This window comes from Juglans microcarpa x Juglans regia, chromosome 4D, assembly GCF_004785595.1.
Source record: "Juglans microcarpa x Juglans regia isolate MS1-56 chromosome 4D, Jm3101_v1.0, whole genome shotgun sequence".
NCBI lineage: Eukaryota > Viridiplantae > Streptophyta > Magnoliopsida > Fagales > Juglandaceae > Juglans > Juglans microcarpa x Juglans regia.
In genome coordinates this window covers 5071434-5135019 of record NC_054600.1, presented here as the reverse complement: position 1 = coordinate 5135019, position 63586 = coordinate 5071434, and the positions used below count along the sequence as shown (strand labels likewise).

The window sequence follows — 63586 nt, the reverse complement described above, 5'->3', positions numbered from 1 at the left end:
GAGATTTACAGCCACTTCTAATCCCAGAATGGAAATGGGAGGAGATATCCATGGATTTTGTGATTAGATTACCAAGAACTTCGAAGGGAAACAACTTATTTGGGTCATAATCATTGCTTAATGAAAAGTGCTCACTTTTTGGCAGTGAAAAATACCAACCCCATAGAGAAGTTAACTTGGCTATTTGTATCTGAAATAGTGCGACTACATGGAGTACCATAAACAATTGTATCTGATAGGGATACGTGTTTTACTTCTCATTTTTAGCAAAGCCTTATGGACTCTCTAGGCACCAAGTTGAAGTTTAGTAGTGTCTATCACCCTCAGACTGATGGGCAAATCAAACGACAATTCAGACTTTGGAGGACATGCTAAGGGCATGTGTTTTGCAAGAAAATGACGATTGGGAGAAACTCTTACCACTAACTGAGTTTGCCTACAATAATAGCTTCCAGACCACCATTCAGATGACACCCTACGAAGCTTTATACAGAAGGAAATGGAGATCCCCCTTATACTGGGATGAAGTAGGAGAAAAAAAGATTTATGGTGCAGAGATTCTTCAAGAAATGAAGGATCAAATCCAGCTAATAAGGGAAAGGATGAAGGCTGCCCAAGATAGGCAGAAGAGCTATGCCGAACATCGAAGAAGGACCCTCGAGTTCAAAGTTAGTGATTGGGTTTATCTCAAAGTATAGCCCATGAATGGAGTCATTCGATTTAGGAAGAAGGGGAAGCTAAGTCCAAGATACGTGGGACCATATGAGATACTAGAGAAAGTAGGAGTAGTCGCTTACAGACTAGATCTTCCTACTGACTTCCAAGGAATTCACAATGTTTTCCATGTATCTTCCCTAAAAAAGAGTTTCAAGAAACAAATACTAGCAGTTGTTGATACGAGGGATATTTCGCTCCAACCCAACCTAACTTATGAAGAAGTTCCAATTCATATCACAGATTGGAAGGACAAGGAATTGAGGAATCAAAAAATTCCTTTGGTTAAGGTTTTGTGCCGGAATCATGATTTTGAAGAAGCCACATGGGAAAAAGAAGCTGACATGATAAGCAAATACCCTTATTTGTTCGGCATGTGATTTGTCTGGCATCACATCATGACATTCACATTCATCCATTCATGCATAGCATCCATTGTCATTTCACCCATGTGATCCACATCCTTTCTCGTCATTTTCAGTTGCACCATGGCCAGTAACGGTAGGATCGTACGTCAGACGTATATGACCGGCAATCAACTTCGGAGGCTAACAGCAGAGCAACGACAGAGACAACTAGACCATATGGTCAACGCATTTTGGGCTCAGTAGGAGAGGCTAGAGTACCATAGGACTCACATCCTCGACCATGATGGGAGAGGTAACATCCATCTAAAGAGAGCACTGCTGCATGAAGAGTAACAACCTTATGACCCCGTCCGCTGGATGGGAGAGACAAGAACCAGATGGCTTAGACACCGTATGAGATCGACTCTCTCAGTTGCACCAGATCAGCTTGAGTCGAGTCAAACAGCCGAGCAGCAGCAGTTTGAGTAGGAACCGCTAGTTCCTGACCCCACTCCCCTCGACACATATGATACTTTTGACTCTTCCCCTAGTCGCGTTAATTTTCATAAGGAGGGAAACGCCTGGCTTGAGAGTGAGGAATATAAGCAATCGAGACGCCATGAGGAGAGAGTTAATACTTTCTACGATTCGGATGAAGATGAGTACTATTACCACACCCAGGACGAGACTTCGGAAGATGCGATGAGAGACCCACATCAAGCCTTGAGCTTTAGCACGATTGGTGAATCAAACTCAACTTTTGCTCATTGCATATTCTATTTTGGCCCAATTTCGAGGACAAAGTATTGTTTTAAGGGGGAGGATGTAACACCCCACCTAATTAACCATTAGGATTAACCCTTAAACACTCTAGATTAAGCTTATAATTTTGAGTTTTAAATATTTTATTATTATTTATTATTATTATATTATTTTGTTTCATTATTTTGTTTGCTTGATTCAATGTTGATAGTGAGATCAGTTTAGACCTTGGCATTTAGTATATTTAAGCAATAGGTTAGAGAAGCAAGCCCATTAGTGTTTCTAGTAGACCTTTAGGACCCTAGAACATTTATGGGCCAAACCTTAGTAGCCTTAGACCAAGCCTCTTAGGAATTCAAGGCTTAGTAGATAGCCTTGGCCCAAATATAAGAAAGGCTTAAGGCCTTTGGCCCTAACACTTGTTGTAGAATTGACTCATGACCCAATTAGGTCAAGACAAACCCTTTCAAGCCTCACCTTTGTGGACTTTAGGCCTCTTTTTAATCCTCAAAATCTAGAAGACAAGGCCCCATCTCACTTAAGCCCAAAAGCCCATGAACCATTGACTCACACTCATGGCCCTTTAAGCCCATCAAGGCCCAAAAGCCCTATCTTCCATTTTTACACTTCCAATTGAAAGTCCATTGCACCATACCATGGGTTTTCTAAGTCCATATATATCATACCCTAAATGCACAAATTAAGTTTTGATAGTTGGCTAAGACCATTAATCAACATATATGAGATTAGTGATCTTTAAGCCATGCTTTGAAACTTAATTTCGTCTTAATCTTTTCTTAACCTTTTTTTAATTTATTATTACATTTCATCATAATTAGACCTTACTAATACCTTAGATAAACCTCCCCACATGTCATTAAGGGAAATAACATATCAAACCCCAAACTTGATATGTATCCCCTTTAAGTGCATGGACTGTTTTGCCCTTAGGTTCAATATTTTTGTACCATTTTCTCAAGGGTAATATGGTCCTCAAACACCTCATGATATCCTTTCAAACTCAGACTAAGCCTTGGACGAAATTGGTTTCACAAACCAATTCAAGTGACCAAACCGATTGCACACTTAGGCTAGTTGAGTAGGAATCAGTTGAGTTGAGATTTAACCAACCATCTGCCTTGGTTGAGACACCACTCCATGCCACCTCCATCACCGCCAAATCTCTAAGAGGCCCCATAGCCATCATGAGAAATTTGACTCAATTTTTCCACCCAAAGACTAACCAAAACCGAAGCCCCAAAACTGCCAAGTGAAACCACTTGATTGGTGAAGGTTAGCATAGGTGGTTTGATTGACTTTTTGTCAACTGAACCATGCCCCACGACCTGACCAGCTCTACAGGACCATTGTAGTCACAGTAAGGAGGAAATTATGGTGGTTTCAGGCCACTATTCCCCTGCATAAGGTGACGTAAGCTGAGGAAGGCAAGCAAGAAAATTCAGCCTCTTACACACCACCCACCTCCACCAATCACCTTGGACCAAGGCCAACGTCACCACCCCTTTAGCCACCTATAAATACCTCTCTCACTTCCTCATTTCTCCCACACCTCAACTCCAAGCTTTCTCTTGAATCTTGAGAGCACTTCTCCCCCTTAGAGAGCAATAGAGTGAAACCGAGTATGTTTTTGTAAGTTCTTGAGTGTTCTTGAGCAATGTTGTTTTGAGAGCTTTGAAGACTACAAAATTTATAATTTTTCTTGCCTTTGATCTTAGTTTACATTTCAAGTTGAGGTTTTAAGTGTTGGACTAATTTTTGGTTGAGTTTAGAGAAGATTATCTTGCTTAGTTAAAAAACAGGTCACTAATGGATGGTTTGAGTGTTTAAATGATTTTAAGTGAAAATTTAGCTATGACATGTCTTAAGTATGATTTGATATGATTTATCATTGTCTTAGAATGGTTGTGGAAGGTTTAATCTTCGATTAAAAGCATGTCATCATAGGCTTTAACTTTATCTTGTTTTGATGATCAAAGTATGTATCGGTTTTGAATAAGTTGGAGATTAAGGATTCTTAGCAATGATTAAATGTTTGGATGAGCTTGATTATCCAAGAATTAGCCTTCATCATGTCATTAAAGACTTTAGTGATTGTTTGTAATTAAATAAAATCTTATATGCATGCATTCATAGGGATTAATAATTGAAAACACACTTATGCATCAACTAGTGTGCATGCCATGGGTTGGGACTGTTTGAACTAGTTTCACTTTGATTTTTAAAATTCCAAGGATATAGATAGTTTTATAATACCAAAATATGAAGTCTATGAAATTTGGCTAAATTTGGAGTTCGTTTGCAATTAGTGAAAAATTAAGGCTTTAACGGCAATTTTTGAAAGACTAGAGGTATTTTTGTAAATACATATTTTTAAAGCCTTTGTTTATGAACCTCATCCATAGTAGTATTAATCCTAACTTAGTACGCACTTGATTTCAGCAGTTATGACATTTTTTTCAATTACTCAAGAAGTCTGTAAGTTAGCCTATAACTTACACCTTGATATATTATTTATGAATTATTGATAAATATTTCATTCATATTTCAATTATCATTTTCAACATAAAATATCATGTTATATGATACATTAAGTGCATACTTACTTGACATGTGATATTTTTCACTAGTTTTACATATTGTATCTATAAATGTCATTTTTGCATGAAAGCTTGCCACATATGAACATATCATGAAAAATATTTTTCAAACATAGTATGAAAATAATTTTTGTCACGACCCCAAAGGCTAGGATGGAGAATTATCCTAGTGAAACTCCTCTGTCTAGTTTGGAGTGTTTAAGAATGGAATGGTAACCCATGAGTTGATGAAAAAGTCAACGGGTTTCGAATGGATTCTTTTTAAAGAATGCCGGAGCGAAGTCAAATTTTTATGACACCTAAGACTGGTGGGTGTACACTTTATGATGTTATGATATTGTGTCATATTACCAATGCATTGATAACGAGTCTGCAGACAACGTAATTTCAACGTGAATTGTACTACGGTCACCGGCAGGTACTCACAGTGCATATGGGGAACTATGGCGATACCACACATTATAATTAATTATGAATTACTAATAATAATGAAATGTTATGATGGAAATATGATTTTGACAAATGAGATAAAAATGTTATCTGAACGAAAATATATGTCTTAGTTTTTCTGGAAATGTTGAGGAATCTGGATGGGAGACACACACACATTTTTCTGTATTTCATGCATTTCATATTTATCATTCTTCATGCTTAACTTATCATTCCACTCGGAATAGTAGAAATTATGTTAGGTCTCAAGGAGGAAGAGCTAGATGGAGTACTGGATCCGACTGATTAAGGAGGAGCCGAACCTTGAGAGGAGACTAGATTTGATCATTATGTATATAGCCCAAGTCCTTCATGCTCTAGAATGCATGAAGCGGACGATTTGACTTTGACCCTTAGTTGTACTAAGATTATGCTACATTTGGTACTTTGAACTTGATGATCACTAATGAATTGAGATATTTTTAGTTATTCTGGTATAAGTTATACTTTCACATTTATTTCCGCTGCGATTATTGCATATTGCTAATTGTATACTAGGATGCAATGCATATTAACTGTCATGTACGGGAGTATGTAACCTTGTATTACATATCTCGATGCTCTAAGTCTCTGTTTCATCCCAAGTGGAGGTTGAGGGTATCACAGTTCTCATGTCCATGACCTTTTTTTAGAAGGTCATGGTCGTCGATTGTGCTCAATGGACATCTCTTCCTCTTCGTTGAACATATCATCATCTTCTATATCTACTGGAAGTCGACTATTTGCACAGGAAGTAGTTGATCTAGATGTGGCTCTAGGGGTGGAAGTACCCACCGGTGTAGGAGCAAGAGCACTGGCATCCACTGCATCCCTTTGTGGACGATCGTCTCCACTAGGTGTAACACCCATATCACGATCAAAGAAGTTGAAAAAATAAATTAGAAGCAAAAAATTAGTTTCAAAAAACATGTACTGCATATATATATTTATATACATATATATATATATATAATAGTTGGCAGATGGATAAATCCATGCATGCATGATGTTAAATATTATGATTATTTTTTCTTTTTCCGACTTCCTTTCACAAAGCACAATTAGTACGTAAAAAGTATGAAGTGAATTATATTTCTAATCCATATGAATTTGAAAGAAACCAAGACTTGATGCTTTGTAGCTAGCTTCAAAGAAAAGTTTCTTCTGAGCATGATTTGTAAATGTTTAATAAGAGAAATCTTTGGTCTACAAAATAAATCATAAAAAATAATAAATATTTCTATAAATAACAAGTACCAATCTCACCTAGATTTGTGACATTCTTACTTTTACAGAGAACAGAAGATTGGGAAAGAGAGGAGATTGAGGGCATGTTTGAGGGTTGTATTACAAGATATGAAAAGGTGAATGTGGGTGTCGGTGGCCATGGTTGGTGCATGCATGAGACCTCTTGACTTGAAACTGTGACAATAGACCAAGACATCACTACAGAGTAGTAGTTCTAATTTCTATAGCAGCAACAGTATGTGGGGAAGACACTCTTCCAACTAACACTATGTTTGGGAGGCATTATTCCTTTGCTTGTATTGACAGCGATATCTTTCCATATACTTAGCCTCCAGAAAATCAGCAATCACCTTAATTCTAGGCATTAGTCTAAATTAGTCCACTTACCATATGTACATGTTTCCATACTTAGTTTCTTGTAACTCTATTTATTTGTAAAAATGTACTCAAATCAAATAAGACGGATGCAAATATTATACTTCTCTTCCATTTTTAACATGGTATAAGCCTAAACATGATCCCTACGCTACCTGAGCCTTCCATGGCTTCGGCTTCCTCTTCCTCTTCTTCTTCCATTGTCCTCTCTCCATATCTCCTCCATCCCTCTGATTCCCCTAGCCTAATTCTTGTTTCTGGTCTCCTTACAGGAGATAATTTCCCAAAATGGCAAAAAGCCATGAGCCGCGCACTCAATGCCAAGAACAAACTCAGTTTTGTCGATGGCTCTCTTCCCACCCCTGATCCTAGCTCTCCAGACTACAAACAATGGAACCAAACCAAGGACATGGTCCTTACCTGGATTTTGAACTCCATCAGCCCCTTCATTGCCAACTTTCTTGAATATCATAATGATCCCCATGCTGTTTGGCTTTATCTTACCTCCCGTTTTTGTCACGGCAACAACGCCCGTATTTATCATCTCAAGCGTGAACTCTCTTCCTTGCACCAAACCACAAATTATGTCCATGAATATTACAACCAAATTAAACAAATTTGGGATGAACTCAACCATTTACAGAACAACCAGGATCTCAAACAATTACAACAACAAGCTGAAGATGAACGTGTTTTTCAATTCTTACTTGGACTCAATGATTCCTTTGCATCTCTCTAAACCCAGATTCTTGCTCTAGAACCCCTCCCTTCCATCTCCAAAGTTTTCTCCATTTTATTTCAAGAAGAACAGCAGTGGCTCTTGCATCTACGGCCACCACCATCTTCGTTCATCTGCTAGTTCAAAATCACCCCTCAAGTGCATGGAATGCGGCAAGGAAGGCCACCTCCGCAACCGATGCTGGCGACTGATCGGTTACCCACCGAGCCGCAAACCACGCACTCAGACTCGCCCATCTCAGACTCGCCCATCTCTTCTCGGGAAACCAACGAGTGTTGCCAATCACGCCTCTGCTTCCCTCTCCACCTTGAGTCTCGTTCCTGGATTGTCGCCGAATCTCTACCAGAAATTCATGGAGCTACTCAATCCTTCCACGTCCTCTGCCCATTTTGTTGGTAATATTACTCCTCTCTCTGTTTCTTTTGATCCCCACCGTGATTGGGTGGTAGATAGTGGCGCCAGTGACCACATGTGTCACTGTCGCGCCTCCTTTTCCACTCTACACAACCCATCTTCTGAAAGAATGGTTCGATTACTCACAGGCTAGACCATTTCTATTGAAGCCATCGGCACTTGCATCTTATCCCCCACCCTCATTTTACATAATGTCCTTTATATCCCTCAATTTTCTGTTAATTTGTTATTTGTCCCTCAACTCACCACTAATAATTCCTGTGTTGTCTCCTTTTCTTCTACCAATTGTCTATTTCAGGACCCACACTTGATGAGGCCGATTGGAGCAGATGATTTTTGCAATGGGTTTTACGTGTACTGTCCCAATCCCATCCTTGCTCTCTCTGCACAACCTACTGCCAATAAAATCATGTGGCACCAACGCCTAGGTCACCCTTCTAGTTTCATCATTCCCAGCATTTTTAATAATTCTTGTGTTATTTCTGATTGTAAAATTTGTGCTCGTTCAAAGCACACGAAATTAACTTTTCCTTCTCATGCTAATAAAAGTACTTTTTCATTTAATCGTATTTTTTGTGATATTTGGGGAGGTTATCATACATCCTCCATATGTGGGGCTCATTATCTTCTCATCATAGTTGATGATTTTTCTCGCACTACTTGGATATATCTTATGCATTATAAATCTGAAGCCTACACCCATCTTATGCATTTTTTTGCTCTCGTCCGGAATCAATTCAATACGAATATTAAAATCATTCGAACTGATAATGGAAAAGAATTTCTCTCTCACAAATTTCAATCCTACCTTCATGATCATGGCATTATTCATGAACGTACCTGTTTTGAAACTCCGCAACAAAATGGTGTTGCGGAACGTAAACATCGACACTTTCTCAATATTGCTCATAGTCTCCGTTTTCAGGCCCATTTGCCTTTAAAATTTTGGGGTGACTATGTTCTCACTGCTGCATATCTTATCAATCATACTCCAAGTCGTCACCTCCAAAATAAATCCCCTTTTGAGATCCTCTTCAATAAAACACCCACTTATGACCATCTTCGTGTGTTCGGTTGTCTCTGTTACACACAAACTCTACACGCTCATCGTGATAACTTCTCTCATCATGCCTCTAAATGTGTCTTCCTAGGCTACCTTAGCACTCACAAGGCTTACAAACTCTACAATCTTGACACACAAGCCATTTTCTACTCCCGCGACATTACTTTCCACGAACAACAATTTCATTTTCAATACATATCTCACTCACCTCTTCTCTCTCCACCCATCATTTCCCTTCCTGTCCCTGATTCTCTTTTACCACCCACCTCTCTTCCCTCTTCTTCCCTTAGTCCTCCAGGAACTTCACCTCCTACACCACCACCTCCCTCTATTCGCCCTCGCCGCCCCACTACTCGCCCTACCTACCTCCAAGACTATGTCTGTCTGACCCTTCCCACGGAGCCCACAACATCCTCACCCGCTGCACGAACCTCAGGTATTGCTCATCCTTTATCTGTTTTTCTTTCTTATTCACGTTTCTCACCTTCTCACCTTACCTTCTTAACTGCTCTCACTGCTTCTGTTGAACCCTCCTGTTACTCTGATGCTCTTCCTCATTCTCATTGGCGAGAGGTCATGGCTGCTGAAATCCGTGCCCTTGAGGATAATTCTACTTGGACACTTCAACCACTCCCTCCTGACAAAAAGCCCATTGGTTGTAAGTGGGTATTCAAAACTAAGCTTAAAGCGGATGGCTCCATCAAACGCTATAAAGCGTGACTTGTAACTAAGGGCTACACTCAGGTTGAAGGCCTTGACTATCATGAGACTTTTGCCCCTGTCGCCAAAATGACTACTGTTCGGTGCTTGTTGGCTGTTGCTGCTACAAAACAATGGATTATTCACCAACTTGATGTCAACAATGCTTTCTTACATGGTGACCTTGATGAAGAAGTACACATGACCCCGCCCCCCGGATATTGCATAAAGGGAGAGACTTGTGTCTGTCGGCTCAGAAAATCACTCTACAGTCTCAAACAGGCCTCCCGCAACTGGTTTTTTAAACTAACCATTGTGCTTCTTGATGTAGGTTTTCATCAGTCTCAGGCGGATCATTCTTTATTCACCCTTTTCACTCACACCAGTATCACTCTTGTCCTTGTTTATGTTGATGATATCTTGGTTGCTGGAAACGACCTTTCTCATATCGAGGTTTTCAAAAGAGTTCTCTCTACTCACTTCAAAACGAAAGACCTTGGTTCTCTGAAATATTTTCTTAGACTCGAAGTTGCTCGTTCTCCCAAATGTATCTTTCTTAATCAACGCAAATATGCTCTTGACATTCTTTTCGACAGCGGACAACTTGGTGCCCGGACTACTCCTTTTCCTATGGAACAACACTTGAAGCTCAGCAATGAAGATGGCAACCTTCTTCCCGATCCTAGCACTTATCGACGTCTTGTTGGCCACCTCATCTATCTCACCATCACTCGACCTGACATTGTTTATGCAGTAAATATTCTCAGTCAATTCATGCATGCTCCTCGCGCTCCTCACATGACTGCAGCTACCCTTACTTTTCGTTACATCAAAGGCAGTCCAGGCCAAGACATTTTCTTTTCTTCCTCTAGCAATTTACATGTCACAGCATATACTGATTCTGATTGGGCCAGCTGTCCCACCACTTGTCGCTCCACCACCGCCTACTTCATTCAGTTAGGTTCCAGGACGATATCATGGCATACAAAGAAATAGACTATCGTGGCTCGCTCTTCCTCTGAAGTTGAATATTGCACTATGACAGTCACCACATGTGAACTCACCTGGTTGAAGCAACTTCTCACTGACCTTGGCATTCCGCATACTGATCCCTTCACCTTACATTGTGACAATCAATCTGCACTCTATATTGCACACAATCCAGTGTTTCATAAGCGTACCAAACATATTGAGATTGATTGCCACATTATTCGTGATAAGATTCGCTCGGGACTTCTCACAGCCGTTCATACTTCTTCAAAAGAACAAGTTGCCGACATCTTCACCAAAGATTTAGGTCAAGATCTTTTCCACCATTTCTCATGCAAGTTGGGCATTACGGATCTACATGTACCAACTTAAGGGGGAGTATTGATAGCTATATCTTTCCATATACTTAGCCTCCAGAAAATCAGCAATCACCTTAATTCTAGGCATTAGTCTAAATTAGTCCACTTACCATATGTACATGTTTCCATACAACTCTATTTATTTGTAAAAATGTACTCAAATCAAATAAGACGATGCAAATATTATACTTCTCTTCCATTTTTAACAGCTTGGTTGCAAATATATTTTTCTTGAAAGATGGATTCTTATGAAAACATTAAGGTATTTAGAAGATGGTGATGAAATAATCATTAACTCCTCATAAAAAAAAAAAAACATAAGGAATAATCTAAGAAACAGATTCCCATGCACTATAATATATAGCGATCGATTGAACCTGTTTAATGTTTGAAGTTGGATATTCTCTCTCGGCCTCTAATGTGATTCATGTCATCATGTATAGGTCAATATATATAAAAGCTACATGAGTACGTTTGATAATATATTTTTGCACGAGCATGATTAATGGAAAAATATAATACGCATGCAAGAGTAATTAAGTTGGTCACATGTTAATTAGAAGAAAAATATGACTAGCTAGAAGCCATAGTAAAAGGCAATACATGAAAGCTATTAATGTAACAACCGACGACATATCCCCTCAGAACCAAACATGTTTCAATCAAAATTCATTTCACTAGAGAACTGATTGAAGTGTGTGTTGACAGGAACCGACCGATCCACTTGCTTGGAGCCCAGGGCGCCACTCTAAATTAGTGATAGCCACTGATCATGAAGGCTGGCGACCTAATCTGACCATTCATCATGGGTGGTCGACCAAGGCCACCCATAAAAAGAAATGTAATCTTAAAATAAATTAACTAAACATGAAGCTAGCTAGCTTGATATCCAAATATTCAAGGATCAATTCAAAAAATAAAATTTGCAATTAATTACAATTCATTCATCTCCTCCTAGTTTTTCTGATGGATGGCACAATACGAGCAAATCAATCAGAAGCTCACGTCCATATTCAACAACACAACAAAAGTAAACTAAAACAACTAGATAATTCAATGAAACTAAGTTGAGAAAAACACTGCTCATAAAGATCTGATTTTGAATTTATCCCAACATTTAAATTGCAAGTACCGTCTTTAAAGCTTCATGAGAAAGATAGAACCTTATTTACGATATAATAATGTGCCTTTAAGAACTACAAAATTATTGTGCTCAAAGACGAAGGACTAAGGTGCCTCTGATTTGATCATACTCTGTTACATACTTGCGTAAATAAAGTTATGTTCAAAAGAGATTTATGGTAAAATCAATGCAACATCAAGATAACATTAGAAAGTGGAGGTCTTGCAATAATCAATGTGCAGGCCTCGGCAATTATCAATATATAACAGTATATAATTCCTAAATTGAAAATGAAAATCCTAAAATTACTAATTAGCAATTGATGCTGTGACAACGGTGTGAAGGCGTAATTAAGGCAAATGGTGGTGCGACATTGCGGCGTGAAGAAATCTACCGCTACACTGTACTAGAGGAAGAGGAACTCACGGTGAGAACTGAGAGGAAAGAAGAAAGGCAACGACGCCTTCTTCTTTACGTAGCAAAATGACATCATTCCTACTTAAATGGAACGCCGTCGTTTAAGTTAGGAATAAAAAAAACACAGATACATCTGCATTTGTTTAAAGCTTTTGGAGTTCAGAGGCCGAATTCAGAGTCCCCCTAGACTCCAAACTCTGACTCTAGCTCCGTTTAAAGTTTCAAAGCCACTCCGATTCTGACTCCAATTTTCGACCACTCGACTCCGTCGGAGTCAGAATCAGAGCGGAGGTCGGACGGAGTCAGAATTCTCAGAGATTTGCAGAGCTCTGAGTTTTAAGTTGAAATTAATTTAGTGATTTGAGAGTTGGGTTTTTAGATATTAAAATAGGTCTAAATCTAATAAGGCTACTATGGATCCGGCTACTGATATGCCTCATCCTCCTGCACCAGACTAGCTCCCATAATTGCAGCCTTCATATCTCTCTGTTACTACTTTCCTTATTTGCTTGTTAAGCTTCAGCTGTATAGTCAACTCTTGTAATTCTATATATACATGAATACAATTACTCCACTTGATATTGAGGGAGATTACAACATTTGCAATACTGTCATTATTTCTTTATGGTATCACAGAGCCAAAAGACAAACGTCTAAGAGAATCCTGCTCCCACAGCATCCACTACCATCTTAGCTAGTCACTCACTCGACATCCTCCATTTTTTTTTCCAAACGATGTCTCTTTCTACCCCACTTAGCCTACAAAACCTTGTTACCATCAAACTCACTAAGGATAACTTCCTTCTATGGCGCGCACAGATTCTGCCATATCTCAGAGGCCAACAATTGATTGGCTATGTTGATGGAACAATCTCATGTCCTCCACCAACAATTCATATTACTTCCAAAGAAGATGACACAATCCAAACTATTCCCAATCCAGAATTTTCTCAATGGTGCAACCAGGATCAGGTAATCCTTGGTGCCCTCATGTCTTCTCTCTCGGAATCAATTATCACCCACATGGGGGGCCTTGAAACATCCAAGGATGTTTGGTGTGCTCTTGAGCGCATGTTTTCCAACCATGCATGAGCACGAGTGGTAGGCATACACCTTGAATTATCCACTCTCAAGAAGGGCAGCATGTCCATGTCCGAATACTACCAGCGTGTTAAGACCTCTGCTGATACATTAGCAGCACTTGGTGAGCCACTTTGTGATTCTGAATTCCTCACATATATTCTTGCTAGTCTTGACTCGTCCTATAACCCCATTGTCACTTCTATTTCCACTAGAGTTGATCAATTTTCTCTTGAAGATGCATATGCTCATCTGTTAAGCTTTGAACTCAAGCTTGAGCGGCAAAATTCTGCTCTTGATATAGCCATTGGGTCAGCAAATGTAGCCACATGAAATGATCATTCACGTGACCATGGTGGAAGGACCCCTCAACGATCCTTCCAAAATAGTCGAGGTAGGCACAACCGTGGCTGAGGTCGCGGGTCACAAGGCAATTTTTCTAGATAAGGATCACGCCTTATTTGTCAACTGTGTGGCAAAGGTGGCCATAATGTAGTGCAGTGTTATCATCGACTTGACTTATCTTATCAGGGTACCCAGCCACCTATGCAAGCTTTTGTGGCTCATCCACAAACATCCAATGATCCAAACTGGTACACTGACACCAGCGCCACGCATCACCTAAACAATGATTTTCAAAATTTAAATCTTGGCGTTGAACCATTCCACAGAACAGATACCATCCAAGTTGGGGATGGCGCATGTTTGCCTATTAATCATATTCGTTCCTCTCAACTTTCTCTTGACAACTCTACCTTTAAGTTGAAGTCCATTTTGCATGTGCCTCATATTAAAAAGATCTTGTGTCTGTGAGTCAGTTTATGGTAGATAATAATGTTTTTATTGAATTTCATGTCTGGGTATTTTTCTGTGAAGGACGAATGCACCAAGAAGCTCCTGTTCCGCAGAAAAACTGAGGGTGGTCTCTATCCTTTATATCCGCCTCGTACACCACAAGCTTACTCTTGTCAGCGTGTTCCTTTGGATGGCACTCTCGTCTTGGCCATGCTTCCTTCAAAACTGTCAAGCAACTCACGTCCAAGGCGTCCCTTCCAGTTTCCTCAAATAAAGTTCCAGGGGTTTGCAACTCTTGCTAACAAGGCAAGAGTCATCGTCTTCCTTTTTCACATTCTAGTCATGTGTCAAATGGTCCACAAGATTTAATCTTTTCTGATGTATGGGACCCTTCTTCTGTAATGTCTAAAAGTGGCAATAAATACTACATTTCTTTTGTTGATCATTTCAGCAAATATACGTGGGTTTTTCCAATTCCTACAAAATCATCAGTTTTTCCAGTTTTCATCTCTTTCCAAAAACACATTGAACGTTTATTAAACCACAAAATCAAATGTGTTCAAACGGATTGGGGTGGAGAATTTGGCACATTCCACACCTTCTTTAGCCAACACGACATCACCCATCGGATTTCTTGCCCCATACTTCCCAAGAAAATGGGATGGTTGAATGCAAGCTTCGACATATAGTTGAGAGTGGTCTTTCTCTCTTATCTCATTCTTCTGTTCACACCTTATATGGGATGATGCATTCTTCATGACCACCTTTATTCTTAATCGTTTACCAACATCACCATTGCATAAACTGTCCGTTTTTGAAAAATTGTTCAACAAAAGACCTGACTACTCTATATTACGTGCGTTCGGCTATGCATGTTGGCCATATCTCCGCCCATACAACCGCCACAAAATTGACTTCCGCTCTAAAAAATGCATTTTTCTTGGTGTTAGTAAAAATCACAGTGGTTACTAGTGCTTGGACATGTCTACTGGAAAAACCTATGTCTCACGGCATGTGGTTTTTTACGAGAATCACTTTCCCTTTTCAGTTGGTCAATCTCACTCGTCCCTCTCAATACTCCCTCATGCACATAGCTTTCCCCATAGGGCACCACTTGTCTCTCCCTTACCTTACATATCTCCTCAGTCGGTGCCCACTTTGGCCCCCACGAGTCTAGTGCCTTCACGTCCATATGTCACTCCACTTCAAGAAAATTCCTCATCCTCATTATCGACATCTTCTCCCATTAATCCCGCACACTCGTCTCACTTCCCATCTACTTCTACAAATTTGGCTTTACCCGATTCTAGTCCATCTGTAGATCACGCCAATAATTGTTCCCATATATTCATGCCAACGTCACTTGTCAGACAACTCTGTTTCCATTGATCATGCCGAGACCTCTTTGTCTGCTAGTCTCTCTGTCGATCACGTCGAAAATACACCTTCTGCCAGCCCATCTTCTGATCACCCTCCCGCAGTAGGTGCTCCTCTCACACGCTTTCATCCTATGCATACATGCAGCCAGAACAACATTGTCAAACATAAATTTTTTTTTTATGAATCCCCTGCACCACAGACCTTTATGGCCAACTTGAGTCCAGTTCCTGATGATCCAGGATGTTATTCACGTGCTGTTACTTATGAACCTTGGAGAACTGCCATGGCTGCTGAATACTCTGCACTTATACAAAATGATACTTGGTAGCTTGTTCCTTATCAATAGGGTATGAATTTAGTTGGCAACAAATGGGTCTACTATGTTAAACGAGATTCCAGTGGCAAGCCAATTAGTTACAAGGCATGGCTTGTAACTAAGGGCTATCATCAACAACTGGGGATTGATTATGGGGATATCTTCAGTCCCGGTGATCAAGCCAACCACCATTCGCTTGCTTCTTACGTTTGCTGTTTCTTAGCAATGGCCCATCCACCAGATTGACATATCAAATGCATTCCTACATGGCTTCTTGAATGAGACAGTTTTTATGACACAACCGACTGGGCATGTGGATAAACAATTCCCTCATCATGTTTGTCGTCTCAAAAAGGCACTGTATGGTCTAAAACAAGCGCCCTATGCGTGGTATGCCCGCTTGAGTTCCAAGTTGCTTGATTATGGTTTTCTTAATTCCAAATCAGATACTTCCCTCTTTATTTTTAATTCTTGTGGTGTATGACTTTTTGTTCTTGTGTATGTGGATGACATGCTTATCACAGGGTCCTTTCAAGCTGCAGTTACTTCTCTGATTCAATTTCTCATTGTTGAGTTTGCTGTCAAGGATCTCGGCCCCCCCCACTTCTTCCTTGGTATTGAAGTTGTTCCTACACCTGATGGACACTTGCTGAGTCAAAAATGATATGTTCTTGATTTATTATCTCGAACCAACATGTCGAATGCTAAGGCGATGCCATCTCCTATGTGGACCAGCTCCCACCTCTCTTTATTTGATGGTGCAAATTTTTCTTATTCTAGTCTTTATAGGAGTGTTGTTGGAGCTCTTCAATACCTCTCTCTTACACGTCCCGGCATAGCATTCTCTGTCAACAAGGTGTGCCAATTCATGCACAAACCCATAGATAAACATTGGGCTGCTGTAAAACGCATCTTGTGTTATCTTCGGGAGATTGTCGATTTTGGGTTGTTGCTTCGCCCAAGTCCCTCGTTCCAACTCTCGATTTTCTCTGATGCCGATTGGGCCAGGAGCCTCGATGACAGAAAATCCACAGGGGGTTATTGTGTCTTCCTTGGTCAGTCCTTAATTTCCTAGAGTTCAAAGAAACAACCAACCGTGGCCAGGTCGAGTACCGAGTCTGAGTATAAAGCACTTGCGAATGCTACATTAGAATTACTATGGATTAAATCTCTTTTACATGAGCTGGGAATTTTCTCTACTAAGTGTCCACGACTCTGGTGTGATAATCTTGGAGCAACATTTTTGTCAACTAATCCAGTTCTCCATGCAGGTACCAAGCATGTTGAGATCGATTATCACTTTGTCCGCAAACAAGTTTAGAAACGGGCTCTCGATGTTCAGTTCCTACCTAGCGAGTCCCAAATTGTGGATGCACTAACGAAACCTTTGCCCACTGCCGATTTCAAGTTCTTCGTGCCAAGTTGTGCGTCCGATCCCTCCCGCTCAACTTGAAGGGGGATAATAAGGCAACTATGGATTCAGCTACTAATATGCCTCATCCTCCTACACCAGACCAGCTCCCGTAATTGCAGCCTTCATATCTCTCGGTTAATACTTTCCTTGTTTGCTTGTTAAGCTCCAGCTGTATAGTCAACTCCTGTAATTCTATATATACATGAATACAATTACTCCACTCGAGATTGAGGGAGATTACAACATTTGCAATATTGTCATTATTTCTTTAAAGTCTAAACCCAGCTGAGCTAGTGCAATCAAGAAACTAAACTAAATCATCCAACAGGGTGACCAATCTTTTAAGGCCCCGTTTGTTTTCAAAGATACACCCAAAACTTTGAAAACCTTAAAACCAGTTTTCGTACGGTTAGATAGTTTCCGAAAACAAACATAATTTTATCCCAACATTTCATCTCAGTAGTTCTCTCCCTTCACTCAGCACTGTTCGCTGCTTTCCACCGTGCGAATCTTGCAGTCTGTCTCCTCTCTCCCTAAGTCCCATTTCGACTTGAAGAGCAGTGCGAATCTTCTTTCACCAAGCCATCCCATCGCACAAGATTTCGATTCCATCTCTCTCGGGAAGATCTGATTCTGGTGCATCCCTCCGCTGCCATCTTACACCTCGCCATTCAGATTTCCTTCCAAACGACATCCCGAGAAAAGCTCATCTTGAATTGATATCGACACAATGGTTCAGAACCTATGTGGTTCTTGCCGTGCGAATCTCCCCTGTTCCCCTACCCATCACGATTGTGATTGCTGCGAAGTCTTCTTCTCCCCTTGAAATTTCTCGAAGCAGCCTACATATACGAAAATGCCGAAAGCTGCCGAAACCCCCCGCTCATCGACCACGGTTAGGTGCTGCAACCCCGGTTTATCTCTCAAAAACAACTGCCATAAACGCTCCCTCACCATCCTCTCCAAGGGCAGCACGGGTCCGACAACGAGGTCATACCAGGTATTGTGAAAAGAACCCTCTAATATTTGTTTTTTTATATGAATAATTTTTGCAAATATCGAAATTTCATATCCCTTAACTATGCATTGGACTGATTTGTCTGTGGTTGTGGATCGATTAGTGGTTGTTGGATGTTTTGGGTTTGAATGGACTCTGTTGTGTGTTTGAATTTAAAAGGGATGAACACATATCACTGACCAACTGATGGGCAGATAAAAACCCTATTACCAATCGGCATGTCTTTAATATTTGCATTAAAAAACTTGATGACCACCAAATACCAAAATAATTTAGCAAAAATACAGTTATTGGCAGATTTGTTGGACCAGGAATTGGAAAAAAAATATTATTGGTTGGTGGGATTGGAGCGGAGGGAGGTGTCAAGTTAATTGGAATCCTCTAGATTCTACTTTCATGTGCCTGTTTTGATGACAATTTGGCGATCCCTATGAATTTGTTTTCCTCTGGAGAAAAACAAATTCATAGGAGAAGGAAGAATGGAAGTACAATGTTGTGAAAGGTTATCTGGTTTTGATTTTTTAAGAAGTATAATCATTCATAGGTCATCAAAATTATGGGCAACATGTAAGCGGATTGATCATATTTGTATCATTGAGAGCTGAATAGCTGAAATTCATAAGGTTTCGTAGTTGAGTTTTCATCCATCTGGTTTATCTGAGAAGAATTCTCGGTGGATTTGGGATTTTAGCATGATATTCATATTAGATGAAAAAAAGTGAAGGTAACTTGCATCAACTAGTTCTAGATGAAACTCACATTGACAGAAATTTCTAGTGGAGAAAGGAAATTGAAGAGCTGGAAACTACCTAAAACTACAAGTATGAACCCAGCTTTTAATTGAAAGTTTGGCTGCCATTTAATCATTGTGAATGATTGATTGGGACTTAAATGGGTGCATATAGGCCTGGAATCAGTCCTATATACATACCCATTTCGGAAAGCATAAAAAAAAAGGCTGAAACTTTATCACATCTCCAATATGTATTATATTATCCAAATCTGATCATCTTTGAGTAAAAAAACTATAGTATTGCGGTTATTTAAACAAAATTACAATGGAATGTTAGAAAATGAAAGGCTGATTTGTCAAATAAGCACAAGCAAAGATCTGATCCAGTTCTGCCTGAATGTAAAGTCTAAAATTTAGCACCTTCTTGAGCTGGAAACTGATAATACCCCTTCACTCAACTGGTCCTCTACGTCCCCACTGGTCAATCAAGTTTCCAGCTCCTTTCCCAGCATCCACCTATAAGATTAGAGAGATATATATAGGAGTAGGAACTAAAGAAAAAAAATAACAGAGGTTACTGCTCTAGGAAAGTGTTTGGATACCATGAAAGTTAACATCACCAATTGAATGTGCTTTTCTTTTTTTCATTTATTTGCTTCGGTTCCCTTGTTCTATGCAAATGATAAATTCAAAGGTTTCTAGCATAGCACTTGAACAATCCCATAGATTAGATTATTAGGCAATCAAATAAATAAATAAAAATAAAAATAACTTACATATTGAACAAATCCAGCTTCACTAATTCGTCCTTCAGTGCATTCATGCCTATCTTGTACTTGTCATATTTTGTATAAAAGGTTGAAAATTTTTTAATAAGTAAATGAAATGAGTTGAGATGTTATTTTTTATCCAAATAACCCCTCGTGTTCCCTTCAATTGGAACTGGGCTGCCGAGCCCTTAATGTAAGATGTGTCCAACGATCATCAAGTCCATCCCAGACATCTCACAGCCCACCATATATATACATACATATATATATATATACATATATATATATGTATATATATATATCTCACCAAGCGAAATGGTTGGTTTTTTTTTCAAACATTTATGATCTGTGGTATGATTTACGAAGCAGTGGACAACGATTGGTCAGTTAATTTTCAGACTATAATTCTTTTTTTTTCACTTCCTTGCAATTTCAACCCCCCACATGACACTATTACAAATTAATTGCATTTCCTGCATATATGCAGTTTGTGTCATTCATGCTTGCTAATAATTACTAAGTCTCTGCCCAGAAAAATAACATTATACAACATCTTCATTGATGATGTAGGTAATTAATCTCACGCTGGTATGTGATCACGTGAAAAAATTTACAACACAGATTTATTTGGATTTCATGTTGCCAACAAACTGTTTTTAACAATATTTTTTATTTGTTAGCGTTACTACCTACGCTCCTCTCGAGTACCATACCCTCGACAGGTATGGCCCACTTCTAAATAAAAGAATTTGGATTTCATTTATCATTTATTTAGCCACGTATGATATAAACATCTTTGGATTTCATATCATATTATTAGCATTTTCACATGGACCCCGATGCCGATATTTCACACGTTGATCGGGAAATATGGGTGGATGGAATGGAGGACGTCTTCATTGACATGATGTTAGCTGACGCCCTTAATGGTGCACTGAGGGCTGGGAGGATCACTTCTAGGGACCATGCTTCCTATGCTGCACGTCTTACGGCTGTGGGCGTAAAGACGTACGATGCGAGTCAAATCAAGGGGAAAATACATCGGCTTAAGATGATGCAACGACTTTTCACAGACCTCATGCACCAAACTGGTATGGGATGGGACCCCGATACCAAAACGGTTCTAGGGAGTGACGAACACTGGGCAAATGCCATTAGGGTAACGAATCTCTAACGACGCCATATTTTCCACTGTTTGCAATAGTCACTTTATTCATTATCACTTTTTCCTGCCTTAATCACTCCCTAATATATTGAATTTAAATTTCTTTGTCAAGGCCAAGCCACAAGTAAAGAAGTTTCGTACCTCAGGTTGCCCACGATATGCAGACCTCTGTACCATTTTTGGCGCTGCTGTAGCAACGGGCACACTCCACCACGCGTCCACCCAACCACCACCATCTTCGGATGAGGAGGAGCGTCTTGACGCTGAGATGCAGCGTCGGGGCCCGGCACTTGGCACCCAAGCCAGTCGGGATTTTGTCTTTGATGGCCCGTCGCAATTTTCCATGGACATGGGGACACCATTGAGTTGCTCTTCCCGACGGCGTCAGAAGGGAGGGCAAAAGAACCAGCACGACGAGAAGATATCGAACATGGTTGATGCGATCACGCGTTCCTATGAGGCACGCCGAAAGTGTTATGAGGGGAGAGGGGAAGCGTCAGGGGAAAAACGTAGTAGAGGATCCACACATTGCATGGATAGTGATGACGGTTTCGATGCTTTTTCACACTGTGTGGCCTTGTTACAGGCACTTCAGCCCCCACTGCCTGACGATATTTTCTCCCGTGCGTTTGATCGGTTAATGAACCCCCTTGCACAACAAGGATTTTTGGTAATGGATGATGTCCATAGGCGAGCGTGGGCTATGCATAGTTGATTGGACACTAGCTTGTGCATTAGAACTTCATTAGTTGCTTTGTTGAGTTGTAATTTTTCATTGGCGTTATGTAATATGTTTTTCTATGTGTCCTTCGTTGTTGTTAACATTTGTAGGTTTCATAGACATCTTTGGAAGATGTCCATGTTTTTATTATTTCATTCCAGTTGTGATGTCTCAGAAACCATCTTTTTATATTAAGAGTATTGTGTTATGTGTTAGTTAGATCCACAAAATTCTGAATCAATTTGTTAATGTTATTAGAGTTTGTTTATATCTTGTTATTTCATGCATCTTGAATTGATTTCTGAAATACATAGTGAGAAATTGGCTTAGATGATATGTACATTTTGGTATCTGACTTTTCTGGTTCTCTGCCCAACGGGCAGCTGTAGGTTTTCCACGTCATCAACACTTCTCAAAGGCATAAAATTACATCAAAGGTAGAGGTTGCCTTCCAAAAAAGGTTATTGTTCTTCTCCAAAATGCTTTGTTTCTGTTGTTTATTGTATCAACCCTTTGATATTCACTTGAAAGAATGGATGGAAGGAGACCCCAAACAGTTCTGATGTTAAATATGAGAAACATCAATATCGTGGTTAAGCCAGACAGTTTTGATGTTAATAACTGAAACAAATATATATTTTTTTTATTTATAAGCAAAAGTGACTTTATTGAAGAGAATGAAGATGTAAATATATATTTAAAGTAAAAGTAAAGGTATTAGCATGTACCATGTCTAGTCCTACATACACTCGGCAGAGTCAAGCTATGAATAAATCAACTCTAAACATCAGGATAGAATATAGTAAGATACAAACATGAAACATTGATAAAGTTCTCCTAAAAAACAGTTGTAACATCTGGTTTATTTCATATGCATAGGACCACAGAAAGTACCATATGAACAAGAAGAGTGAAAAGAAAAACCATTAGTTATTGAAATAATTATTTGGACTGAAGCGGACCTCCCAATTACTTGGGCCTTCAATTTAAAATAGTTTATAACTCTGCCGTCTATTCTAGTTATGTCATGGCAGTTACTATTTGGACTGAAGAGGACCTCCCAATACTTGGGACTTTCTGAATATTGGGAACAACCCCCCACATATAATAATTTTTTTTTTCATTTTTTCTTTTTTCACACAAGATGATTCCTTCTATATTGATTTTGATTTGGGTAGCAGTTTGGTCCAACGAATGTTATCTCTCAAAAAGGATTGCATATTTTGTGTGAAACACTGCTCCAAAGCTCCAAAAAGTTTTGCTGCACTGATAAATATATATATAATATATGTATATATAAAAATATATATATTCATAAGAATTTATAAGTATATTTTAAGTGATATATGAAATAATTTTTGTTGAAATTATTTCATTTCCATTTGCTTGGAAATGGAAGATACGGGATATGGCCAAGAATCCCAAAAGTTTCCATGAATCTTTGCATATATTGAGATTGCTTATTCTTGTCTAGAATGGAAATGTACACTCATGTAAACTACTTCCCAATGCTATAGATCAGTCCTGTTGGTCTATTCCCGAACTTGTCTTGAGTTTTTAACGTAGTTCCACATGATATAGTAGAGAATGGAGCATAACAATTCTTGGACTGACGGGAGTGATAGTGATGATCCGGTGGAGCCAATAGATATCATCAACGTTATTAGGATACTGTCCCACGGACAGAGAAGGAATCACCCAAGGCCACAACATAATATAGGCCTCCGAGGGCATCAATATATTTTTGAAATTTTAAATGGTCATCCAGATAACTGCAAGATTATGTTTCGTATGGAGGTACGTACATTCCACTGTTTATGCACATTGTTACGTAACAATCATTTGGTACGTGATTCTAGAAGAGAAGTGACGGTGGAGGAAGCTGTGGGTATGTTTTGCCTTCTTGTGGGCCACGCAGAAGGCCAGCGAATTGTTGGGGATAGGTTTCAACATTCGACACAAACAATCAATAAAAATGTTAGAAAAGTGATTAATGCATTATATGAGGTTGGGAGACATTTGATTGTGCCAACTCCAACGGACAACGTGCACCCTTTTATTTCAAGCAACCATCGTAATTATCATTGGTTTCAGGTAACAATTCGAATTGAAACTTTCTTGTACAACATACAATGTAACAATCACATCATGCATTAGTTGGTTGTGTACGCCAGCCAGGATTTATTTATTGAGTTGATAGGGATGAATTTGCGCGATGGACGGTACAATGATACCAGCTGTCGTCCCAACTGAGTTGCGCGAGGCATATCGAAATAGGTTGGGCCGAGTTGCCCAAAATGTGTTGGCAATAGTTGACTTCGATATGAAATTTATATTTGTTTACACTGGATGGGAGGGATCCGCGCATGATGCACGTGTGTTCCACCATGCTGCAAGTGATCCAGAAGCCCGTTTTCCATGGCCACCAGAGGGTAATTTTCTTTTTTATTAACTTTGTAAAATATTTATAACTTGTAACTTGATTTGTTTTTGCCTTTATATTAATTGAAGTTTGTGTTTTGAAAATAAATGGACTCTCAGGTCAGTATTATCTTGTGGATTCAGCTTATCCATGCACTACGGGATTTCTGCCCCCATATCCAAGAGAACGTTATCACCGGAGTGATCGTCACAATCAGAGGGATTTTCATGAGTATAAAGATTATTTTAATTATCGTCACTCAACAGTTCGCAATATTGTAGAACGAACATTTGGTGTTATAAAAGAACGATTCACCATTCTCTCCAACATGCCTCCATATTCGGTTGGGCGGCAAGGACTGATTATTACAGCGTGTTGTGCACTGCACAACTTTATTAGAACAGTCACCCCCGATGACTGGATATTTCAGACATGGAGTACGATGCATCTACCAGTAATTGAGCCTGCGGTTGGTGACGGGGCATCGTCATCTGCTCATGTAGACTTGTCAATTGAAGCCCAAAACAATATGACTGCGATTAGAGATGAGATTGCTATTTCTATGTGGGAAGCAAGGGGTGGCCATTGATGGTGTTATTTAAAAATTACGCGTGTATTTAATACTGATATTTTATTGTTGGCATTGAAATTACCTAAAATTTTCGACAACTGATGTATTTTATGCGAGCAATGAATTTAAGCAAGCAATACGATTGTTGATGTAGATTGCTCAATCTTTCATCATGCTGGACATATTATTTATTTAATGACAAATGGTAGATGAATTACATTATTGGATTTGGTTATTTACTTATTTATTTATTTTTACTTGTTGGGTTTAATGGTTGGTATTTTTAATTTTTTCCAAATTGTTATAGGTGTGACGATAATGGGTTTATTAACACAATGGAATTTATGTATAGCAAATCTGACACGAATAATTTTAAGTATAAAAAAAAAAAATTATTCCTCATCCATGCATCACATTTATTTTAATATTTTTTTCTCTTTTTTTTAACGAGTGTCTGCTTTAGTAATAATAAATAGCAAAAATTATTACAAAATATTATGAATGTCAAACAAATATTTGATAAAAAGAGATAGAAAAGATTTTAGCATAATATATTGTGAATGAGGTTGTGGTTTTTTTTTTTAGTTTATCAAAATTTCTAATGACTCACTGAAATATATAATAAAAAGAAAAGTCTAATTACACATACAATGTAACATAAAGGAAGCATGAAAATAAAAACAGGAATTTATTATATTATTCGAAAACTATAGATAGGCTAGGAGGAAAACGCCGTTCAAGCACATGAGGCCGTTGCTTTCACTGTTCATGCGCGGGTAAATCTGATTCAGCAGCTAACTTGTCTGCTTTAAAAATAATATTATTAGCTGTGGGTCCCACACCATCAATACTTAAAAAAAAAGTCAAACTAATCTTTATCTCATTTATATAAACAAACACAATTTTATCTTATCTTATTTCATTTATACTCAATATATCTCAATACTATTTATACATATCTCAAAAAATCTCATCTTATCTCATCTCTGAAAACAAACAGGACCTAAATCTGAGCTGGAAAAGTGACAGAAGTGCCCCCTTGAGCACCAATCACGTGATGCAGCCTGTAGTTTGTTTCCAAGTAAACAAAGAACAAAACAGAGTAGACAAGGTCATAGGAAACAAAGGGAAATGAAGGCTGCATCTGCGATACCAAAGAGACGAATACTAGGAGCCCTTCTTCCAATAATAGTTAACACGTTGTTGGTATCACGCATCTCTGTCACCCAGTCAGTTAACCCGCTACTAAAGCGCACTCCACCTCCCCTTTTATCTCCCAAACAATTCCCCAAATCCAGTCCCTGCCACCTCTGTTCTTCTTCCTTCTCCTCCTTCTGCCTCCCCGCACTCCACAGGTCCACTTGTACAGCTCCTTGGCTTTCTCACTCTTGCTCTTCGCTTTCTTCTCTACCAATGGCCGCCACTTCGCCTGTGGAACCACCCATCGAAGCCAACCCCCTTCTTCTAGATTTTGAATTCCCACCGTTCGATGTCGTTGAAGCCAAACACGTCTCCCCCGGGATCCGTGCCCTCTTGAAGAAGCTTGTATGTTTTGTTTTGTAGTTGATTCTTTTATTGAGTTTTGGTTTCTGGGTTTGTTCTATTTTTGTGTGTTTGGTTCGTGTTCCGATCGTTTTGTCATGTTTCTGGACTTTGGGTTCTCTGTGTTCTGTTTGGTTTCTGGATTTCTAGTGTTATCTTTGTTTGTTTAGGGTTTTGATTTTTTTTTTTTTAATGTTTTGGACCTTTGTTTGCTGGTCGTTTTTTTTCCCTTTTTGTCTGTTGTTTGTTTGTTTTTTTATTTTTTTAACTTAATAATGTTTTGTTTACTGGGCTTTGATTTTTGTTTGTTTTCGATAATGGGTTCTGCAGGAGGATGATTTGGTAGAATTGGAGCGCAAAGTGGAGCCTTCATGGCCGAAGTTGGTTGAGCCATTGGAGAAGATTGTAGACCGTTTGACTGTGGTCTGGGGGATTGTCAATCATCTGAAAGCTGTCAAGGATTCTCCCGAGCTCCGTTCTGCCATTGAAGAAGTTCAGGTAACTATTTGATCTTTTACGAATATGCTTGTTGTGTCGTTTGAGCCATGAACACTTGGGTATTTTTTTATTCCGACTTTAAAGAAAAACCACAAAACTAGAATTAAAATGCAGAGGTCAATGTTTTAGGGTTCGATTTCTTCTTTAGTTCGTGGGTGACTGGATCTTTGAGCCGTGAATACTTGGATATTTTTTTTATTCTGTCATTAAGGCCTCATTTGGTTATACAGATGAGATGAGATGGGATAAAAGTTGCAAATTGAATAAAATATTGTTAAAATATAATTTTTAATATATTTTTTATTTTGGGATTTAAAAAAGTTGAATTGTTTATTATATTTTATGTGGGAGTTTAAAAAAGTTGTAATAATTATATGATATGAGATGAGATGGTTTGGTTTGTGTAACCAGACCAAGCCTAAAGGAAAACCCAAAATCTAGAATCAAAATGCAGAGGTCAATGCTTTAGGGTTCAGTTTCTTCTTTAGTTCGCGGGTGGCTGTGCCAGAAAATGTTACAATTAGTCTTCACTCTAGGCTTCCCTTGTAGCGACTCTCAGATAAACTGTTATTTGAACTTAATCTGATCTGTTTCAGGCCCATGAATTTCTGCCTTCATTTTCAATGTTATGGAACTCTTTAGTTGAGTGATAACATTGTTTACTTGTCGTTCGCAGCCAGAGAAGGTTAAGTTTCAGCTGAGGTTGGGACAAAGTAAAGCAATTTACAATGCGTTTAAAGCTATTCAAGAATCTCCTGGTTGGCAGTCACTGAGTGATGCTTGTAAACGTATCGTGGAATGTGAGCATCTCCAACATCTTTGTTATGATCCTAACTCTTGAGTGTTAATGGTTATGATTCTGAGGGTTAAACCTTTAACCCTCAGGATCATAACAATCTTCTATATTATGTTTAGTGGGGAAGGAATCTGCACCTGTTTTCTTCCCTCTTCTTTTGTTGTATATGTGTGCTCAACCTTGCTATCTGTTCTTTTTCTCCTTTTTGGTTCTTGTCTTTTTTTTTTTTTTGGGTAGACACTTTTACCTGTTCACAAGTTGACGGAAAAAAGGTACCACTGGCAGGTTTTTTTTCTGTCAAGGGTGGGTGAAATAGCATCCATACCTTCATTATTAATATTGTTCTGTTTTTCTACTTTCGAAAAAAATATTTTTCTTTTTTGTTGACTATGTTAGGCTTCGTGACTCAGTTTGTTTAAATACTTACATCCTTACATCAAATGCTGGGCTGCTGCTTAGTTGAGACTTTGTCCCGGACACCCAGCGGGAATAAAAAGAATGATGGGCTGCTGATTAGGTTGTTGGCTATGGAAGGAGAGGAGTCAAAGAAATGATTGGAAAAAAAGCAACTTGACATGGTTTCTTAACTGTATCTTGAATCTTGACTGAAGTGCATATTCTATCTTTGTTACTCGATTCCATTTTTTATGCCTGCACCACCTAGCTTTGTCAGTCTAATCTTGATTTGCTTTATGATTTTTTTTTTAACAAGACACTGTTATTTTGCAACCTAGTTCTGTGTTGAAACTATATCATCTACACTGTAATTTCTATCATTAATTAAATGTTTCTGTGTGTTTTGGGTTCAACTTGCATTGTCTGATACTTCAAATGATCTTATTCCCATGCAGTACAGTTAAGGGAAGCGATTCTTAATGGTGTTTCTCTTGAAGATGATAAAAGAGACCAATTTAACAAAATTGAGCAGGTGTTCTTTAAGCTACTTTTCCATTTTTAAGTAAATTTTTGCATCAAGTCGTCAGCTCTTGTTCTCTCTCTCTCTCTCTCTCTCTCTCTCTCTTTCTGACTAGAATCTACATAACACAATTGCACATGGAAGTGGTTTGTATCTAATCATGCTAATAGGATAGGCCTTTAGCTACAATTATATGCTAATATGTGCCATGGCCTTTGTTGGGTCTGTAGGAGAATCTTCTTTATAAGCTCATAAAACAGCATCTCCTATTTCTTCTTCACTTCTTATTCTTCTTCTTCTTCTTCTTCCTTTTTTTTTGGGAAGAAGTGTGAGGAGGGTAGAGGTTGTAACTAACTGATATTATATTAGAATACTGTAATTCTTCCTCCTCCTTTAATATGGAAACAGTGGATGTGTGCACTTGGGCTATGCCTATTTCAATGAATAAAATCTTTTAATTATAAAAATAAGTGGAAACCGCCAGTGTCGAACTATTGACTTGGACTTGTACCAAATAGGATTAATAATTATGGTTTTTGTCATTTTATTTTATTTTGCTACTTGGCTTTGCCATTACTTGCTTTTCACCATGATTTCATTTCAGGAATTGGAAAGATTATCTCAAAAATTTGACGAGAATGTTTTAGATGCTACAAAGAAGTTTGAAAAACTAATTATGGATAAGAAAGAAATTGAAGGATTGCCTGCTACTGCTCTTGGATTGGCTGCACAGACAGCAGTGTCTAAGGTAGTCCTTGTTTTTATTGTGCTTATCTTGTAACACCCTGTTCCCCTAGGTTTAAGAATAACATCATTTTTTGAAATCTAGGGCACGTCGAATAGTACTAACCACTAAAACCATTTACGTAGAAGCCCGGTATAAAAGATTCCATAATAAAACATACTTCACTGAAATTTCAGAGTCTGCAGAAACACTTATTGAAAATCATTCAACTTTCATGTGCTTAACAAAATAAATTTGATGACTGAAAATAGAAAACTAAATGTCTCAAAAACTTCCTAGGCCTCTGTTTCGTCCCACTAAGTCAAGCCCCTTCCTACAGCTGCTTTCTCACAATGACCGTAACCTGTAACCTGGGGTGGTTAAAACATTTAAAATATACAAAAAAATGAGTTTTTTTTTTTTTTTTATAACAATAAGCAATACATGACTACATATTTAATCACTTAATCTCTTAGTCCATCATCCTTCATCATAATTCATGCCTATGTACTTATAAAAAAAAAAAATACCTATGTACTCTTAAGATCTTCAAACCTAATCTTGTCTAGCAAATCTATGACTATTGATGCTATTAACACTTAGTAATTTGAGTTCATATAATCTGAACCTTAATGCATCCATCCATGGTCAAACCTATACTACATGTCACCCAAATTGCTCATGATCTTCTTTGTAAAATCTGTCTCATGTTTAAACCATCAAAAGCGTGGGTCTAGGTCCTCAAATATGCATGATTTTATTCAAATAATCATCCTATATGGTCTAGGTCCCCAATTGTCACCAGTTCGAGTCCCCTTGGGGCCACTGGAGGTTTACCTGGTCGTTAACTTCAGGGCCCCTTGGGATTAGTCTAGGTGGCGGCAAGCTGGCCCGGACACCCACGGTTATCAAAATATGTATGCTTGTCTAATCCCATGTATAAAGATGCATTCTAATGCCATAAAGCCTAATTATAGCATGTGTATTTACTATTTCCTCGCCCTTTATGAAATCCAAGTTTCACTAATTTCACATGATCTCATGGAATTTGTCTAACATGCCTATCATTAAAAGAGAAAAGGAGAGAGAGAGAGAGAGAGAGAGAGTTACCTAAAGGAAGAGGTTGATCCAAAGGTTGGGTTGGAGTACACAGCTTGGCTAAGTGGTTTGGATCTTGATCTTCTTGCTTGGGGTGTGGTGTGAGTATTGTAGTAAGGGGGGCTATGGGGCTTTGGGTTTTTGGTTTTAGCACAAAATATAAGAGAATTTCGTGGCCTTGGATGGGGCCGGGCTTGGGGCTTATGTAGTGGTAGGTGGGCTGTCCTATGGGATCTATAAATAGAATTTGGAGGGTGTAGAGTCCAAGGGGTGTGGTAATCCTAGTGTTATCGGTTTAGTGGAGTGTTTGAATGCCATTTGGAGTCATAGTTGCCCTAGGAGTTGTGGTTGCGTGGGGAGTTTTGTTTGTCTTGGGAGTTGTGGTTGGAGTAGAAATAGGTGACTTGTAGTTGGAGTAGAACTAGACTTGTGCTTGCAACGAGAAGTGTGGTGCAAGTAGGTTTTGAGTATAACATATGCGGGCTCACTTTCATGGGCTATATGGGTTTGGCAAGGATGATGCTGGGCTTGCTCATCCTTACATGGTGTCTAGTGGGTTTGGGCCTAATTTTAGATCTAACCCTAATTCACTCTCTAAAAATAGAAACCCTATTTATTTGTGAACCCTAACTTTCTGATATTAGAAACCTCAAAAGTCTTTTTTTATAGGTAATCAAGAAGTTATATTCATAGAAATAGGCAAAGCCCAGGTACACAGGAAGTATACATGAGGAACACCTAGCTAGAGGTTACAATAGAAAGTAGAAGGTCATGGACCCTTAGCCCGTTACAAACTATGGCCCCCGCCCATAAAAACAATGACTTTTTTTTTTTTTTTGATAAGTAAAACAAGTATTATTAATCCAAGAATGGGCGACAACTGCCAAGTACAAAGTCAATATGCCCTATCTACGTAGGAGCATTAGAAACTAAGAAATCATGAAGGTCTATGCCATTAAAGTCCACAGCAATGGCCCACGTACAAAGAGTCCTAAAAAGAAAACTTTTAGCTCCACCATAGATCTCTCTTTGTCTTCAAACGTCCTCTCATTGCGCTCCTGCCACAAGCACCACATAATACAAATAGGGATCATCTTCCAAATCGCTTTGATCTGACGCACACCTCGGATAGAGGTCCAACACTCCAATATATCCACCACGGATTCCGGCATAACCCATGCTAGTTCCTTCCTTTTTTTTTCCCATAAAAACAATGACTTAAGAAAGAAAGAAACCTACTTATCAAAAAAAAGAAAAAAAAGGAAAGAAAGAAACCTCAAAAGTTCAGGATGTTACAAATGCCTGTTTCATTTCTCAATTCTACTGGATTGGTTTTTATCTTATCTATCATTGCCAATGCATCTCTATTTATTTCATAGGGTTATGAAAATGCTAATGCTGAGAATGGGCCTTGGATAATAACGCTGGATGGTCCAAGTTTTATGTCTATTATGCAACATGCTCGAAATCGATCTTTGCGTGAAGAAGTCTACCGTGCTTATGTAACGCGTGCCTCAAATGGAGATTTGGATAATACGGCAATAATTGACCAGATTTTGAAACTTAGGTTGGAGAAGGCTAAGCTTCTCAATTATAACAATTATGCTGAGGTATGTTCTACTATCTTTTAACATCACTTTTTTATGATCGACTTTCTGAAATAATTTCATCAGGTAAGCATGGCAACCAAAATGGCTACTGTTGAAAAAGCAGAAGAGCTTCTAGAAAAACTTCGCAGTGCTTCATGGAATGCTTCAGTTCAAGGTAGTGCACTGTACATAGTTTACTCATGGTTGTAAATAGATTACTATTTGAATGATCTTATGAAGCATTAGTGAAACTTAATTCCCAATATGCTTTACTGCATGGAAGTATATAAACCAGTTGGGCTATGCCATTGTTTTGTTAAATTCTTCTGTTGTCTTGGAAACATGATCTGGGTATTTATTTATTTAATTTAATTTAAATATGTACTTCAGATCATCAGATGCCATGTTGTGAACTGAAACTTTGCTCAGTATGAAACTGGAATGTGTGCATGTTTCTGTACGCACATAAATTAAGCATAACATTTTTGTCTGTTCCACTTATTGCAAAGTTAGAATTTCGGTTATAATGTTCTCTTATTCTCAAAAGAAGTTGCTTTTCTTTTCTTGATAAGTAACGTAATTTTATTAGAAGCACAGGGCATTGTGACCCAAGTAACAAAAAATATATGAAAAGAAAACCCCAACTAGCAAGAAGAAGAAAATGAGCGAACATTTCTCCCATTTCTCTAGCTTTCTAGACTTCTTTAGAAAACTAGTCTTCTAGACTTTAAAAAAAGTTGCTTTTCACTTATAAAAAAAAAGCTGCTTTTCTTAGCTTAAGTTTTGTAATGTTTTATGCCTGTGATCTCTTTGGTCAACACAAGATTTCATTCTTAATGTGAGTCTTTCACAACACATCTTTTATGTTGGATGTATCCAAGGACTTGACCTTTTGCTTGATCCTTGTAGATATGAATGACATTAGAAGTTTTGCCAAGAATCAAGGTGCAGTAGAAGCTGATGATTTGAGCCATTGGGACGTCAACTTTTGGAGTGAGAGGCTTCGTGAATCAAAATTTGACATCAATGAGGTTGGATCTACGTTTATGTGTATTCATTTCTAATCCAATTTATATTTGAAATTATATTTCTAATCCTCTTGTATACTTTCTGTGTACTTGGGCTATGCCTATTTATGGTAATACAACTCTTATTAATTATCAAAAAAAATTATTGGAAGATTCAGATCTACTCCCTTAACTGTCTGAAAGTAAATAATTCTCCTGTCTCCTGGATATTTCAATTTTACAACTGTTTCAGGTTAAATGGAGATAAGGATATCTGTCTAGTCAACCAATTCTTAGACATTCTCTCTCTCTCTCTCTCTCTCTCTCTCTCTCTCTCTCTCTCTCTCTCTCTCTCTCTATAGTTGAAAAATTGGAGGGTATATTCTACATGTATTTGTCTGTTATGCATGCAAACGCACAGACGCTTGCCATTCTGGGAAGTTCTCTCTATGGTTGAAAAATGAGTTAATTATTAGAAAGGTCTCTCCGAGTTTTATACGTTTGCCATTTCACTCCTTTGGTTTGTAAATTTTTAAAATAGATTTTTCTGTCAGATTTATGTTGACTAAACAAACAAAAATGTTGACGCCACATGTAACATAAAATAGAATAGAAATGTAAATATTGTTTTTTTCCCGAGTATAAATGTTTTTAAGTAAAAAATTGAAAAATCTAATAACTTAGAAATCAAAGAATAAAATATATCTAAAAAACCCTAAATTTAAAAAAATAAATAAAATAAAATGAACAGTGGTTGCTGGAGAAGGGGAGTGCCCCCCCACTCATCCATTGCCTGGATTGTGAGGAACAGAACGGCCTCTCTCCCTCAATACTTGGTTTGGCCAACTAGGCTTGGCCTAGGTTGCCTTGGGTGGGCCACCGAGGCCTACCCCCCAAGCCAGCCCAGGTGTGGCTTAGGTATTCTGCCAAGGTTCATTTTGGGTTAGCCAATGGAGGGGGCCGTAGTTGCGGAGGGTGGGGAGGCTCTCCCATCCCCCACACTCCCATATTCTTTTTTATATTTTAATTTTTAGGTTTTGGAGTTTTTAGAATTTTATGTATATATGTGTTTTTAATTCTTTCAGTTTTTTTTTTAATTTTTTTATTCTTGAGCTTTTGTGTCCTATTTTTAAATTTTTATTTTTCTAAAAATATCTTGGACTTTTATTTCTGTGGGTGTTCATTTGTTTTTTATTTGTAATTTTTCTGAAGTATTTTTTTAGTGATTTCTTTTCTTTTCTTAAATGAATTTTAATTTTAACTTTTATTATTTTTTCAGTCATGCGGCATGCCACATCAGCATTTATTAGATTAGTTAAGGGAAATCTGATGAAGGTTCCTAATTGATAAAATTGTTAGAACACAGGAGTAAAATGATAAAATTGAAAAACCCAAGGAGCAAAGAGATAATAATACAAAACTCGGACTGTTTTTTCTATAGTTGAAAATTTGTAGGGGTATTTTGTATGTGTATGGATCCCTATACACATGCATTAATGTGTTTGTTCACACACACATACATATAGTTCCCTGGGTATAGTTGAATGAGTATTAATCTTCTTGTGGAGAAACTAAATTTTCCCTGCTATTCTACAGGAAGAACTGCGCCCATTCTTCTCCTTGCCAAAGATTATGGATGGCCTGTTTAACCTTGCAAATACACTCTTTGGAATTGAGGTTGAGAAAGCTGATGGTTTAGCTCCGGTAGTATATTCTAGTTCCTCCATACTTTTCCAAAAGAAAAGGTTGCTTCATCATGTTTTTCTTTTGGTTTCTGTAATTTAGATCCTAATTTCACATCCCATTAAAATGACTGTTATTTCAGGTTTGGAACAATGATGTTAGATTCTATCATGTCAAAGATTCTTCAGGTAGTCCCATTGCATACTTCTATTTTGATCCATATACCCGACCATCTGAGAAAAGGGGAGGTGCATGGATGGATGAGGTTGTTGGTCGAAGTCGCGTGCTGTCACGTGATGGTTCCTCTGTAAGGTTGCCTGTTGCCCATATGGTGTGCAATCAATCGCCTCCAGTGGGGAACAAACCAAGCCTAATGACATTCCGTGAGGTAATCTCAGTTGCATCGATTTCTAGAATATTATCTGTAATTTGTAAAATTCTGACAAACAGACTGTCTAGGCCTGCCCTTGGCTTTTGCTTGGCACATGCGTACCAGGCTGCTGAGTTAATTCTTGCCTATCTCAATGTAGGTGTTAGGAACTGTCACTGTGATATGCTGTTTAATGCTATTACCTACAAGTTTGTGTGTATGCTGGCTAAAGTATGTAATAATTTAAAAGGGAATCCTTGTGAACAAAGCCAAAGCATGGAAATAAGGAAAATGAGAGAAACATGTGTTTTCTCAGTGGATTCCACAAGAGAATGGTACTAGCTGCAAGACCAGAACAGCTCATAGCATTGATCTGTGGGCCTATACCAGTTACAAGTTTTATGATTTCATTTAATACATACCTAAATGATCTTATAATTCAACCCTCACCTCACATCATCTTATTAAACTTTAAATAGATTAAGCACATTACTAATAACAGAACTACAAATATTTTAGAACCAATTACCGCTTCAGGTTCTTAATAATTAGTACGAGTGCATTATTGAAACCCACCATATTAGTTTTGAGCTACACAGTTTCCCCACAAGCAGTCTACCGGAAGGATGAACTGCTCTTATTCTTAACTAGATGGTTGAGTTGAAATATATTTTTTTGTCAGTTCCGTGTGTTATTTGCTGGAAAATTGGAAAATTACGGATGATTATTCTTGGTTCTGCAGTTTTATTTTTTTTTTTTTTTTTAATTTGTTGTCAGATTCGATAATGGCTATTATGCAGGTTGAGACTGTCTTCCATGAATTTGGTCATGCTCTTCAGCATATGCTGACCAAGGAGGATGAGGGTCTAGTTGCTGGTATTCGGGGGATAGAGTGGGATGCCGTTGAATTACCTTCTCAGTTCATGGAAAACTGGTGTTATCACAGGTAATTATGTTGACATAGATCCTTAGCTTTGGTGTGTTAGATTTTCATAACCTGTGAACACCTCCATATTGTACTTCAACGAAAGTGTTTCATATTGTACTTCAAACTACCATGTTGCATGGTGTTAGCTGTTAGGGGTACATGACATGCATGATACAGGTGCTTGGTTCTTACCCCTAATGTGTATTTTTTCCTCTGTTAGATCTTACTCGGGGTTTAAGGAGCCAAATGTACACACTTCTTTTTCCTCTGTTGTAGTGGTATCATGCAACCATATGCAGGTTATTTGAATTTGAATGCATATCTTCTTTTATATTTCATATTTTCTGTTGATGTCTTTAGGGATACTTTGATGGCCATTGCAAAGCATTACGAAACTGGGGAGAGTCTCCCTGAAGAAGTATATTTGAAGCTTGTTGCAGCTAGGACTTTTCGTGCCGGCTCACTAAGTCTTCGTCAGGTCGGTGTGCTTGGTTGGTGTTATTTATTTTTTTCCTTCCATGTATTTTCCCTTTATTTGTGTTATATCATTTTGTATTACTGATGTGAATTGGATTAAATACTGGGTTTCCATTTCAGTTCACATGCCTGTGCTAGTACTAAACGATCTGTGAGCTTCAAGTAACTTAGTGAAGACCATGTAACTTAACTAAGTGTGATTTTGCGTGCAAGTATAGGAGGGTGAGCTGTGGTTATTTTTGGAATAAGACCCATAGGGAAAGAGGATGGTTAAAACCATTATAATTCTTTAGAATGCTTTTACATGGAGTTTGAGAGTGATGCTGCATGATGAGCAACCTGTATGGAATTGCAAAATCCATTAGCTTGACCATTGAGCAAAGATATTATCCCCTCATCATTCCAATTAATGATCCAACTTTATACTGGTGAATTGCTAAATTAAAAGTTTCGAACACCTCAATTCCACAGGGTGGCATTAACCTTTTCCATGCTTTAGTATACATGATGAATGATAAGGGAAGCCAAATGGTTATATATTTTGGTGGGCTTGGTGGTGTTTCCAGAGCCTTGGTCACCTTCCCCCTGTCCTGGTCAATTTGTTCCGTTCCCTAAAAATTGTTAAATTCACCTGCAATGTCAAAAGAAGGATATAGGATGAGGGCTGGGGCTTGAGTGGGCACTAGAAAGGTTTGATCTCATGTAATCAAGGAATTTTGTCTCTAAGCTGTTGCATTAAGTAGCAGGGAGTTTAACATTGTTGATTGCTATTTACGATTGGTCTTGTAATCTAAGACAAAACTCCAAACAAGTGTTTGGCATCGGAAGAGTGATGAGACAATTAATATAGCAAGTAATTCTTAGATTACTGATAAGATATCTTCAAAATTTTATTGTAATTTTTGCAGTTAAGATTTGCAAATCTAGATTTGGAGCTGCATACGAAGTATGTTCCTGGTGGGTCGGAATCCATCTATGATATTGATAGGAGGGTTTCTGAACGAACACAAGTGATCCCTCCTCTACCAGAAGACAAGTTCCTTTGTGGTTTCAGCCATATATTTGCAGGTTCTCCGTCGGATCTGCATTGACTTAGGCTTCATTTTCACTTAGCTACAACCTTAACCCTATATATTTTTCTTTGTTCAACTTTTTGCGAATATTAGGTGGATATGCAGCTGGATACTACAGTTACAAGGTATTATCTATTCCTGTGATATTCAGAATTCTCTTTCTCATACTGTGTGAACCCTCTTTGAACTGTGGGCATGCTTTTTACTGGTTGCTCCCGTTACGATTCTTGCTTCTTTTGAATTATATTGAAAGCATTATCTCTGCGTTTGGCAGTGGGCTGAGGTGTTGTCAGCAGATGCCTTCTCTGCATTCGAGGATGCTGGACTGGATGACAGCAAGGTATGTTGGGAAGATCTGTTTGGAGGGATTGGCCTTCAATGTTTTGCAACTTAATGTAATTTATCATGTACTATAGTTCCACTTTTGCATATTGAACATAGTTTCTAAACTAGAGTTCTCTCCACATTGCACTTGATTTTTTTTTTTTTTTTTATAATTAAAAATATTATATATATCAATAGAAGTAGCCAAGTACACTGGATGTATGCTAGAAAACACCTAGCTCATACTAGAGAGCTCCTAATGACCCAAAAAGCCCATGAAAAACTACCCAAAATACATCAAGTCCGAGCTGGACCACATTGCACTTGATTGATCTCTGTTTTTGGTTTGACCTCATTGACAATGTGGTTACATTGCCTATTGTATTTCTGAATGCGCAAATATGTCGCCTAATGTGGATCAAGGGTTTATCTTCAAATTTAATGGAAGTTATTTATAACAGAAAATGAATGTCTACCTATGATTTGTGGATTGAATATTAGGTGATAGCATGGTCATGGCATGTTGGAGAATCCTGGTAGTACTTCAGGATAAACGTGCCCAAACTAAACGTGTTGTTGTGGTCATTAACATTAAGTTCGTATTCAGTATTCGCACTGTATTATCCTTGGTATGACATATGAGCAATGTATTATAGTTCTGTAGACTAAATACTGCCATAAAGGCTTTCTGAAGATATGTTTGGGCAGAAATCATAGCAGTCAGAGCTCCCTAACATTGTGAAGATGTGCTTATTTTACCATGCTTTACGAATTGCGTGATTATGTCTTGCAACAGGCTGTGAAAGAAACAGGGCACAAGTTCCGAGAGACTATCCTTGCACTTGGAGGTGGCAAAGCGCCCCTAGAGGTTAGAAAATAGCTTCTCTGTTTTGCTCTCCCGATGAAAGACGCATTGGATGGCTTGATCTCAATTACTTGCTGCATCATAATGATACCCTTCTAGTAAAATTTACATTGTTAGACTCTTATCTGATATCCATAACAATATAACGTTGTTGCATCCAGGTATTTGTGGAATTCCGTGGGCGTGAACCTTCACCGGAGGCACTGCTCCGGCACAATGGACTATTGTCAGCCTCTGCATAATATTCATTGTGTAGCAGATGCAGGCTTCTTTGTTGGATCTTTCATTTCCACCCCCAAATGAAAAGACCCCAGAATAAATTTCAAGCCATCATCTCTACTCGTGGTGGTCTTGATTGTATAAGCATTCTAGGTGATTTTTTCAGTATTTGTTAAAATGAATTGCCAATTCATGTCTCTTTGTTAAAAATCCCGAATGGAGAGGATCAGATCTTTGTCTCAATTGAAGAAAGAAATGGAAGGAACAAAGTAATAACCGCAGAAACGTGTTCTTATGTTCATCCCTTGTGCTACCCGACTATTTGTCAACCCTTCATCTTCATTCATTATAAAATATAATTTCCTCCAAAAACCAAATCCAAGATTTGCAAAATCCCATCATATGAATTAAGAGGAATGTCAGATATGGTATTAGAGATTGTAAGTTTTACGGATTCCTTTTGAAAAAAGTTGGGTTTATCGTGAAAGAGTTGATTTTTTCACGTGTTCTAGATTTGTCTACTTTTTTCAAAGGGAATGTAGGGATTTGCATACTCGTACTTAATAAATAATTTTTCATAAATAAATGTTGAAGTTTCTAGACCTTAGAAGTCATTTTACCACCGCCCAAAACCATTCTTCCACCTCATTTTTCTTAACCACAAATCGGATTAATCCAGGACATTGTCCAAAGAACTTGGAATTGGATAAAGCCGGACTTTTGTCCAAAAACCTTGCAATTATTTACGTCTCCTTTGTTTTAGATGACTTGAATTGAGATTAAATTTAAAAAGTTAAATATAATATTGTTAGAATATATTTTTTTAATATTATTTTTATTTTGAAATTTAAAAATTTTGAATTATTTATTTTATTTTATGTAAAAATTTGATAAAATTGTAATGATTAGATGAGATGAGTTGAAATGAACTGTGAAAACAAACGAGGCGAAGTGAATGCCTTCTTCTCTTAATTTATTTACCTTTCAAGTTTTTATTTTTCGTCAATGAAACGGAAATTTTAATTTCATTCAATTAGTCCAAATTGATAAGAGAGACGATTACGGATATACTCATATTCAGGATTTCCATGAGATATTACGTTGAGTCTTGACTTTTTCGATTATTTCTGAATTTTAAAAGAGGCTATTATACGTTTCCAAATGTCATTGTAGCGTTCATGATCCAAAAAGAATTCTAGAAAATCTTATTAGTTACGTTAGTTTATACAAGGTCAAAAAAATAAAAGATTCGGTAAATGGGATTTTTATATGAGAAATTATATTTACAATTTTAGAATGTATAAATTTAGTATATTTTTCTTTTAAAAAAATAGATAACTTTGAGATCTACATGAAATGAGTAATGATACAGTCAAAGTTGTGTAAGCGCCGCGCATTCTTTTTGAAAAAGAGTGGATCTACTATTAAAAAATTAATTTTTTAAATTTCATATTTATTCATTTTTTTAAAAAATAGTACCCGGTGCTTGCTATGGGTGGGAAAAAGGTAAACTGGATTGGTGGTTCGGTCCAGTTCGGTACCGGTTCTATTTTTCTCAAAACCGGTTGAAATCGGTCTGGTTCTAATTTTTCTTTTTCTAACACCGGATCGAACTGATTCATATATATATATTTTAATTTTTTATATTATAAAAAATATCTTTTTATATTTTTTATATATAATATATATAATTGTATATAAAATAATTTTATATTATATGATAAATTACTAATTAATATAATTTTAAATTTTAAAATCCTATATAACTAATTATATATTATCATTACAAAGGCGTAAATCCCAAGTAGAATAATAAGATAGTAATAACAATAAGTGAAATAAAATAGCAATAACAATACTATCACCAATGGCTCTGATACCAAAGGCGTAAATCACAGGTAGAATAATAAGAATAATAAGATATTAATAATAAAAATTAAAGGCGGTAAGATCGGCCATATGCATGATAGTAAAGAAGGCAGGCGGTATAACCGACCTATGCATGAGGAAATAAATATTGAATAAAAGAGATATGAAATAAACTTCTTCAATTAAGAATATAATACTTACAAGGAGATTAATTCTCAAAGGAGTTGGAAGCTGAAGACATGAGGGAAGGACGATTGAAAGATTTACAAAGAGAGGAGGACAGGACTAGACTGGAGAGGATTGGGCGAGAAAGGAAGGGATTTCAGATTAGAAAATTCTGAATACCCTTCTTACCTCGTGAACCCCCTTATATAGACACTAAAACAGTAACCCTAATAATACATAAACAGTACTGGCCGTTATAAGAACAGTATCGGCCGACGCTAAAGAGAAACACAGTACCGGCCGACATTAAAGACAAGAACAGTGTCAGCCGACGCTAAAAACAAGCATAGTACAGAACACATAATCTTGTACAGAATTATTTGTCGCTTTGCTGGACAATAATCTGTCACGAATAACTTTCTAGAAGGATAATATTTTAATAATTTATGTTTAGTCAGATAATAATTTTTTGGAGTCACATATTCTGAGGATCAAGTCACATATTCTGAGGATCATAATTTGCCAATTCCAGTTCAAACGGATCTTGAGAATCCATCAGTTGTACTGGATAGTAAGGTGAATAATCTTGAGAAGGAGATGCAGCTTGGTTGCCCTGAAATTATATTTTTTACATATAATATATATAATTGTATATAAAATAATTTTATATTATATAATAAATTACTAAATAATATAATTTTAAATTTTAAAATCCTATATAACTAATTATATATTATCACTACAATTTATTGTATTAGTAGTTATACTAATACTATATCACTATATATTATAATATACTATAATATATTACTATAGTCTATAATATAATTATAATATATATTATAATATACTATAATATAGTATCACTATATTATTATATATTATAATATAAAAAAAATTTTCTTATCAGCTACTATTCATCACTTCATATCTTATGAAAAACACTTCTACACTTTATGAAAAAGTTATAGGCGTGGGGTTAATATATATACTAATAAATCGGAAAAACCGATTTAAACGAGACCAAAACCGATAAAATTGGAAATATCGATTTAGAATTAGAAAAAATCTAATTATAAATGATTTTATGCATTAATACGCATATTTATTCAATATGATTGGTCAGAAAGTAAATTTTATTGAAAACAGTACTAATTTAAATTTAGAATATAAAAATAACAATATTAATACACAGATTGATACGTAAATTTACTTATATATAATAAAACTCTTAAAATTATAACCGGTGCAGTATATTTTTTAAATTTCAAAACCTGTATATTCCGCTTCGATTTTAAAATATGTAAAAAAGCGGATGGAATCGGGCCGAATACACCCTAGTGCTTGCGCACTCAATGACATTAAAGCGCAACGCCTGGAGGGGGCCATAGCCGACTAGCTTTTGGCCCATCCAGTAATATTAGACATTAGTTGACTGTTTGGCTGGAAAGAAAGTGAAGGAAAATAAAGTCAAATTTAACCTGAAAAACAGTCTGTTCGAGTGACTCTGAAAAGGACAAAAGACAAAAAAGGGAAGGATGGCAAGGGCAGGAGGGATTACAAATGCGGTGAATGTTGGGATAGCAGTGCAAGCTGATTGGGAGAACCGCGAGTTCATCTCTCACATTTCGCTCAATGTTCGACGCCTCTTTGATTTCCTTGTCCAATTCGGTACCCGATTTATAATCCCTCCCTTCCTTTATCTTTTACTACTGAAATTTGCTGCTTTGGGGTTGATTCGAGTAGCTCATTATTTCATTGTTGGATAGCATTGATTTGTACATTATAACCCCAATGAAATGAATTTCCACAGCCCATTTTTTTGGGGTTGGTGGTGTTATTCAACCTCTGCAGCTTATGCTTTTATACTCTTTCAGAGGCTACAACGAAGAGCAAACTCGCATCGTTGAATGAGAAGCTTGACACACTCGAGCGGCGTCTTGAACTTCTTGAGGCCCAAGTGGGTACTGCATCAGCCAATCAGTCTCTTTTCGCTACATGATGTCTGTTGTTGTTGCTGCTGCGATATGCCTCTTCTGTAAGAATAATATTGTCTTGATTGTGAACGTGAACAAATATCTTGTATTATCTCTGTTTGAAGCTAATATACTCGAGCGTTTTCATGCTTATATAGAGTATATGCTATATTTAGGATCTTCAATCCATCTTTAGAATATGTCAGCGGTGCAGATTCATCTATGCGTTAAAATGTTGATTAATTGATTAATCACTAGTTCCTTTCAAACTTTAGGCTTTTGGGGTTAAGAGTGATTTATGGTGGTATTGTGGTCCTAAGTTTAAATCTATCACATTGTTATCCTCTCATTTGAGTTAAACATCTCACATATATGGATCCTATTTATAGAGTGGGAATTTGGGCCCCAACATAAGGGAAAGCCTTATAAAATTGATTAAATGGGGCTACCGGAGAGGTAAGTGTGGCTGATGGAGTGGGGGTTTGGAAGCACATCAGGCGTGGGTGGGGGGTGTTTAATCGCCATTCTAAATTAGTGTTGGGCGAGGGTTCCCGGATAAAGTTTTGGAGGGACAAATGGTGCGGGCATGAGGCCTTAAAGGATTCCTTTCAAGCTATATTCCGAGTGGCACGTGATCAAGAAGCCTCAGTGGCGGACCTTATGCTTCGATCAGGGGACTAAGTTCAGTGGAATGTCACGTTTAGTAGAGCGGCGCAAGATTGAGAAGTAGACAGCTTTGAGACTTTCTTTAGCCTATTATATTCTGTGGTGCCGAATGGACAACAAGTTGATAGGCTATGGTGGACACTGGTTGGTAAGGGTGCCTTCACAGTTCTCTCCTTCGACAAGTCCCTTATACTTTTACCAAACAGCCAGCTCCCATGGAAGAAAATTTGGAGGAATAAGGCGCCTCCTAAAGCGGTCTTCTTTACTTGGACAGCAGCCCTGGGGAAGATTTTGACAACCGATAACCTGAGGAAGCGCAAGGTCATCATCCTAGACTGATGTTGTATGTGTAAGCAATCTGGGGAGACAGTAGAGCATCTCTTGTTACATTGTGAGACAACTAGAGCCTTGTGGATTGAAGTTTTTAGCTGGAAGGAGTTATCGTATGTAATGCCTGCAATAGTGGTTGAGCTACTGGCTAGCTGGACTCTCCCGAGAGGTGTCTCACAAATTAAGGAGGTGTGGAAGCTGATCCCGATCTGCATCATGTGGTGTATATGGCAAGAATGAAATGATCAGATTTTCAAAAACAAGGAGCGGTCACTCGAGGAACTTCGAGCGTTGTTTTTCTGTACTTTATTTCTATGGGCCATAGCTTTAGATTTTAATGGCTTGAGTTTTCATGATTTTCTTATTTCCTCTACTTCGACCTAGATAGGTCTTATCTCTTGTATATCATCTTGTGTACTTGGGCTATGCCTATTTTTATTAATAATATTATCTACTTATAAAAAAAAAATATTGATTAAATGATCAAATTCACTCTTTTCTATCAGTTTGGGCATGTTTGGTCTACACATGAGGGGAAATGTTAGAATATTAATTAATTTGATTAGATTAACTTCTCTCTCTCTCTTTTTTTTTTTTTTTTTTCAGCTTTAGACATTGTTAAGATGAATGGTTCCCGTATTGAATCCCCACTTCTTTAGGATGGACGTGAGAATGTTAATCAAGGGATTAAATTCACAACATCTTATTAGTTTAGGCTTGCGAAACAAGCAATAATGCACCATTGAGATCATTTTGGAAATTCAGGGGCATCTAGATGTTTGTTGATAGAAAAATAAATTTAAATATAGCTCAACGCAATAAGCATTCTGCCAATGGTTCTACTTCAAATAACCGATCCTCCCACTGTAAGAATAGCAAAATATAGGATGAGGTCGTGGATTCAGAAACGTACTGGATTCCTTTGTGGTTTATCATTGATAGGATTAATACTAAATACCCAATAAACTGAATAAAGTGTTGTCTATGTTTGGGTTTAGCTAAATAAGTCTTCTTCTGCTGATTTCTTAATTAACTTTTATCTATGGTTTCTCATGGGCCACATCTCTCTTTCCTGTTGCAGTCATCAGCCTTCATTGCCGATAATTCTCTGTCTGTCCGTAGTTACTAGTTAGTACCACCTTTTCATATTAGTCTTCGTCATAAAAGCATATTGTGTCCAACCTTCTGTTATTATATCAAAATCTTCAAGCACTTCTAAAAAAAAAATTATATCAAAATCTTCAAACAAAAAAAAACATTCTTGTTAATGGTCATCACTAATCCAAATCTTAATTTTCGAACTTTAACAAATTTGGGGGCATTATTCTTAACTTCGTACAGGCTATTTTTTGTGCAGAGCATGTACTGCATAGCCCCAACCACCAACTCAATAAGTTGACTACGACCTTATTACTGAAATTGATCAGTCATTTGTTTTGAAGAGTTAGTTTCCTCCTATCTTATAGATACATGTATCTATATCTATATGGGCTTTCTTCTTTTCAATTTCCAGCTCTCGTTCTAGTAGGCCATTGAGTCCAGGGACCAATGTTGTTTGGGAAAGGGAAAGGTTACCTTCTTCAAGTAACCTAAATACTGAGTGTAGGTAGGACCATTTGATTAAAGAGTGAAAAAAACAGGAGCGTATTATTATAGACTACTTGATATTCTTATCCAGCAAGGTATTTGATTAAAGAGTGAAAAAAACAGGAGCGTATTATTATAGACTACTTGATATTCTTATCCAGCAAGGTGGTGAGTGCCAGGGTAATATTTTGTTCCAGAGTTTATTGCGGGACTCATTATTTTTATCAGTTGTTGGGTCGAGCTCTAGCAGTATAAATCTATGGTGCAGGTACCATACAGATTTAATGGGGTTGAGTCAACTCAATGAATGTTTAGCTAGCCTGTCTTGCATGAATTATTTGGCTTTCCAGGTCTATGAACATTCATCAACTCCCAGGATAAACGACCCATCTGATTTTTGGCAAGATATGCTGAACTCATACTTGTGCAATGTCCATATGTTCTTCAATAGCATTTTAGCATAAATTCAACTCTCTTGAGTTTTACAACCTAATGAATGTCGAATAAACAGCAAGATTCATAAGCTAGAGTATTGGAGGATCATCCTCATTTTTCCTTTTATCATTAGCATATGATGTAACTAGAAGGGTCATCATTGAGTCATTGACATATCAATACATGTTGGACTATGGAAGAAAAAGGGAAACTCCACCATTCATATATTGATGAAACATCATATTCACTCATTGTACTTGCTATCTTGGCTGGGGAGGAGAGGGTTGTTGCGTCATAATAGATGACGGTTCTGATGGAGTTGACATGGGTGGTAGAGCAATTCTTTTGTCCATGACAACAGAGAAGCGATTGGAGTTGGAAGTTCCCAAACTGTCTATGGACTTCATGTATTCAGATGCATTGTTCTCTATGATCAAAGCATCCTCCAGCTCCCGGACAATATTAGCCATGAATGGCCGATAAGCAGCACTGGTCTCAATACATGACTGTGCCGCTTCCACAACTCTCCACATTGCCTCTGCATGGTACCCACCCCTGATGCTAGGGTCCACGATTTCGTCAATCTTTTGATCTCTTAGATAGGGTGTGGCCTGCATGCAAAGATGCTCCACTATTAGACTTCATCCACACTTACTAGGTCAGCTGGTCTTGGATCCATGGGGATAAATGTGCTACTTTTCATTTTGAATTTTATTATCTCCAGTTACATCAACTGATGTGGCAAGTCTTTATAACTCAACACTTAACATGACATAACACTTAAATAGGATATGTTAACTGGTTTATTTGACGTTGCTGGAACTCAGAATGAAGAACAACATTTTTCTAAATGTAAAGTAAGAATTCCATGGAGTAACAAATTTTTTAGGCATCATATGGTGTGGAAGTGTTCTGTAACGCTATAGAGATCTAAAAGAGCAGCTTATGATATCAAATTCTTAGAAGCTAGAGAGCGTTAAATTGGACCATACCCATTCAACCAAGCTCCATTCATTGCGTGGCCTGTGTATGTTGAGAGGCTCACGACCGGTTACAATTTCAAGTAGAACCACACCAAAGCTGAAGACATCACTTTTTACAGACAACTGCTGGGTCGTATAGTACCTGAATGACATTAAGACCATGGTAAAGTTTCTCTATGGGTACAATTGAACCGTTTGATACATTAAGACCAACTCCAGGATGAACTGGAAAAATGTTCCACGGTTGGCACAGTTTGAAGCCTTCCATATGCTTCTATGTTTTGATTCTATTGATCAGTTTGAAGCTGAATGGTTGGAGGGAGAGTTTGAAGAAGAAGTTCTTGATGTTGTTAGGGATATGGATAGGGATAAGGCTCCGGGCCCGGATGGGTTCTCAGTGGCATTTTTTCAAGCATGCTGGGACATTGTGCGAGAAGATATCATGAAGGTGTTTGTTGAATTTCATTCATATATGAGATTTGAGAAAAGTTTTAATGCGACTTTCATTGCACTCATTCCGAAAAAGGTAGGGGCTGTGGAGATGAGAGATTTTCGGCCTATTAGTTTGGTTAATAGAGTGCATAAAGTCATTTCAAAGGTGCTGGCCAAGCGCTTAAGTAACATGATGGAGAGGATTATTGTGAAATCTCAAAATGCTTTTGTAAGGGGGAGACAAATCCTAGACTCTGTATTAATTGCAAATGAATGTTTAGAGAGTAGAATTAAAATGGGGGAAGCTGGAATTTTAATTAAATTAGACATGGAAAAGGCTTATGACTATGTTAGTTGGAAATTCCTTTTCTATTTGCTTAGGAGATATGGTTTTGGAGAAAAATGGTGTTTGTGGATTAAGCACTGTATTTCATCGTCGAGATTTTCAATTTTGGTGAATGGTTCTCCAGTTGGATTCTTTAACAGGTCGGGTGGCTTGAGACAAAGTGATCCCATTTCTCCCTTCCTTTTTGTTATGATTATGGATGCTTTGAGTAGAATGATTGAGAAGGCTGTGGATGGTAACTTTATGCTAGGTTTTGTGGTGGGTGATGAGTACTGAAATTGTTTAAAAGTGTCTCATTTATTATTTGCTGATGATACTTCGATATTTAGTGAGCCCAATACTGTTCATCTTCGTGCTTTAAGAGCATTACTGCTGTGTTTTGAAGCTGTCTCGGGGTTAAGAGTTAATTTATCTAAATCTGAAATTGTTCTTGTGGGTTCCATTCAGAATATTTCAGATCTGGCCAATATATTGGGTTGCAGGATTTCTTCGCTTCCTATGAGATATCTCGGTCTTCCATTGGGAGCTTCGCATAAATCAATTACTATTTGGGATAGGGTGATTGAGAAAATTGAAAAGAGATTAGCGGGTTAGAAAATGCTTTACTTGTCTAAAGGGGGAAGATTAACATTGATAAAGAGTATTTTGTCAAATCTTTCTACTTATTTTCTCTCTTTTCCCATTGCCGGCAAGGGTAAAAAAAAGAATTGAGAGTTTGTATTGGAATTTTTTGTGGGGTGGTAAAGGAGAAGAAAAAATGTTTCATTTGATTAGTTGGAACAAGGTTTGTTAACTGATTTCATGTGGTGGTTTGGGGATAAAAAAATTTGAGGTTGTTTAATAGAGCACTACTTGGGAAATAGCTTTGGAGATATCATATGGAAAGAAATGCCTTCTGGAAAAACATTGTTGATGTAAGGGATCAAAATGCAGCTGTGGAACATTCTTTCTCATGTGGATTGTTGACTTTCTTAGAGACGCCAATGATTGGGAAGTGAATGGTGCTACCGCTTTTTTGGGAAGACTTTATAGTTCAAAGGTGATGCTGGGAAGGGAGTATAGTATTCTGTGGGTTCATGTAGGAAATTCCAAGTTCTCAGTTTCTTCTTTTTACAGAATTTTAACCTGTCACGGGAGCTGTGAGTTTCCTTGGAAAAATTTTTGGAGAGTGAAGGTACCTACCAAGGTGGCTTTTTTGAGTTGGGTGGTATCTCTTGGCAAAGTTTTGACCACTAATAATCTTAGGGGGAAAAGTATGTGCATAGCTGATTGGTGTGTCATGTGCAAGAAGGATGGAGAATCTTTTAATCATCTTTTTCTTCACTGTGAAGTGGCCATGTCTTTGTGGAATGAGGTTTCTAATCGGACAGGTTTACTTTGGATGATGCCTAAGGATGTGATGGATCTACTTTCAAGTTGGTGTGGATTAAAGGGAAGAAAGAATGCTGCTGATATATGGAATGATTACTTCATGTCTGATGTGGTGTCTCTGGCTCCAAAGGAATGTGAGATACTTTGAAGACAAAGAACGTTCGTTAAGAGAACTTAGGAATTTTTTCTTTAGTACTTTGTGTTTGTGGGCTAAAACTCTTGTAATGGATGATAATAACTTCCTGAATTTGTATTAGCTTTTATTTTGTTTTTAAAGAGATGTAGGTATTTACTTTGTATAGGTCGTGTGTACTTGAGATTTGCCTATCTTTGGAAATAAAATTTCTTATTAATTATCAAAAAAAAAAAAAAATTCCGTAAAACCAAATTGGTCGATCACAGTAACAAAAGTGAACAAGTGGTTAATATTTGAAATTTAAATCAAAACAATATATATATATATATATAAATATATATATATATATATTTCAAATAAAAACTAGTCTATGAAACATGCAGATATCAGACTCACTCTGGATCTAGGTAACCAGCTGTTCCTCTCACTTCCAGAGAAATAACACCACTGTCCCCTTCCTGAGGAGCGTACTTTGAGAAACCAAAGTCTGCAACCTTTGCGCACATTGTATGATCCAAGAGTATATTGCTTGATTTTACATCTCTATGTATTATGCAACGCCCAGCAAACGTGTGAAGATATTGCAAACCTGAATAACGCAATAGGCATTTCAAACAACCAACCAAACAATCAAAAAGGAAATTAGAAATATCTTCCTCAATCTATTTTCTACAAACAAGCAAAACAAGCAAAAAACAAAACAATCCAAGCAATTTTGAGAAGCAAGGAGGTCAGGGATTTTGTTTTCGTTTTTTTTTTTATTGGCACTGGGTGTCCAAGAACAAAGTCTCGATTAATCCCAAGGGTGCATAGGCTCTCGGCAATGAGTTTCCTACAAAAAGGAAGTTCTCCCAATCTGATTGTTCATAGAAATTATTTGCACCCAATAGGATTCGAACATTAGACCTAGAGGGAGCATACCGCCAAAACCAAATCCTCTACCACTTGAGCCAATCCCTAGGAGTTATTTTCATCCATGATAGACCCCTTTCTAGAGATTATGACTTTGTCCAGCATACTTAATAGCCACTCAATAATCACTGAAGCATTGTTCGTTTAGTAATCATGTCATACTTTTATTATCTTTCTTATCCGGTAGATTAGACAATAAGGGTAGCCCTTCTCCACCACTTGTGTCTCTTAGGTTAAACATCAGACAGTACCTGATAAAGGGTACCGCTTGCGTTGCCAATTTCCATTGCTTATCTGTACATTAAGATTTCCTTTGCATCTTCTCTTTACTTTCTTGTAAATTAGGACAATAAAATTATTTTTTGACAAGTAAAAATAAGAAAACTGAACAATCCATTTTACTTGCCTCTAGCAGCACCTAGAGCAATAGAAAGTCTGGTTGGCCAGTCCAGAGTTTTCCTTTTTGCTGCATCCCCTGTGAACAAACTGGTGATTAGAGACTTAGGAATGTCAGTTGATATCATCTAAAAGAATCAATGATCATTAAGTACCATAGAGACGATCTTGTAGGGAGCCATTAGACATAAAAGGATAAACAAGAATTTGTTGGTCATTTTCACTACAATAACCAAGAAGAGGCACCAGGTTCTCATGTCGAATCTCTGAGAGCAGGTTTAGCTGTCAAATACATTGTTAAGAGTTGTCAGCTGGCAAAATTTTCAAGCAGGTTAAATTCATAAATCTAACCTCCAAAAGGAAGTCATAATTGAATATTTGGTTGAACCCATAGTGATTGGGGAAACAACATAGTACAAACAGAAGAACTAACTATATTCCATTTTTCTCGATCAAAAGCATAGCCATTGCAGTAGTGCAGTTAGTCACCAGAATTTCTTGTAAAGGATGATAAGGTGAAGGGAGAGGGGAGGGGCAAAGTGACAACAAATTGAATGCTTTGCATTTCCATGACTCATGCAGAAAATGGCCGAATCATGTTTACATGTCTAACTTTCTTGTTTTTGCACAGAATATAAAAAGTTATGATAAGAATTCATATACATGAAAATAGACTGTTTACCTCGTTCTCAAATTCCCGGGTTCCCTGAGTAGATTCTGCTGACCGAACCTTTACTGCCACTTCCTGGCCCTCAAGTAGCATGCCATGGAAAACCGACCCAAATCCCCCTTCGCCTATCAAGGTTTTGTACTTCTCGGTGGCAGCCTCTATGGATGCCAGTGTAAACTTCTCAATAGCTATTGACTTTGTACTGATATCATCTTTGCTGGGTAGGTAGATAAGTATATCTGCATATTTTAGGTGAACTTGTTAGAAAAATATGATTCACAAAGCAACATATACTGCTGAAACTTGACCTCGACTATTCTGACAATCTAAATTGTGCTTACCTGACTAACATTGTCTATTATTTACGCTCGAGTGAACAACGTTAATGTAGCAAGTGGTCCTTATGAATCGTGTATAACCTGGAAGACAATTGTCTTCCATCTGGATTTATGATCTTTGAGGATGGCCTAATAAATCCATTACTTTGTAGTCATCCCCTTGTGTGTTAGATGGGATTTCGTGATTCTCATTCATGCTCAGGCCTTCATTATTTATAGCTAGAGGATAAGATTTTTCATTTATATATTATTTGGAGGATGAGATCTTCGGTTATGCATTAGATCCTGTTTTATACTTTTATTTACCAGCTCCCCCACAAGATTCCAGACTTGAATGAATATCAATGACCAGAGAAAAGATTCGTATACTCACTCTCAACCATATGCTGTTCTTTATTATCAAATCCTCCCCTGTGCCTTAATCTTCGTCTGTAAATGCAAACAAAAACGATTCCAACTACAATGGTAAATAGAAATGATCCACATGCAACGATGCCAATGACGATTACTGGTGTATGTGTTCGTCCTTCAGAATCACATCTTCCAGAGCTGAAAATAGATTCAAATATCAGATTCCTGATTTTTCTGTTTCTTTTGTACGCAATTGTATCAGTTCATATACATATTAGAGCTCATACTCTGTACGAAGTCTTGATTCGTTGAAGCTGGGTTGAAGTTTTTTGTCTAAATAACAATTGCACCCGTAATATCTGGAGCAAGCACATAGTTAATGACTGAATGGCAGTATAATTCATAAACAGAAGTCAATTTGAAACTTACAGTGATTGTAAATGTGGCAGTGAGATAAGAGATTCTGGAGGTTGTCTTGTAAGCTGATTGTGTCTGATGTCCCTGTTCATTATTGTAAATCAATCAATAAATTAAACATGGTATTTTTTACATGGAGAACTACTGTTGTAGCAGTCACTCATTGTACTAACTAGCATCTAAATGAAGGAAGAATAGAGATTAAGATATCTGCAGAACATCTCTCCCAAAGTATTTGACTTTCATTGCACATCCATATAACACCCTTTTTAGGCTGCGTTTGGATGTTGAGCTAAGTTGAATTCTTTATGAATAGTAGTAAGTTGAGTAGGAGGAATGAGTTATGTGGGGTCCATCTAAAATAAATTTAGATGTATTTGGATGTTAAGATGAATTTAGTACTATTTATGAGAAATTGAAAAAAGTTGTGGACTTGTGATACATTATTAAAAAAAAAAAAAAGAAAAAAGGAAAAGCCTTTTATATTTAATGATTACATGAAGCAATGACATTTCTATCTTTGTTTGTAGACTGAGGCAGAAATCAAATAGGACATTGGTCTCTGAAAACAGAACTGTAAATTATGAGAATATGCATAGGATCCGTTGTCGTGACAGCGTAAAATATCTATCCTCTGCTCATGCAATTTTGTATAAATTCATCAGAATTGCAGACAAGATGATCATGATCATGTCAATAGTGGATATATATATATATATATATATAATGCTTTCTTAATTTCATCTCCATCTGGAGGTAATGTTTAATCAGCAGAGCTTTCGGGATTCAAAGACTGCATTGAATCTCCTATAGCTCAAATTTGGATTTGAAACCCAAAAAAAGCTTACATTGACTCTAGCACGGAAAGAACAGGAAGCTCTGGAATACTGCCATTGAAACAGTTGTAGCTCAGATTCCTACATAAAACAAACACGTCATATCAATGTAATAAGAAACAATAGTCCTAAATACTTTTTAAGTCAGAAAAACATGGACAACTCGATAGAAGACAGCAGTGTGAACCGTACAGTGTTTTTAATTTGGCCAGTTCGGCGATACTGGGAGGGATTGACCCTCGAAGTTTACTTGAAGAAAGATCCCTGGAAGAAAGTGTGATATTAAACACTACCAAATCAACAAAAATAGTGACCCTTTCAAGAAAATAGCCGAAAGGTACCCATAAAACCAAAAATAAAGATCTGTGAAATAGAAGAACATGGAATTAGGCGCAGACCATGTTTTCCATATAACAACTGACACATTTCAAATGAAGGGGGCTTACAAACTGGTGATGATAAATGAACCATTATAGGGATCACAACCCAAACCATGCCAGGGGTTTGGAAGACATGGATCTCCAGACCAACTTTTCAACAGTTCATTCTCTTGGTTAGATGCCAGTAACTCATTCCTCACGTTCAAAGCCACATCCACTGAAGAAATAAAATCTTTTTAGAGAGAGAGAACCCAAAAAGGAGTGCTCTATTAGTTATAAAGAAAGTGTTCCATCATTGCACAAACAGAAGAAACCAAGAATAAGCTGTATAACTAGAAATTACATGCTTTTAAATTGAACTCACCATCTTTCTGATTAGTCTCTTGCACCCATGGGTGCACCTGCAAGATTTCATAGGCATTGCAAATGGGCCCAAAGATACCAGCTGAGGCCTTGACCAAAGTCATATTAAGAGACCCATTTGCTTTAACATCCAAAGCAACCTCCTTATAGTTGGACCCATTAGCCAATATATCAAAATTCTGCCTTAATTTATCATTGTTAATGTAAATATCAAACACCCTTTCCCCAGATTTAACACTGCCGTTGAGCTCAAGGAAGTAGAGGATCACACGGTAATCAGAGTGATGTTTGTCGAGATCTTCGCGGAACTCCAATCTCTCGGAATGGTTTAGAGCTGTCTGGAGGACTTTCAAATTAGGTGCCGTCACATTGTTAGCTTTGTCGTTCGGAAAGCTGGAAAGGTTCGTCACTGGGGGTGGTGAATTTTCTAATGGTTTCCAAATTCTGTCACTTTCGTCCACTGGGTACCTGAAATTAATTTGCAGATCTCAAACATTGGCATGTGAGTTGGACATTTGGTCAACGAAAAAGTAGGGGGTTTTCCCTGACTAGCTAGCTAGTATATGTAGTGGCTGGATTCAGAAAATGAAGAAACAATTGATTTTGCAAAAGCCAAACCGTTCTTATTTCATAGAGAAATGATAGTTACAGTCGCGAGTACAAAAGTGCCGTATAATTACTTTGAAAAAATTAAATAAATACGAGATTTACATAAAAAAAATTATTTTTTTAATAGTGAATCTCACTATTTTTCAAAGTGACTGCACGACGCTTACGTACTCCATGGTTGTTCTTTAATACACTTAAATATAATGGTCTTGTATTTTTTTTTTAATGGGAAATAGACTTTATTCATTAATAAAAGCGAAGTTACAGCTGTGACTGATATATTCTTTAAGATCACCAATTAGTTTTTATTTGCATTATAGTACCTTGGCTAGTTGCCTTTAAAGAAAGTAGAAGCATACCTGATAGCAGCTCCTCCTCCCACATCAATTCTACTAATCACTTTCAAAACACTAGGAGAAATGATCTCCTTCAGATAGTTCAAATTTTTCAGAGGCCTTAGTTCAAGCTTTGAAATGTAAGGATCTCCCTTCACCTTCTCTAAGCAAAAGTCAATATGGTCCTTGGCAGCTCTAAAAATCCCTTCCACTTCCAAGTTCTTGGACGAGTTCACTCGACCGATTGGGGTGACACCAACCAAAACATCGAAGGATGTGTCCAAAGTTATGTTAAGTGAATCAGCAAAAAGAAATGTAGCCCTTACTAGGTAGTCTTGCTCCTCAATTGTTGTCAAATTATAACATCTCTTCCCTGAATCTATGGTGAATATTCGGGCTTTCATGACATATCCCTCATGATTCCCCAGTCCCTCTTCTACTACACTTCGGCAACCAGTTCTATTAGGGAACCAGCTATTATCTGTTGTCCAATTTATATTTATGTTTTGGTCGTTGAAGTTTGAGTCTGCGCAGCATGCTATGCTCACAAATTCTGCATGAAAAGAATTATGTTGTGGGCGGCTTAATTAGCAAGACTTAGCATATAAAGCAATTCAAGCAAATATCACCAAATTATGATGATCTGCAGGGTCAACGTAATTAGTCTAATTTGTTTAGATCGATCATCCTAGACTAAATAGAAACATGCAACTAAATTTCTCTTAGTACAATTTCCCCAGCCTTGCCAAGCTGTGATCTGGCTATATTTAATAATAATTGGAATCATTGGCACTTGGATCTAGCGAATAATTAACCTTGAGCTCATGACTTTGCCTAATCCTTGAATGTTTGACATTCAACAAATGAATTGAAAAAACACATCAATATTTAGCAAGATCCACCCTTTGTTAGATGACATGAAAAAACTGAGAGATGGGTCATTATTCATCCTCGAATATCTCAAGGTTTCATATCAAAACTGGATGAGATTAATTTTCCTCAAACTTATTGCATTTATACTGATCTGAAACCCTAAGAAAATAATACAAGAAAAACTTGTCAACAAAGTAGTCATCCTTTATGATCTGATATTAAAACGGTTGCGCACACACACATATACTAACCTTCTTGTGCACAAGTTGATTGAACAAGTATGAAGAGGAAAAGGATAAAACACTCAACCAGTTTCAAAATCCAGTTATCCGATCCCCCCATCATCGTCTTATCTTGAAGGCCGGAAGACTCCCCATTGGGTTGTCAAGCTCATATCCAGACAAAGAAACTTTTCAACTTCCGCTACCTACCATGCAAAATCTTTCTGAAATCCAGGAATTCAATCCTTCTTCACTTAGAGCTAGCTAGGCTCCACGGTCTTGTTCAACTTGGCCAGATTACCCAGAATTCTGGTAGCTAGTTAAGAGGGAACAAAAAGGCTTCTTGATCATTACCAAGACATTCTAACGTGTAAACAAAGAAACTGGCCGGGTACAGGGTTTTTCGTTTACAGACAAAGAATAATGGCTCCTGAGTACAGGTTCTGCACAAGGGAATCGTTATAGAGCCCCGCAGCGACAAAAGGGCATAAGAAGAAAACAAGGTTCTCGTAAGAAGAGATTTTGCAACATGGGTTTGACTTCAAATGTGGGAATGATCACTGGAGATCAGGTAGGAAGAAGAGAGAGATCGGGGAGAGAGAGAGGGAGACCTTGATTTAGAATAATTCAAATTTAATAATGATCAATTTTGTTAATGTGTAATCGTTCATAGATACATATATTATATTTTAAACAATATTTTTTCTTTTTTTAAGTTGGTGGGAATAGTTAATCAAATATATTTAACTAATACTGTTTAAAATAATAAGGTGGAGCAACTCTTCATCGGCCCACCTTCGTCCCGCTCTGTGTCTTTTCACTATATCTATATATATATATATATATATATATATATATATATCATATATATGCATATATGTTATATGTGCAGGATGAAAACTCAAATGGAAATGCATATATTTAATTATGGGTTAATTTCCTTTCTCGAATTAAACGTTAATTTCCTAGCTGCACAGCTCAGTAATGTCTGTAATTAATTGATGATGATCAGTTAAAACGGGAAGATTACTTAGTACCTACTCATGAGTCAATTCTCTCGTACCTATGATCAGTAGTACGTAGTTAATATATATATATATTTTAATCGTAGTAGGTAGTATTAAATTAATTAATAAGAAGCGTACGAACTATGATTTATTATTTATTAGATATAATATAGTACTAAAGGGGTGACAATTTTTTTAAGAGTATAATTTCCATTAGTTTGGTTTGAGATATTTATAATATTTAATGGATTTCGCGATCTACTACTCTTCTGTAAATTTTTAATTTATTAATTTCACACCAAAAAAATAATCTCATTAATTTAACTTGATAATTTGGTATTAATTGACCAGTTGTTGGGTTGAAAAATTCATTGGATTACGCTGATGAACTTTTAAAAAGTGCTTAATCAAATGTCAATATATCTTAATTAATAGTACACAAAATTAATAAATCTTTTAATTTCATTTTCTTTCTGCATGGTATAAATATTAATTTGCATGTAAGATCATCATGATGATGAACTCCAAGTCAATATATATCATGGCCGGGTGCCATCAAAGTTCCCTATACTACATGAGACATGGTTACGGATATACAATATTATACATTAATAATGTTAGGGAAGTCATATTGTGTACGTACTGTAAAGATGAAAATTAATTAGGGAAGATGCCAGTGCCAAGTAAAATTAAAATTTTTGCTTAGCGTGGTTGCAAAGAGGGACTGCCCACAAAAGATAATTTGTTGAAGAGAAAAGTGATAACCGATGCATAGTGTGGATTTTGTGGTTTCCAGTGTGAAGATCTCAATCATGCTTTGATAAATTGTGCCAGTTTACAGAATATTTAGAGGAAGATCATACCAAAAATGAGCTTTGCTACTGATATGAGAATATATGATGTTGTTTTATCCCTTTATGAAGGGGTACTCAGTGAAAAGTTGCCTATGTTCTTTGTATTGGCATGGAGTTTCTAGTATAGGCATAACAAAATGGTACATGATCAGGTCATTCTAAGCCCAAGAAATGTTGCTGCCAATGCATTGAGTTTGCTCATAAACTATAAAGAGGTAAGATTTCAGCCTAATGCCCAGTTGAAAAAACATTTTTGTTGGAAACCTCCACCAGCAGGTTTATTAAAGCTAAATGTTGATGGGGCTGTTATTAGGGAGGTAGGCAAATCTGGTATGGGTTGTATTTTACATGATAACCATGGTAAAGTTCTAATGGCAGCTAGTAAGCTTGAACATGAGACTGAGGAACCAGAAGTTATTGACCAAACTACTGTTTTTTGAGGGCTACAGTTGTGTTCTAGTATAAGCATTGCAAACATTCAAGTTGAATCAGATTGCATGTTAGTAGTCGAGGCTTTGCAGCATCATACAATGGAAGATTCTCTGCTTGGGTTGTTATATCGAGAGATTAAGTTACTTTCCACGCATTTTGTTGAATGTAATTTTGTCTATGCACATAGAAAAGGAAATAAGGTAGCTCATTATTTAGCTCGTTATGCAATAAATGTAGATGATATCGATATGTGGTGGAATAATTGTATTCCAGACTTTTTTTTTTAAATCTTTTGGTTTGATATATGTCTATAATCTCCTTTTATCAATAGAAGTTATGTTTCTTATAAAAAAGAAAAACAAAAAGAAAAAGAAAAATAATTAGGGTGTGTTGGGTTACGTACAATTAATGTATCATGATGTGCTATATTTCAATTTCTCCTAAAAGAAATACATATAAATTTCCAGCTGATCTACTAGTAATTAGGACATGCCATGCAATATTATTTCTCACATGTATAGTACTAATTACCCGTACGTTCAGCCCTTAAAACTATACGTATAGTTAAAAGAGAACGAATTTCTGCCTATTTCATATTTAAAAAGCACTTCAAATGCAAATACTATACGTAGCTATGCATGCGATGAGGCCAGGAATTAGATCATAAAACATAACATGATTTTGACAAGCTTGCCTTGCCCTTTCAAGCGCAAGCGCGCGACTTGTTTAGCAACCATATTAATATATGCAGTGCGCGCATGCAACGTCCCAGAATGTGTTTATCTTCTTTTCCTTTGAGGGAAAAGAATATTCTTTTCAATATCTATATATGACCCATTAATATATACCAATAATTATATCTAGCTAGCTAGGCAAGAGAGTCTCTGAATCCAATTAAAGGCTGCTAGTATGCAATCAGTGCATAGATATAGTCATGAATGGTATCAACGTCACTTATTTTTTAATTTTTTATTGAAAAATAGGAGAATAGTCTATTATTAAAAAATTAATTTTTTAATATAAGTCTCATATTTATTTATTTTTTTTAAAAAAAATGTACGATATTATTCCTCACTTGTGAATAACATGTTTGAGCTGTCAATTTATTTCTACTAATCTTAATTAAGATAAATATTAATTAGGATGAGTTGTAATCCGAAGAGCAGATCATCATGATCATGAGTTGCATGCAAATCACTGGAAGACTGCATTTACAGCTTTCAAAGATGGTGATATTTCTGATCACTATCTATCTATCTATATATATATATATATATATACAACGGATTATTAATTAATTACTTGGTCATGAGTCCCTTAAACATTGTCCAATCAAACGAAAATTCATATCTTTGTTCAATCTTAATTTACAAAGTTATTGATCTTGCAAGTATTAGCTAGGAAGGTTCGTGCCACACAAATTAAGCCGAATATATATACCAAATTGATCTGTAAACTGACAAACTACGTACCTACGTACTTTCCACTTTGCTTAATTATTTCAGAAACGAATTAATAGTTCTCATTCTAAAGTACTTGCTAGCTAGATAGTTAATCTCAATGTCTTCTTTATATAATTATAATCATTGAATAATTAATATAGCCTGTGATTTTTTTTTCCTTTTTAGATATACGTATATATATATATAGGAGTTTGGCTCATTTAGCAAATTAAAGTTATTAATATAAAAAAGATCCAATTTTGGTTCAAATGATGAATTAGGCAAGGGTGAAAATTTGTGTTTACGGGTCGTATTCGTGTTAAGTCATGAACATTCGACTATATATAGATTAATCCGAACCCGACTCGTTAAGCTAAACATGTCAAACCCTAACCAGATAATTGAACTGAGTTATTGCATATTTTATACATTTAGAACCAAGATATTTTATTTATTTCATTACATTATTATTGGTTTTAGATGAAAAAATGATTAAAATGAATAAATCCGAGTTGTCATTTAAATTGGTTAATAGCATGATTTATGCTTAATTTTATAACTTGTGATTTAATTGGACAATGTTCATTCACATGCACAATATATTTTTGATATTGTATTATTCTTTTTATTTTATTTTATTTCATTTATTTTCTAATTTTATTTTTTTTATTTAGGAAAAAAAAAATAATGCAAAGAAAAGTCAAATAACCTCTCATTTAAATGAGTCTTTGACTTGGTCTTCATGGAGTTGGATGGGGGACTGAAGCGGGTTTGAATTGGCATAGGAGAGCTAGACTCTTTGGACGAAACGGATTGGCTACGCGGATGCAAGGGAGAGCTGGTTTTTGTTTTTTGGCACGCAAGCACAAGGAGACTAGATATTTTTTTTTTTGACGGACGAAAACGAAAAGGGAGGAGTAACGCACAGCAACGTCGCACAGTTGAAGAACTCCTCCAGGGTCCAATTGCCGCTCTAGCCGCCTCCTTTATTGCCTACCATCTTCATCTCTATTCATTTAGCTTGCTCTTTTCATTCCCTACTTTTTATTTAATTTCAGTTTAAAATTTATGGAATATTTTTGAGATTTTTGGCTTAGAAGTTTGGGCAATTTATTTGCTGTTTGTTTACTTCGAGTTATTTATTTTTCTCGCTTCTTTAAGCTTTCATTTAACAGTGATTACAATTGCTATGGATTAATTTTGAGAATTTGTGATTTGAATACAAGAATGAACTCTAGAATCTTGATTTTGGAGCTTTTCAATTTTCAATTCGTATTTTGTCAATTACTTTCTAATCTAGTTTAATTCTTAGTTTAATTTTATTAATCTCTTAGTTCCATTGCATATTAGATTGATTAAAGTTTACTTAGGACTTAAATAATTTCAGTTTTATTATTTAATTTTTAGATTAATTAAGATTGTTTAGTTTAGTTGATTTTTTGATTGTTAATTTCAATTTGTTAGTCTTTTACATTTCATTTCGACAATAAAAAATCTAAAAATATGAATCTAGTCCATAACTAGTGCCTTTTCATTCCCGTTGCACTCTTGCATTCATTACACATACCATCATTTTTATTTTCTCTTTGTGAATATTTTCACAATTTTAAATGAATTTGATTTTAATTAACTTTTCCTGAGGAGACGATCTAGAAATTTATTCCTAATTATTACGTGACACCCTCCTGCACTTGGGATAGCCTTTGTGCTACTCATTTTTGAGTGAGTCAAGTTTTGGCGCCATTATCGGGGATAGTTGCTTGACGTAAATTTAGACTCGTTATTTTTTTATTTTTTTTTTATCTCAAATGTTTCTTTCACTATCTTATTTCTGATTACACATTTCACTTGTCACCTACTACTCAGTCACTTGAACCTTACTTATGCTATTTGGACTGATGTTTAATGTCATGGGTGAGAGACAATTCAAATAGGTCAGATAGAGTTACATTGAGCACTGAGAGTAGTATACACAGCTCAGAAATAGATAGCTCTTCTGTTTTTTCTACAGACGAGGACAATGAAATTGAACAAACCATGGCTGCACCTGCACCACTCACTCTTAGGGATTATTTGCAGCCCACTCGCACCACTACACCATCATGCATTATTTTACCTGATGATGCACCTAATTTTTCCATTAAGCATGGCATGATGTCAATGATACTTCAGTTCCACGGGATGGATTCTGAGAGTCCTTATCAGCACTTGACAGATTTTGAGTTGGCATGCACTACTTTTATCAATAGAGCCACTACTGATGAATTTAATAGACTTCGTTTATTTCCTTTCTCTTTGAAGGATAAAGCGAAGATTTGGTTTAATTCTTTGAGACCTAATTCTATCTCTAGTTGGTCTGATATGCAACGTGAGTTCTTACAAAAAGAATTTTCTTTTCAGAGAACTCAGTATTTACAAGAGTAGATCAGCCAGTTCAATCAGAAATTTGATGAAACTTTCCAAGCCAGCTGGGAAAGGTTTAAGGATTTGGTGAACATCTGTCCACATCACGGTTTTGAATCCTGCAGGTTGGTGAATTATTTTTACACTGGTCTTACTCCACAATGCAAGCAGTTTGTTCAGACTATGTGCAATGGAGAATTCTTTAGTAAGGAATCTGATGAAACATTGCCATTTTTTTACTATCTTGCTGAGAGCGCACAACAATGGAACACTCAGACTGATCGAGTTTCTTTGAAAGCACAACCACTAAGGGCTATTGCTGGTGGGGGCAGATACGAGCTTAAGGAAGACACTGACATTCAAGTCCGAATAGCTGCATTGACTAGAAGATTAGAAGTCATGGAGATGAAAAAAGTGAAGACTGTGAAAACAGTAGAGGCATGCTCTATATCCGCTGATTCGAACCACAAGACCCAAGATTGCCCTATTATGCTATTTCAGGAGAGTGGCTCTGAGCAGATGCAATCTGTAAACAGGATTAACAGAACACAAAATCAGCCTTTCTCCAATACATATAATCCGGGGTGGAGGAATCACCCAAATTTCTCATGGAGGAATGATTAGCCTAGCCGGTCTCCACCACCTTCTCAGCAGCCATTTCATCAGGCTGCTCCTCAGCACCAGTATCAGCCATATCAGAGCTATCCTTTTGTAGCACCTTCAGGATTTCAACCTCATGTAGCTGTACAGAGTTCTCAGCCTCAATCATCTGCGAGAAGTCTCTAGATGACAATATGGCACAAATGGCCAACACACTTCAGCAATTCATGCAGATTCAGGCCACCACAAACAATCAGAACACTCAGGCCATAAATGACTTGCGGGGCAGCATCAATAAAATAAACACAATATTGAGCACTCAAGAGAAAGGGAAATTTCCAGCACAACCTCAACCTAATCCTCAAGTATACCGGCAACAACAACAGCAAGTGCATAATATCTCAGGGGAGGTTTTTGCGACAGCGAATGCCGTTCTTACTTTGAGAAGTGGAAATGAAGTTCTCCAACCAGAGATGACTATGGACACACAGGTAGTTGCTCCTACACCTGAAGATGCAACAGAGACTGGTGAAGCTGAAAAAGAACCAGAGGTAGTGAGACCAGAGTCGAAGAAGCCTGTGAGTGCAGATGCTGAAACTAGTAGGGGTACCAACCTGTGGTTCCCTATCCTCAAAGATTGGCAGCTGGCCAAAAGAATAAATACCACACTGAAATTCAGGAGATCTTCAAGCAAGTAAAGATTAATATTCCACTCTTGGATGCCATACAACAAGTTCTTTCATAAGCAAAATTTCTAAAGGATTTGTGCACAGTGAAGAGGAAGCTGAATGTAAAGAAGAAAGCTTTCCTAACGGAGCAAGTAAGTGCATTGATATTGAGCGAGACTCCTCAGAAGTTTGGAGATCTCGGGTCTCCCTACATTTCCATTATGATTGGTGAGTCAAGCATTGTGAGAGCTCTACTTGATTTGGGGAGTAGTGTGAACTTGCTACCGTTCTCAGTGTATGAGCAATTGGGATTAGGTGAGCTAAGAAAGATCTCCATCAAGCTACAGTTAGCT

General features: G+C 37.1%; 5 protein-coding genes and 1 non-coding gene across 6 annotated transcripts; 5 read left to right on the top strand and 1 right to left on the bottom strand.

Moving 5' to 3' along the window:
* The first annotated feature begins 13546 nt into the window (after positions 1–13546).
* On the top strand, positions 13547–13684 carry LOC121261783. Its single transcript, XR_005940003.1, has one exon. It is a non-coding gene; the product is annotated as a small nucleolar RNA Z247 (small nucleolar RNA).
* Positions 13685–20671: 6987 nt separating this feature from the next.
* On the top strand, positions 20672–21722 carry LOC121260066. The gene is made up of 2 exons (XM_041161923.1): positions 20672–21001; positions 21120–21722. The coding sequence occupies exons 1-2, from the start codon at positions 20672–20674 to the stop codon at positions 21720–21722; spliced, it is 933 nt and encodes a 310-aa protein (XP_041017857.1).
* A 2221-nt stretch (positions 21723–23943) lies between these two features.
* LOC121260065 (protein ALP1-like) lies at positions 23944–24739 on the top strand. Its single transcript, XM_041161922.1, has 2 exons — positions 23944–24160; positions 24270–24739. The coding sequence occupies exons 1-2, from the start codon at positions 23944–23946 to the stop codon at positions 24737–24739; spliced, it is 687 nt and encodes a 228-aa protein (XP_041017856.1).
* A 1042-nt stretch (positions 24740–25781) lies between these two features.
* On the top strand, positions 25782–39131 carry LOC121259241 (probable cytosolic oligopeptidase A). The gene is made up of 17 exons (XM_041160748.1): positions 25782–26266; positions 26594–26761; positions 27438–27561; positions 28409–28485; positions 29078–29221; positions 31675–31905; positions 31969–32059; positions 32794–32915; positions 34488–34595; positions 34717–34962; positions 35745–35890; positions 36233–36350; positions 37258–37417; positions 37516–37547; positions 37697–37762; positions 38543–38614; positions 38773–39131. The coding sequence occupies exons 1-17, from the start codon at positions 25853–25855 to the stop codon at positions 38851–38853; spliced, it is 2400 nt and encodes a 799-aa protein (XP_041016682.1). The 5' UTR covers positions 25782–25852; the 3' UTR covers positions 38854–39131.
* A 3079-nt stretch (positions 39132–42210) lies between these two features.
* On the top strand, positions 42211–42992 carry LOC121259242 (protein BRICK 1). Its single transcript, XM_041160749.1, has 2 exons — positions 42211–42535; positions 42742–42992. Exons 1-2 carry the CDS (start codon positions 42403–42405, stop codon positions 42864–42866), a joined length of 258 nt encoding a protein of 85 aa, XP_041016683.1. The 5' UTR covers positions 42211–42402; the 3' UTR covers positions 42867–42992.
* Positions 42993–45861: 2869 nt separating this feature from the next.
* LOC121259243 (nodulation receptor kinase-like) lies at positions 45862–56442 on the bottom strand. The gene is made up of 15 exons (XM_041160751.1): positions 55858–56442; positions 54758–55286; positions 53791–54257; positions 53493–53643; positions 53239–53310; positions 53059–53127; positions 52223–52294; positions 52081–52152; positions 51816–51991; positions 51117–51343; positions 50590–50716; positions 50445–50513; positions 49523–49715; positions 46851–46983; positions 45862–46469 (listed from the first exon to the last, which is right to left on the bottom strand). The coding sequence occupies exons 1-15, from the start codon at positions 55949–55951 to the stop codon at positions 46119–46121; spliced, it is 2802 nt and encodes a 933-aa protein (XP_041016685.1). The 5' UTR covers positions 55952–56442; the 3' UTR covers positions 45862–46118.
* Between the last annotated feature and the right edge of the window lie 7144 nt (positions 56443–63586).

Excerpts from the sequence above, each read along its gene's own strand:
- LOC121260066 (XM_041161923.1), top strand. The coding sequence starts at position 20,672 with ATGGACCCCGATGCCGATATTTCACACGTTGATCGGGAAATATGGGTG. Across the intron at positions 21,002-21,119 it reads ACTGGGCAAATGCCATTAGG|GCCAAGCCACAAGTAAAGAA; the intron begins GTAACGAATCTC and ends TTCTTTGTCAAG.
- LOC121260065 (XM_041161922.1), top strand. The coding sequence starts at position 23,944 with ATGGACGGTACAATGATACCAGCTGTCGTCCCAACTGAGTTGCGCGAG. Across the intron at positions 24,161-24,269 it reads TTTTCCATGGCCACCAGAGG|GTCAGTATTATCTTGTGGAT; the intron begins GTAATTTTCTTT and ends ATGGACTCTCAG.
- LOC121259241 (XM_041160748.1), top strand. The coding sequence starts at position 25,853 with ATGAAGGCTGCATCTGCGATACCAAAGAGACGAATACTAGGAGCCCTT. Across the intron at positions 34,596-34,716 it reads AAGCTGATGGTTTAGCTCCG|GTTTGGAACAATGATGTTAG; the intron begins GTAGTATATTCT and ends CTGTTATTTCAG. Across the intron at positions 37,763-38,542 it reads CTGGACTGGATGACAGCAAG|GCTGTGAAAGAAACAGGGCA; the intron begins GTATGTTGGGAA and ends GTCTTGCAACAG.
- LOC121259242 (XM_041160749.1), top strand. The coding sequence starts at position 42,403 with ATGGCAAGGGCAGGAGGGATTACAAATGCGGTGAATGTTGGGATAGCA. Across the intron at positions 42,536-42,741 it reads TGATTTCCTTGTCCAATTCG|AGGCTACAACGAAGAGCAAA; the intron begins GTACCCGATTTA and ends ATACTCTTTCAG.
- LOC121259243 (XM_041160751.1), bottom strand. The coding sequence starts at position 55,951 with ATGATGGGGGGATCGGATAACTGGATTTTGAAACTGGTTGAGTGTTTT. Across the intron at positions 54,258-54,757 it reads GGAGGAGGAGCTGCTATCAG|GTACCCAGTGGACGAAAGTG; the intron begins GTATGCTTCTAC and ends AATTAATTTCAG. Across the intron at positions 52,153-52,222 it reads CTGCCACATTTACAATCACT|ATATTACGGGTGCAATTGTT; the intron begins GTAAGTTTCAAA and ends TGCTTGCTCCAG.